The 70,063-nt window shown below is 46.2% G+C and overlaps 5 protein-coding genes across 7 annotated transcripts in view; all 5 read left to right on the top strand.

Annotated features, from left to right (window-relative positions):
• crybb2 (crystallin, beta B2) overlaps window positions 1-725 on the top strand; it is a 1,888-nt gene extending 1,163 nt beyond the window's left edge. The window contains exons 4-5 of the mRNA XM_079745900.1: window positions 52-194; window positions 522-725. Of these exons, the coding sequence (XP_079602026.1) occupies window positions 52-194; window positions 522-690 (312 nt within the window). The 3' untranslated portion in view covers window positions 691-725. The remainder of the gene's footprint in view (window positions 1-51; window positions 195-521) is intronic.
• Window positions 726-1,819: 1,094 nt separating this feature from the next.
• Window positions 1,820-3,728, top strand: ctu1 (cytosolic thiouridylase subunit 1 homolog (S. pombe)). Of its 2 annotated transcripts, none has more exons than XM_079755035.1 (3): window positions 1,820-1,960; window positions 2,148-2,669; window positions 2,882-3,728. In XM_079755035.1, exons 2-3 carry the CDS (start codon window positions 2,174-2,176, stop codon window positions 3,415-3,417), a joined length of 1,032 nt encoding a protein of 343 aa, XP_079611161.1. In that variant the 5' UTR covers window positions 1,820-1,960; window positions 2,148-2,173; the 3' UTR covers window positions 3,418-3,728. The 2 variants fall into 2 exon arrangements, with proteins under 2 accessions (XP_079611161.1, XP_079611162.1); XM_079755036.1 differs by having other exon boundaries at window positions 1,848-2,036.
• Window positions 3,729-4,119: 391 nt separating this feature from the next.
• Window positions 4,120-20,710, top strand: pxnb (paxillin b). Its single transcript, XM_079730590.1, has 11 exons — window positions 4,120-4,258; window positions 11,636-11,856; window positions 12,776-12,858; window positions 12,993-13,132; window positions 13,688-13,868; window positions 14,388-14,508; window positions 17,422-17,577; window positions 17,715-17,888; window positions 18,001-18,082; window positions 18,345-18,493; window positions 18,881-20,710. Exons 1-11 carry the CDS (start codon window positions 4,246-4,248, stop codon window positions 19,145-19,147), a joined length of 1,587 nt encoding a protein of 528 aa, XP_079586716.1. The 5' UTR covers window positions 4,120-4,245; the 3' UTR covers window positions 19,148-20,710.
• A 1,110-nt stretch (window positions 20,711-21,820) lies between these two features.
• Window positions 21,821-55,094, top strand: gcn1 (GCN1 activator of EIF2AK4). Its single transcript, XM_079742565.1, has 57 exons — window positions 21,821-21,856; window positions 22,420-22,522; window positions 22,612-22,675; window positions 22,970-23,101; window positions 23,628-23,736; window positions 25,075-25,173; window positions 27,100-27,234; window positions 28,017-28,194; window positions 28,286-28,360; window positions 28,464-28,592; window positions 28,707-28,757; window positions 28,853-28,951; window positions 29,074-29,247; window positions 29,367-29,519; window positions 29,659-29,751; window positions 29,845-29,920; window positions 30,178-30,337; window positions 30,470-30,659; window positions 31,154-31,278; window positions 31,377-31,555; window positions 31,909-32,002; window positions 32,101-32,214; window positions 32,299-32,497; window positions 32,621-32,770; window positions 33,265-33,446; window positions 33,875-33,955; window positions 34,280-34,423; window positions 35,035-35,159; window positions 35,240-35,429; window positions 35,524-35,594; window positions 35,859-36,024; window positions 36,409-36,603; window positions 37,618-37,864; window positions 38,131-38,252; window positions 38,516-38,630; window positions 39,741-39,920; window positions 40,752-40,972; window positions 41,079-41,147; window positions 43,318-43,456; window positions 43,839-44,035; window positions 44,600-44,742; window positions 45,276-45,393; window positions 45,726-45,941; window positions 46,366-46,530; window positions 46,763-46,924; window positions 47,011-47,103; window positions 47,350-47,493; window positions 48,296-48,565; window positions 48,956-49,069; window positions 49,243-49,473; window positions 49,842-50,035; window positions 50,391-50,505; window positions 50,881-50,977; window positions 51,532-51,680; window positions 53,806-53,916; window positions 54,111-54,332; window positions 54,506-55,094. The coding sequence occupies exons 1-57, from the start codon at window positions 21,839-21,841 to the stop codon at window positions 54,629-54,631; spliced, it is 8,013 nt and encodes a 2,670-aa protein (XP_079598691.1). The 5' UTR covers window positions 21,821-21,838; the 3' UTR covers window positions 54,632-55,094.
• Window positions 55,095-55,313: 219 nt separating this feature from the next.
• Window positions 55,314-67,769, top strand: rab35b (RAB35, member RAS oncogene family b). 2 transcript variants are annotated; one of them, XM_079755259.1, is made up of 6 exons: window positions 55,314-55,603; window positions 58,025-58,079; window positions 58,181-58,300; window positions 63,825-63,949; window positions 65,315-65,439; window positions 65,654-67,769. In XM_079755259.1, exons 1-6 carry the CDS (start codon window positions 55,552-55,554, stop codon window positions 65,780-65,782), a joined length of 606 nt encoding a protein of 201 aa, XP_079611385.1. In that variant the 5' UTR covers window positions 55,314-55,551; the 3' UTR covers window positions 65,783-67,769. The 2 variants fall into 2 exon arrangements, with proteins under 2 accessions (XP_079611385.1, XP_079611384.1); XM_079755258.1 differs by having other exon boundaries at window positions 58,025-58,075; window positions 58,177-58,300; window positions 65,654-67,328.
• The last annotated feature ends 2,294 nt before the right edge of the window (window positions 67,770-70,063 follow it).

The following is a 70,063-nucleotide window of genomic DNA, read 5'->3' as shown; positions in this document are numbered from 1 at the left end:
CCCTGTCCCTTACGGTTTCTCCCCTTTGTTTTCTCTCCTTCTCTTTCCCAGGATGGCCAGGAGCACAAGATTGTCCTTTTTGAAAACCCCAGCTTTGCCGGAAAGAAGATCGAGATCATAGACGACGATGTTCCCAGCTTCCATGGCCACGGCTACCAGGAGAAGGTGTCCTCTGTCAGAGTCCAGAGCGGGACGTAAGGCCACTGCTCCAAATCTCACACACCTTTCATAAACCTTTCTTCCTGTTTTTTTCAAAGCAAGGTGGCAACTTGAAAACGTTCATCGTTGAACGATAGAAGTGTGCCACATCCCTTACTCCTCTAGACATTTTAGACTTATAGTCGCTGCACTGGAGCCACTAAGACAATAACAACCGATTCATTAACGAATAACCCTTGTGCTTACCCTGCTGTGCAGCAGGATGTTTCGAGCACGATGCTCGTCTTTAATCCTACATGACTCTAATTGATCCGGTCTCCCATTGGTTCACTCCTAATCGAGTTGTTCTCCTCCCACAACAGATGGGTGGGCTACCAGTACCCCGGCTACAGGGGCTTCCAGTACCTGTTTGAGAAGGGCGAGTACAAGGAGTGTGCCGAGTTCGGCGCCCAGCTACCCCAGATCCAATCCGTGCGCCGCATCAGAGACATGCAGTGGCACCTGAGGGGCGCCTTCAACCCCACCCCCTGAGCGGCCGCCACAGCCGGCTCTCCACCAACCCTGACCTCTGCATCCATCTTGTTCTCTCTTCCAAATACTTTTACTCATTTACCCTTTTGAGTCAAAAAAAATGCATTTTGTTCCCTATTGCCGTGGTTGCAGTAGTGGCACCGTTTAATTTAAATTGAATAAATCTGATGCTTTACTTTGATTCCGTGATGGCGTTTTTTTTTCTCTTTATAGTTTATCTTGGTTTAATGACCTTTTCAAATGGGATAGTTTTTTTTACGGCAACAGAAAGTTGCCGTAAAAATCAATTCAATACACATGGAATATTCCTTTTGATACACATTTCGACATAATAATATTTTCATAAAATTATAGATATCTCTATTGTCGAAGATCCTCCCTATATCAGTGTATTATTTCTCTCTTTGAATAAAGTAATTGAAAACTTCTCCATTACGGATATTCCTGGTTGTAAACAAAGGTACGGGTGGATCCTTCGACTTGAAATCACGATACGACTTTGAATAACATTAATTGATTATTGTTTTCATCATAGTCTAAATGACTCTAAGCTTTATTATATCTCTGAATGCAATTTTGACAAGGAATGTTTTTCAATCTACGTTTCATACTCGTTCTGATATATGTATTTTTATAAATGTATTGTTCTGATGAGCATGGCATTCAATGTGTATTGTAACACACAGCAATATTATAAACAATAACTTTACAATGATTTGGTTGTTAAGATTATTGTCCTGGAAATCCTGGTACAGCTCTATTATTAAATCTGTCCCTGATTGGTGTAATCTTGTCGCCATCTGAAGAACTCCACATGCGGTGACAGGTGTTGTGACGTAGTATGCACACCTGTGGTGAAATGCGTCCCCTCTTAAAATATTCTCTTCTATCTACACTCTTTTAAACACCTGTCCGAGCAATCAGTGCAGTCGAAGGAACCGTGCAATAATTTACCCTTTTGAGCAACCATATCAGAAACTAATAACGAAAAAATGATAATGTGATTTTTTAAATAATAATTATAATAGATATCCACAGATATTCCATTTTTTTAAAAAAATAGTAAATAAGAACATAAAGCCAACTTTATGCGGACCCCCGTGTGATGACGTCACATCCTGTTTAGCCTTGTCGCTAAGCTATCCAACAAAATGATGGCCACTCTTTTGGTTGAATGAGATCAACTAAAATTGGAACTCAACAACCGATCATTTGGACAGCTTTATATAATCTGCTCATCGACATCCACATCTTGTAGCTGTCCAATTTGGTACTTAAAAACAACTTTGGTGATAAGTTGTGTTCACCCGCATCCGTTAACTGCACACGTTGTATTTTCCTGCCTGGTAATGCATTTGAGGCTGTTCAACTTATGACAGGCTAACGGGTTATGCATATATAATAGCTACTAATGTACAATTGACGTCTTATTGCCCCTTTTTATTTTCGTTTTTCAGTTTCTGCCTCTCTTCAAACCACCAAAATGCCTATCCAGTGCAGCAAGTGTACCGAGCAGCGGGCGGTCCTGAAACGTCCAAAGACCGGTCAATCGTTATGTAAAGAGTGTTTCTTCATTGTTTTTGAGGAAGAAATCCACCACACGATTGTGTCAGCACAGCTCTTTAAACCAGGAGAGACTGTGGCCATAGGTGCCTCTGGTGGGAAGGATTCCACGGTCCTTGCACATGTTATGAAAGTCCTGAACGAGCGTTACAAATATGGTCTCAACCTCATGCTGCTATCTGTGGACGAGGGCATCACCGGTTACCGGGACGACTCCCTGGAGACTGTGAAGAGGAACCAGGAGCAGTATGACCTGCCGCTGAAGATTGTTTCCTATGAGGAGCTGTACGGCTGGACCATGGATGCTATCGTGAAACAAGTCGGAATGAAAAACAATTGCACCTTCTGTGGAGTATTCAGACGACAGGCCTTGGATAGAGGAGCCAAACTGCTCAACGTAGATAAGATCTGTACAGGTAATTCAGAGTCTTTAGCCAGCAGATCTCAAATGTTTGAAGAGTTGGTACAACCTCTTTTTGTGATCTGTTTGGAACTGATGGATTCAATTAGATAACACTTCATTAATACAGAGGGGGAATTCCTGTAAAGCAACAAGACGATTGACTGTTCACCTCTGTGATTAAAGTGTTATTGAGCAGCCTCCTCCTTTTCCCTCTGGTTCCTCCAGGCCACAACGCAGACGACCTGGCGGAGACGGTGCTGATGAACGTCCTGCGGGGAGACATTGCCCGCCTGCGCCGCTGCACCGCCATCTCCACCAGCAGCGGCGGCGAGGGCGTGCTGCCCCGCTGCAAGCCCCTCAAGTATGCCTACGAGAAGGAGATCGTGCTGTATGCCTACTTCAAGAAGCTCGACTACTTCTCCACCGAGTGCATCTACTCCCCCAACGCCTACCGCGGCCACGCCCGGGCCTTCCTCAAGGACCTGGAGAGCGTGCGGCCCAGCGCCATCATGGCCGTGCTCCACTCCGGGGAGAATCTGTCCATCAAGGAGAGCGTGAAGATGCCGGTCCAGGGGACGTGCGGCCGCTGCGGCTACATCTCCAGCCAGGCCCTCTGCAAGGCCTGCGTGCTGCTGGAGGGCCTCAACCGGGGCCTGCCCAAGCTGGGCATCGGAAAGCACCACCGCCTGCACGAGAAGCTCCTCTCCCAGCAGCCCCTCAGCAACGCAGAGGAGAGGAAGCTGAAGGCGGTGGACTTCTGAGTGAGGCGGGTGCAGGTGTTTTTTTACAATGACAGCTAAAGTGAAAGGATCGTGAGTGGAAGGAAAGTAAGGATGACCTAAGATAAGCTCGACCACACCATCATTTTTTATGTAAAAACATTTCTGATCAATTGGTTTTTATCAGCTGGTTCTTTTCAGGGGAAATGTCTCAACAAGATCGCATACAAACAGAGTTTCACATCAATCCATGTTTCTTTATCGTGCTGTCTATTACCTAATCTAACAGGCTTATTTTAAAATACCATCATTGCATATGGAATGTACAGCTTTCTGTGTCATGTTTTAGGTTTATATTTATATTATTCTTAAATCGTGTTTGCTATATGTTCTAGTGAACACAATATATATGTATAGTGGCCATTTGTTAAAAAAAATGATTAAAAAAGATTTATATATATATATAACATATTATTTTGATGCTTCTTGATATTACGTTGTCCTCATCTGAAATAAACGCCAGAGAACATTGTTTACGCTGCGTCTCTGATCACCACTTTGGCGATATGCGTAGTCTTCCCGAGGTGTACCACCAGGGGGCGCTCACCACTGTTGGTTGATCACCACTCTCGCGATACGCGTGTTCTTCCCGAGGTTTGCCGCTATGGGGCGCGCCCAGCCGTGTTCGCAGCGTTATCTTTGGAGTCAAGAGGCGCGTGCCCGCGAGTTACACAGGCACTCATCACAGCGCGGTCACGAGGGGTACTTCTGAGCGACTTTCAGAACATTGGGAAAAGTTAGTAAAATACGGACAGGGAACCAGAGAAAGGCAGCAGAAGAGAGAGACGCTGCTCGGAACCAGTCCCCGTCATGGACGACCTAGGTAAGTGGATAACCTTTTCCTGAGCCGATCTGTTTTTCTCGACATCGCACTAATCAGAGTGCAGGGTGGAGGAGTAAACGTGAGTTAACAACGGTCCATCTGAAAATGTGCAAATGTTCTGCTATTATTAGCCCCCCACGGACCAGCATAACCTTCGGTGCATCGCGTCGTGGCGGTCGTCTGTTGGACACATCGTGCATTGGACCCCATGTATTTTACATAATAATCAGGGGCTATTGTTAGCTTTTCTACAGCATGTTTCAGGTGGGCAACTTAGTGCTGTTATCTTTTTAGAGCTGAACTGCAATCCGTTACAGTGACTCACCGAATCAACTACGTGTTAAATGAATCAGATCGATGCGTTTTCCTCTGACGCGTCCCCATCTGCGCCCTGAAGCTCCTCACCCCATCTCTGAAGCCCTCGGGTGAAAGGCCTCCGGGATCAGGCTGGTCGGTGCAGCGTGGTCCAAACACTACCAGCCTTGCCCTGAGAGGTCACCGCAATCTGCACTGAAGTAAACATAACCTATTTTTGGTGGGTCTCTGCTTCATTAAGTGCTTCAACCGTTACTATCATGGACTTGTGTGCAACAAGTGAACGTGTTGCGGCGGTGGTGGTTTGCATCAACACAACACTTGTTTTCCGTCTCTAGACCTCACATTAGTAATGTTTTGGATGTCAGTTGATTGATCTCCAGATGTCTCCACGTTGACTGATGTTGAAAGTAGCTTCACCCACACAGCTACAACTCGGTAAACCTTTAGGTCTACTTATTTACGTGTTGTAAAATAATGCTCTTCTCCAACCCATGCTCTACTTATGGCACTAGACGTTTGAACAGACTTCTGTCTTTTCTATTAATGCACTTTCCTCAACTTTTGACCTGATTTATTATTTCACAAACAATCCCTCTGATTCATTCCTTATATCTATTTCCGACACTTCTAGTTTCTAATAACTGGTAATAGCAAGGCGGTAAATCGTTATTTGATAAGTGCAGAGAGGAGGATCCACGTCGGAGCATGTCCGGAGTGCACCTCTGGGCTATATTGGATGATTCTGCTACTACTACTGCTGCTGCTGCTGCTGCCAGGCACCAGTGAATGAGCTGATTGTTGTTGTGGATCCACTGAGGCATTGGAGGGTGGGGAGGCTGCTCTGTGGAATGTCTAACATCTCTGTATCTCAGAATTTATGGCCAAATACTCTCTGGCCATGATATGTCCGCAGCCACTACACTTAAACGTTATTATTTTAGCCCAATCTGTATGGAGGATCCCGACTAAAACCAAATAACAATAACGACACATGTATAGAGTCTCCTTTAATACCAATACCATAGCCGTGTTTAAGCCGAACATGCTGAGACAAAGCCCATACATGAAGATGCAGTTAGAATGTGGGGCCTGGAAATTGAACTGAGCCCCATGGGGCTACTGGTCTGTGACTCATTGGATGACTGGGGAGTCTGTATGGACCTGTTTGGAAACCTGACCAGCCCTCTGTCGAGGCTCTGGCTATATTGATCGTCCCTCGTCCCCCACCTCTCCGAGCAAAGGGAATCCCCTCCGAGTGGAAAGGGAGTGGCTAGCTCACCCTCTACTGCGAAATCCAATGTTTTGTTTGCCTTTTAGTTTTCAGAAGCGTTGTATGCTTATTGTTATTCCCCCAGATGTGGCTCTTGCCATCCACACCATGAGACCTGACATGGGTGTCGGTCGGTGCCCCTGGGTCTGCTGCTGCCAGGCGGAGCATGTTATTGGTGGGGTGTGAATCCAGAGCTTCCCTCTCTGGGTGAATCACTCAGGATGCTGGGATATTCACTGACACTTTCAGTGGACTGACAGCCCGTCTCTATTTGGGCAGGTCAACCCTGGGGAATGGATCAGGGACATAAACACACAAAGTCCTGATTGTCTTCTCCTTGATCTGTGACAATCAAATCTCATCAATGACGCGGTCTCTTTATTGGTGGTTATGGTATTTGAGGTGAGCTTTTGAATATAGGTCGCTTCTCCCTTGCAATGTTTCAAACACGTTTTGTACCACATGCTTAGGGAGACGTGGGATCGGACATGTTGTATTTAATCTGGCCCCTGAGGCCTTCGATTTAGTTGTGATTACATGGGCCAAGTGGCCGTCTAGGAGCATAAAGGGCCCTTATATTGAAATGCGCTAAATACACTAATCCTCTTCAGACGTGACTTTCCTCTGTAGCGTGTACATATCCCGGCCAGGAAGAGGGCGGAGAGCCTGCTGAGGTGGAGGGGTCTCTAACCGAAACCTAACCAGTGTTTCTCGCTACATGGCAGAAGTTCACAGGACGTCCTCAGTAAGCTCTACTCCTCAGCGCTAGTGTTTGTTGTTACAATAATATAACAGCAGCAGTTCTCTGGAGAAAGCCCCGTGGTTTGTAGTGCACTGTGTCAATCGTCGCGTCTCCTGCCCCCCACCCAGCGTCACTCTAGCAGGCCTCCTGTAGGCCGGGCCTGGAGAGCGGGTCCAGCGGGCCTGTAAATCGGCCTCATTCCTGGGGCCTCACCACACCCATCCTGTTGCTGGGTCCAGAGGAAGAGGGAGCCGCATGGCTGACCTCATCGCTTAGGCAACAGCGCCAGCCCCACATATCCTGAGGAAGTGTTAAGGAGGACACAATAAGCAGAATCAGTGCGCAACTGATTCTGCGCAGGGCACGGTGCCTCTAGCTCCTGCAGTAGGTTTTCATCTGGTACCGTCTCTCTCTCTAGCTCATTTCATTGGTGGTCGGACCATTGGGCCGCTGGGGATTCTTTCTAAGACCGGCCAAAGGAATGGTGTCGGAAAGGGAGTCTCATCTGGATTCTTGGCACATAGATTGAGGCCAGGTGTGCCAGAGCCAGGGCAAGGAGTTCAGGGTGGACTCTGGGCCAGGGAACCCACCTTCCCGTCAGCAGGAACCTAAGTAGAGCTGGCTGCTTCACACTCATCGTTTTTCTCCAGAAATGACACACGGCATCCTACCTAATTAGGGCTCTCCATTGGTACAATGGACTGCTTGCTGACATGTCCTCCCATACACTCAAGTGACAGGAAGAAATGATCTCTATAGACCCAATCCCCCTCCACCAACCGTCATCTGATATACTGCTCTGTGGGGCAATGCTTTAAGTTTGGTTCAGTCGCTCTCGCTCTCTTTCGAGGGCAGTGTCATCTTTCGCATGTAGGGCTGCCCGGCAGTATATTTATAGCCATGTTTATTTTGCAGCCGCTGCCCTGAGATGCTTCTGTCTTTTTTAATACTGTGACACCCCCTGCCTCCTTCTCTTCAGACACAAGCCTGTATCTCATTACCACAGTACAGCGCTGGCGTTAAAGAAGACCTTCAAATACATCTGTGGACCCTAGCTTTCCAGCTCCATCCTTGTGCTCTCTTGCTCTTGTCTTCCCTGTTGGTTTTTCCTCAACATCCCCCTGTCCACTATTGACTCCAGTCTCTCCTGATTGATATAAATATCACGCTGGCCGGGCCTGATGGTATAGGGTTACAGCATGGTGAGCCAAAGCCTTGCTGTTAACAGGTGAGCTGGGGAACTTGTGGCTCTGGCTGGCCTTGATGCCCTCCCCGTCCCTCATGCTAATGACTGAGTAGTGGCCGGCCGTACCTTGCGAGGGCCGAACGCACGAGGCTGCCGGCTCTCCAGCAACAAGGCAGTAAAAACCCTGACTTATCCCTCGCGCTGGAATGCAAGGCACGCTGTCGTTTGGTGGAAGGTCTCCTCTTAATTGCCACCATTTTGTCTTTTTCTAATTTCCCAAGCGCACAGATGGTATCTTGTTTACAGGAAAATTCCTCTTTGCCTATCTGTTAGCATTTGATCAGTGAACTTTGAACCTTGCACCTTTTTTTTTTTTCTGCCAACCCCAGTAGGGTTGCCAGTCTCCTGTCACTTGGGTTGTGCGTCGGGTTAGCAACAGCGTACCCTCACCTCCGCCCCCCTGGACACCCTTAAACTCTCCATGTCCCTGGCTGGTGGCTCCCATTCTCCGATGAGGGAGGAATGTCTGGAATTCCTCATGCACCTCCCCGCCCTCCGATAAAGATTACGGCGGGCTCCGATTTAGGGCTGTGGGTGGGTGTGGCGGGGAGGGGGGTGGCATGAATGTACATGTATTCACAGCCTGGAAGAATGCCTGAAATATGTGCATCTACATAACATCATTATGAAGGCTACATGGTATTTATAGTGAGTTAGGCTGCTGTTCTGGCGATCTTGGACAGCGAGCAGCTAGATTGTAGACAGATTGTTAAAAATAACCAGAAGATGTGCCCTCAAAGTTGTGAACAATGGGCTTTTGTGACTGGATGAATGGAAAACAGCAGCCCGGTCCTTGGCTTAAAGTACAACACATGTTTGCCTTCTTGATAATGCTTTTCAGTGCCCATGGAGAATGGTAAACTCAGACAACAGCCTGACCTTGTCTCCTTTTCTTATCACTGCTTCTTCAGACTTAAGAAATATCTGTGTTGAGGGAGCCCAAGGTACTTTCAAGAATTGTTGTGAATGTCGGTTTGAGAAAGTCTACTGCCTCTGTCTCGCTTAGTCCACTACTACATTGGGAAAGTTCTGTGATTCTTTGACACTTTTCACAACTCTGGCTCTTTGCCAATAGAAAAGTCACCTTAATGTCTATACAATTCCCATTAATGTATGTAATCTTAGAAAAAGGCTCTGAGTTCCAATAGTTTAGTAATTTGTGTTGGATTATTTTGAACAATACAACATGGTAAAGTTTTGATTTCTTATAGCTAATGCGTTTTCTATATACTGTTCTACTAGGCTGATTTATTAATACCCCTTTGGTCTTAACCAATCGGCTACTATAGATGGCATATAGGGAGTTAGTCTGACTTCACCATTTGGACGTGAGGGAAAGTTCCAGAGAGCTGTGATGTAACACAGAAGGCGTGTGGGGGTGACGCTGTACTATCTAACGGGGGTATTGTAATTACCACCAGACTCTCTGAAACTTGGCAGGGCCTGCCAGTCATTTGGAAATCTTGAGGCAATGTAGTTAGCTCAACAGTGCTGCTCTTTCCAGGAGAGTTTTTATTATAATCTTTATGGTCTAATTAGCGGTCTTAAACTTTATAATCATATCTTTAACAAGGATAATTTCACGGTTGTGGTGTTATTTCTTTTTTGTCAAGGCTTTGTCTCATGGGTGGCTTAAGTCAACCCCGGGAAGACCTGGTCCAGCAAGCCTGCACCAGGTGCAGATTATTTTGAGCTGGTAGTGATATTTCAGCACATTTGCCCAGACCTAGGATACTGGCTGAGCGTCAGGCTTTAAATAGGCTTGTCCCCCCCATGTGGTTCACACTGGACCTCAGGGATCAGACATGGAGCTGGAAATGCGGGGCTCCTACGGTCCGCAAGACCATGGATCCAAGATAAGCCCCCTACAACTAAGTATTTTTTTTAGCAACATTTAAACAAAGTTCACTGAGTTAAAAAGGTAAATCATTGTGACAAAATGAAAAGGTCAAAGGTCAATCATTGGATCCATTGGCAGTAGTGACTAGCCTGTTAAATCGACACGTCAGCCAATGGAAGGTTGGGAAGCAGACCACTGCCAGAAGAGGCTTCGTGTCGGTGGAGGAAGATGGTCACTAGTTGTGGGGAGTGAGGCCTGTTAGTGTCAAACAAGCCACGCCCCCCTCCCCCCTCCCTGACCGGAACCACATCGTCAATGCTCCCTGGCCCCACTTGACAGCTGTCCACTCCACACACACTTCACGCTCACCCACACACACATTCTGCACTGGGATACTTGGGACTAGATCCACGGCATCAGGTTGAGTATCGTAGCTGCTGTGCCCTGTGTTGGCCGGGTGACGCTGAGGGGTGTTGAGAACCAGCATAGGGGACTACTAAGCAGAACCTTCCGCGACGTTCCTGAGATCAGCAATAGAGTTGTATAACTTATGGTTATGAGTTGGTATTTGATGGTTCATTTGAATCATTTGCTCAGTTCTCTTTTTCTCTCTATTTCAAATTTTGAAACACATTATATCACGTTATATATGGATAACAGTGATTTTAAATTTCAGATAACTGTTGATTGGTAAGGTCGAATAAAAAGTCGATTTAACAATTTTATTTGTAACGGTTACATCTTGGATGGCGAGTGGGAGGGACACTGCAAGCTAAAGCAGAAGTTAAGTTAAGCTTTTGGTTTCAAGGTTTTTCGTTTGTTTTCCAGTTTTATTGAAATACTGTGTGTGAACCAGGCGGCTCCATGGCTACTGAACACTGCCTTCGGTCTGTCTATTCTGGATGGGCCGGGATGGATGGCGTGATGTCAGAGTCTATTAGAGGGCGAAAGAGACCGACTCTCTCTCGCTCTCTCTATCTGCCTTTGTTACGCTCACAACACCGTCCCTCGCCAACCGAAGTGCCCCTGTGTTTCTGTTGGTTTGATGGAGGTGAACGATAGCTACCCTGGATGTACCGCCTGCTCTGGGGTTTAAGGAAGGACACTGGAGCCCAGCGACTGAGGCAGAGCTCTGACCCAGGGTACTGTGGGTGCAGGCACAGGGGTATTGTCCCAGGACCAGGGCCATGTTTGGTTGTGTGAAGGCTGCCTGACTTGGTTGAATAGGAGGCTGAGCCGTGTACGCACAGCCATTGTCAGTTTAAAGAGGTAGTTCCCACAGTCTGCCCAATAAACCAGGCTGAAACTGAGACCTCAGTCAGACCAGACATCATGACTCCATCTGATCAGTATCACAGGGTTTTATTTCGGCTGGATCTTTGTTAGCCTTTATTTTACTTTGGATTGCTGCAGTTTTACAATAAAGTGAACTACAAAGTTCCACAACTACATAAATTAAACTCTTTTTAGCTTGCATATTTACCTTGCATCTACCATTTGGTAGAATGGTTCATGTTCATAAGTATGTTATTAGTGTTGAGTTTTCGTTAGCTCAGAATGAGCCCTTCATATCTACATAGGGAGCGGCTCCTATTCCTCAGAGGCCACTGGCATGTTTCTAAAGAAGCCTAGAGCAGACAACCAAAATGCGACCACAATGTGGAACAACCAGCACTCATAATCGCTAACCTACATATAGTTGTTTTTAAATACAAAAATGTCTATCGAGGAACTTCCTTACTTGACACTTGGCTTCGCGATGCTGTCGTAGACGAATCACATCCCTCTACGGTCCCTCCCAGGACAGTAAAGGCCATCATAGCTTCTCCTACGTTGTTGGAAAGGGAGGAGTTGGGACGGGCGGGGGAGGGGGGGGATTGGTTAGTTAGTAGAACTAGTAAGCCTCCTTGATCCCACACACTGCACCCCTAAACCTCAGTACCCGGCTCCCCTCCCTGCAGACGCCCTGCTGGCCGACCTGGAGTCCACGACCTCCCACATCTCCAAGCGCCCCGTGTTCCTGGCCGACGAGACGCCCTACTCCATCCCCACCGGAGGCCACTCCTACCAGGATGTGTCGGCGCCTCCCCCTGTGCCCCCTCCCCCCTCCACAGACGCTCTGAACGGTTCCCTGGTCGAGCCACCGGACTCCCACCACCCCTCCCATCACTCCTCCCAGCAGGTAACGCACCCAACACTTTTGATGGCTGTTAAAGTAGGGATGCACCGATTCCACTTATTCTCTGACCAAGTACAAGTACTTACATTTGGGTATATGCTGGCCCATACTGAGTACTTAATAATACCACTACAATTCATGGTGTAAACCCCCAAAGTGTTAAAACCATGGTTACGGCCCTCAGCAACTTTGTGATACTATTTTAGTACCGTGGTTGTGTTTTAATGTTGTATATGAAATGTGCCAAACACCATAGCTATGTAGGTTAGTTAAGCCTAACCCTCGGAAGCAGACATTAAATACATCGCTGATCAGACGGAGCTTCACCATCCACACACACTAAATAAGACAGTGTGTCTTATTTATACAATAAGTTTCCTAAAAGCTAAACATTCACTTGGGTGCCGCAGTCAACCGCTGCCCGGACAGAGCTCCACACGTCCACACTAACCCCGCCGTTGGTGCCCTTTTTTTCCTCTAAATTGGGAACTTAGTTCAGTTACAGAGATAAAAGTGCATCGACTACTATATTGAAGATCATATAGGACAAATTAGCACTTAAAAAATATATATGTAAAAGAAAGCTTTACGAGTATTGAGTACTGGTATCGGAATCCCTAGTCAAATTAAGGCGCAATGCTCTGCCTTTATCGTTGGAGCCTTGACAATAACTACAACATACTGCAACTTTTTAACAGTTGGAAGAGTCAAGCGTTGTATATCTGCATATTTTCTGTGGTTTACATTTTTACAACCCGGGACGTCCATGGCCTTCACGGCACAATAAAACATGGCGTCCAGAAACACAAAAGCAGCGAGCAGAATGCTTTGTTCCAATCGACACAAGATGGCCGCTTCCGTACAACGGAACGGGCCTTGTGCTTCATGTACCAATGAAGCACCATCCATGTCTCATCTGCAGTCCTTAGGTTTGGCCAAGACAAACTCCTGGTCCGGGGACACCAGCCCCCCACAGTCTCACATTGAAGAGGAGCACGTCTACAGGTGGGCCATGGTGGATCACCCTCTGAATTCACGGTATAATTATACTTCACGCCTACAAATCCAAGTAGGGTCGTGTTGTTCCTCCTTTCTCCAATAAAACATTTGACAGTTGTCTCTCTGTCTCCGCGGCTCAGCTTTCCAAACAAACAGAAGCCGTCCGACTCGTCTGCAGCAGCCATGACCTCCGCCCTGGGCAATAACCTGTCGGAGCTGGACCGGCTACTGCTGGAGCTCAACGCCGTGCAGCAGAACTCCCCCTCCTTCCCCACCACAGGTGCGCACTGGAATGTACCCCCCCGCCATAGGCATGTGTGGTTACTGGTATCGCTGGGGTCGTAAAGTAGAGAAAGTTACCCCAGCCAATGCCGTGTCATTCTGTTGACTGTCCCTTGTGGGGGAAACATGGACAAAATTCCAGATTATGGAGATGGTAACTGTTTGCAATGGCAGCTTCGTTACGATATTAGTTCTATGTATCACCACTGTAGTTCAGTTGTACTGCAACTGTGCACATTAGTTCAGTTGTGTATCGATTTATCCCGTTACTGGGCAAAGGTGGCACCAGAAATAAATGGGTGACAAGTAAGCTCTCAATTTGTAACCAAATTTACAACGTAATCGACTGGTTATTATCGTCTTACACGAGTAACATTCAGTGTTGTTAAATTGGACTTGCTGGGAAATGTGAAATGAATCGGGTGGGGGTGGGGGGGTAGCTAGCCAAAGAGACCTGTAAAAGTCCGGTTTGCCGACCCTGCCAGCAGCAGTGTGTGGCAGGTCGGTTGGGATCCCCTGTGGTGTAACGCTCTGCCCGCGTGGCCCTGTGCAGAGGAGGCCGCGCCGCCCCTTCCGTCCTGCAGCATCACCCACTACGAGAACGGCGGCGCCCCGGAGATCAGGGTCAGCCCCCCGCTGGACAAGCCCAAGAGGAACGGGGCGCGGCCGGACGAGGGCCGGCCCGGCGTGGAGGCGCTGCTTGACGACCTTGAGGGATCCGTCCCCGTGCCCGGGTAAACAACCAGGAACCCTCAGGGTTTTATACACTACATGCTCTCCAGGCTTTATAGTCTGGGAGTAAGAAGACACTGAGAACAAGACACTATATATTTTACCCCAGGGCTGCCAAGTGATTTAAGATATTGAGCGTTTTTCTATAGTTAAATGTGTTTGTTCCACATGTCAAGCGTTTATCAGTATGCTTAAATCTCCACTCACAGCCCTTAAAACGATGATGAGAAAGATGTTTGATGATGTATTGACCTACTGTTACTGGTCCCGCCTTTACCCACATCCTTACTTTTTATTTCCAATAAAGACCACAAATTTCATTTGGATTGACCACTAATAACTACACTGTTGTTATTGCGGTTATCGCCCAGCCCCAATTCTGACATGTAGTCATCATAACCATTCCGATGGGTGCCTAGTTCATAGTGGACCTTACAGCACCGGTGTTGAAGACCACTTTGAGGTCTTGGAAGGACTTTGTGGATCATTTGGGATTTGTATGTTTTGTTATATTTCCTCAGCCCCAGACCATCTGATCTTCACAGTGAGTTGGACACGCACTCTCAGCAGCAAGCTCGGATTTCGGCCTCCTGTGCCACGCGAGAGCTCGATGAACTCATGGCTTCCCTCTCTGACTTCAAGGTACCGGGCGCTTTGATCGAAAACTGAAAACTCTAAACCACTTCTCTCGTATCTATAACATCTTCTCTAGTGTTTCATACTTTTCTTTCATGTTTGTTTCCAACTGTTCCCTGGTTTCACTTAACCCTCTGCTCTTCTCTGTTTCTAGCCTAGTTCTTTGGGCCCTGGGCTAGATCAAACGGGGGCCTTTCCCTGCTCTAGCCACTCTCCGGTGTCTTTCTCTGTCAGCCCTGTGGCTTCCCCCTCCCCCAGCCAGTCCCATCCGTCTCCCTGGCCCTCCTCACGCTTCTCCATGCCCACGGGCTTCGAGCTTCACATAGACGAGGAGGGAAGGGACAGCCGTATATCTACAAATGGTCGACACCCCTTCCCTTGCCACAGTTCAGTCTCCACCCTCTCTACGGCCAGCGAGACAGACTTTGAACCAGACTTTGACATCGAAGTGTCGGCCAACATACTGTCCTCCCAGCTCCAGTCTCTGGTGGTTCTCACCCACGGAGCCAGCAGCAACAACTCGTCCAACCTGCTCAGAACCAGTTCCAGTCCTTCCACCACCCCGTCTCTGACCTCGGTCAACACCGTGCTGGACCACAAGTCCTCCAAGTCCTGTAGTCCCTCTGCGGAACGCGTTTCTCCCAGTTCCCCTTTTGCCAAGCACCACTATGAACAAGACACTGCAGCCAGGGGGCCCAACGGCTGCAACGACCTCAACTTGGGTTACTACCACCAGACCTCTAACCACAACCTGTCGTCTCCCTCCTCTGGGCCCAAGACGCCCTCCCCCCAGCCTGCCGTCACCCTTTCTCCTTCTCCCCTGCACATCCTCTCTAAAACAGCTTCCCCTTCCCCGGTCACCTCTGTGACGGCACGCTCTCCCCCTACGTTCAACAGCTCGCGGATCCCCAGCAGAGAGCTGCTGGGGCCGACCCTGACGGCCAACAGAGTAAGCCCCCAGGGTGGGCCTCATACTCCCATGTTGGACCCCTCTCTCGACGAGGCTCTGGACAGCCTTCTGGCCATGAGTTTCCCAAAGGACATGCCGAGCGAGATGGAGGACCGCTGCCAGAGCGGGTTGGTCTGCGAGGTGCAGGAGGACCCCATCCTGCCCATGGACAGGAACAGCATGCAGCCCGACATGTTCGCCGGCAGCACCACCACCACCACGGACGGCTCGCTGTACGGGGGCATGGACGGACACGGGGACCTGGAGTGGGCCGACGAGGAGCTCTCCGTGTCCCTCAACGACGGCCTGGACGGCACCATCACGCCGTACACCGAGAGGCCCTACACCGACGGCAGCATGACCCCGCTGACGGAGGCCAGCTGGATGGACGAGTCCATGACGCCTTCCTCGTGCCCCGGCACCCCCGACGTGGCCTTGGACCTTCCTCTGATGCAGCCCGCCACTATGGATCGCGTTTCCGCCTCAGGACATGTATGCATCGTAACCGTTGCCTGCGGGTGGGATACGTCTTCCTTGCGGTTGTTGTGCTTTTGCACCCCCTGCTGTTTGCGTTTAATATTAACTATTATTCAGTTGTTTTCTAAATCATCAGTCAGGGAATGTACTCCATCACTACCATCAACTACTGTAGTATTAGTATTATCGTCAGTATCGTCAGAGTGAACACTGTAGTTGGATCAGTGGATAGCATGTGGTTCTAACAGCTGACCTGTTCCGCCAGACTGACCTATGCTTCTAGAGGAACTAAGCCTAGTCTGTGTGGTTTGTGTTGGAGTGGCAGAATCTCACCATAAGCATGTGGAGCTGTGCATGAAGTGTGACACTGAGCCAACTGACCTCCCCGGCGCTGCCCGCACACTGGCTCCCACTGACACGGAGTCGACCGCCTGGTTGCTCCAAACTGCTGCTCGTGCCTGGATTACCGATTACGTCGGCTCAGGTGCTCCACTGTGCCCCCCCCCTCCCCTCAGCTCAAGTCAGTCATAAAGCGTACCAAAGAGACGCCCAACGTGCACCCCATGCTCAGAGACGGCCTCCTGCGGAGGAAAGTGGGGCCGGTCATCGTCAACAAGAGCAACTCCCAGGACCGCTTGATCGAGGAGCTGCAGGGTAAGCTAGGCATTGGCCGCGCTGAGCGCCGCCGCAAGCAGCAGGACGACTGGCTCACAGAGGGCGTCATCGTCATGTCCAAACCGCAGCGGTTACGGATGGACGGGGCGGCCGCAGAGGTGGAAAAGGTTGGCCTCATGCTTTTCAGAAAAAAAAAAAGATGAACGAAATCTGTCCACATTAGGTGATAGGCCTTCTCCTGTGATCTCTTTCCACACATTTCCTCTTTCTTTTCTGTTTCCCGTTTCCTCCCTTCCTTCACTCAGATAATAATTGCTCCAGATTCGCCCATCCCACAGAGGAAAGCGTTCCCGCCCACCTCCCCCCCTGCCCCTCGCCGCACCCCCACCGTGGAAGAACCCAAGAGGCTGCCCCCCGTCAGGCACCCCCCGGCTCCCACCCCTCCACCTCTCCCGCCTGCAGCGTCCACCCCCTCGCACTACTCCTGCGACCACGAGCCCTTACACAGGGCCATACCAGCTCACCACACCGTCAAGCCCTTGTCCTCCCCTGTCATGCAACCCCCACCCTTAGCCCCAGCCCCAAAGCAACAGCCCCCTCCCTGTGTTGTCAGACCCCTGGCCACGCCTCCACACGTGGAACCCGTGCCCGCGGTCGTCCCAAAGGTGCTGGTGTCCGTCGGCTGTCAAACCGAATGCGACCCCATCTTCCCTTCAATGCAGGCATGGTCCTCTTTCGCCATTCACTGCTTCCCACACACCTGACACTGCTATTCTTCCTCTCTGTGTTCCACTGCTCCAAACTATTTTGCTGGATTCAGTGTCAAACTGTTAGCACAAAAGTGCACATGGTTACTATTGTTGCTCTTCCTCGAACAGATCAGTGCTCAGGTGAAGGGCAGTGGCCCTCCCACCACTCAGGTGAACAAACTGGACAACATGCTTGGGAGCCTGCAGTCAGACCTCAACAAGCTGGGGGTGCAGACGGTGGCCAAGGGGGTGTGTGGGGCCTGCAGCAAGCCCATCGTGGGGCAGGTAAGACTGGCGGTCGGTGACAATGGCCATCATGAAGTAGACTGTCCTCGAGAGTTTGAGTTTTTTTGGTTCTGTGCAGCCTGGGTAAATGGTGGGGGGTGATCTCAACATAGTCGCTGTTGTTCTGTCTTATCAAGGTGGTGACGGCCATGGGCCGCACATGGCACCCCGAGCACTTTGTGTGCACACACTGTCAAGAGGAGATCGGTTCTAGAAACTTCTTTGAGCGTGATGGGCAGCCCTACTGTGAGAAGGACTACCACAACCTCTTCTCCCCGCGCTGCTACTACTGCAATGGACCCATTCTGGATGTGAGTCTAGAGCGTTAATTCACCAATTCGGCACTCAAATAAGCTTACTAAGTCGTTGAAAATGCTGCTATCAGAAAACACTTTCTTTATGTCTGTTGATCGCTGTTTTCAGAAAGTGGTGACGGCGCTGGACAGAACATGGCACCCTGAACACTTCTTCTGTGCTCAGTGTGGGTCCTTCTTCGGACCCGAGGGTTTGTTTGGCTTTGTGGTTCCCTTTTTAAAGTGTTTAGTTACACTGAACTGGACACCTGCACATGACATAAATTTACTAGACATTGCAACATTTTTTAGATGGTTAATAAAACATGTCATTTTCCGATCAAAGAGAAAGAAATTCTCTTTGAAAATCAACTGGAAAGAAAAATAAAAGATTCACACAATAAGATTCTATCAGATGTAAACCTGACAACGGCAATTCCCTTGACAACCCTTGCACGCTGGTCTTCTGGGCAGGTTTCCATGAGAAGGATGGCAAGGCGTACTGCAGGAAGGATTACTTCGACATGTTCGCCCCTAAGTGCGGTGGCTGTGCCCGAGCCATTCTGGAAAACTACATCTCCGCACTCAACTCTCTCTGGCACCCCGAGTGTTTTGTCTGCAGGGTCTGTACTTCTGTTGCCTTTCTATCATATGTTCTGTGCCCATTTCACTTCTACCACTGAACTAGATGTTAACATGTGGAGTGTGTTGGTTGTAAAGAAGAACTAAAGAAGCCTCTTTTTATACTATAAGAGTTGGTGTTATTAACGTATTGATCAGATACCCGATATCCTGGGGGGGGAACCATCTATTGGCTCCTTTTTATTACCTGTATCTAAATTCATTTTTCTCATATCGATGAGAAAACATCAAGAAAATGACATTCCCCATCTTAACCTTGTCTCCCGACTCCCCCCCCCCCCCCCCCCACACACACACACACACACACACACACACACACACACACACACACACACACACACACACACACACACCATCGTTCTCCACAGGAGTGCTTCACCCCGTTTGTGAACGGCAGCTTCTTCGAGCACGACGGGCAGCCCTACTGTGAAGTGCACTACCACGAGCGCCGCGGCTCCCTGTGCTCTGGCTGCCAGAAGCCCATCACAGGCCGTTGCATCACCGCCATGGCCAAGAAGTTCCACCCGGAGCACTTCGTCTGCGCCTTCTGCCTCAAGCAGCTCAACAAGGGCACCTTCAAGGAGCAGAACGACAAGCCCTACTGCCAGGGCTGCTTCGTGAAGCTGTTCAGCTAGAGAGGAGGTGGAGGAGGAGGAAGAGCAGGAGGAGGAGGAGGAGGAGGCGACAGAAGCGCATTCAGAAGTTGATGTGAATCGTACGGATGGCATTTTTGAATATGAATGGGGTTGTTTTGAGTGCAGACTTTGAAAGTGGAAGTGTATATGGTATAAGTATCTGCATGTAATTTGGGCAGTACACCATATGCTTTTTGATATTTATAGAATAAAAAAAACCTGACCCGTTGATATTAGTAGCGGTCATACACTTCGAAAGCTGGGGTTGTTACACAGGCTAAGCGTCCTGTACAATGATTTCAAGTAGACACTTGAAGATCAAGGTTTTCTAACCAAGGCCTCAAATGGGCCAGTTTCTCTCTTCAGTGGAACGCAAATGTTTAGCAGGTCCAAACCTGCGGTTCTCCGAGGGGGGAGGGGGGCGGGGGTTAGAACATGGAGGTTTATCTTGATGGGGCTGAAGCTTACCAACACTGAAGCTGCACGCACAATGCTTGGTGTTTAAAGCTTGTTGCTCACTGGTTGAGTGTGAATTTTGGAATTCATTATAGAATAACTGTTTAAACATGGATTGTTTAGGTTGTACGTAACGAGATGATACTAGCCAAGTGGTGAAGGGAATTATTTTCTGATTGTTTAAAAGATTATAAATATCATGGACTGTGACATTCTGATAACATTGACTGAAAATAGGAGCTGTTGTATTTAAGATCATCTATAGGTCTTCAAATTATAATGGAATCAATACCTTGGTGAGGAAGTGGAGTTATTTTGTAGAAGTGATCAATCACGCCCCAAAATAATCAATCCCAATTGTCCGTAACGATATATACAAATATATCGTGATGGCATTTCACCAGGATACTTTAAATGTTACAGAGACTAATCTAAACTCACACCTTTTCAGTCACAGATCATTCCCTGTCCGTTACAGAGATGCTAGATAGAATTATAAAAAATATTCCTCTGAGCTGCAGTGCAGTCGTAGTTTGTCGCGGCCTGTGAACCAATCATTCAGTACGATACTGGACTTCTCTGCTTCATACAGGTAACACTGGGAGTGTATTTTAAGATCAAATGTAGCTTTGGCTCCTCCTGAGACTAGCTGGTCTAACTTCAAACTGACTGAAACGCTCAATATTTTTTTTACTTATTTGATATAGCTATATAAATTACGACTAACTTTCCAGTTGAATGTTCTGTGTAGCATGTGCATCTAATTAATAACCACTCGTTAGAGAGGCAGACGGCCTCCAGGAGTATTTCTGTTTTGTTTTTATCACTGTATTGAGATGCTGGTGAAATTGTTTTTCTAGGACATTCACAAATCAACAAGAATAGGTATGCAATATGAAATACTCCTTTGCCATTGCTTGTTAACAGAAATCAATCTTTCAGAAATCAAGCTTGTATCTAATGTTATTTTCTGTGCCAATGTAATGTCTTTTAACACTGTTAAAACCAGCATCACAGAGATGACCTTCATAGTCTCGATCATTTCATCTGTGACTTCACTCAAACATGTAAACAGTTTAAATAAAAGTCTGGTGCTCTCTCACGAAAGGACTTTAGACTAATTTGACTCCTTTCTCTCAGCATCTGAGTAGTAACTACTGTATAGCCGTGGTAACGGCTGGAAACGCGTCTGCAGAATTGTTACGTGGTTTAACCTTGTAAAGCAATATGTATCGGGCCTCATGACTTCAGGGAATAATAGAGCCATGCATCTTATATCATATTAAGTCTGTCTAAACTGTCTGCTTTAATAATTGAAGTACATGCTATTTAGCCAAAGCCATAAATATTTGTCAATTTTTTCCTGTTTCTGTTCCAACTTCCTCTTCAGAACTTAAAGATGTACTATTTAGGGAGCTGACTCACTGCTCGCCTGATAAATCAAATAAATACGTTTTGGTAACAAATTCTCGCGGTGGTATTATTGTGATTCCCAACCTTTGACTTCAGGTGGGCCCCTCTTGTCATCAAGACCTTTCGCCAACCACCTCAAACGTAAATGGTAAAAAATGGATCAATAGGCGTGAAGTGGCTGAGCAAAAGAATAGCAGTGCCCCCTCTATATACAATCATTACTGCAAGAAGGTCATGGCTGGTGGGAAACACTGGAAAGAAAAGTCAGCAGGGTTTATGCTTCGCAGTATGTTTATTTAGCTAACATAAATTAACAATACATTGATAGAAAAAATGACAATGAAAAAACGGATCGAAAGCCTAAAGCCACACATTTTTTTGTAATAAGAAGCCATAACACTATATTTACTTAGTAAAATTTATATTTTATACTTTCAGTTAAATTAAATTGTAAATTTAAAATCCCAAATACCATCTGCAGTAAACTTGCATCCTCAGGTTGAATTTTTTTTTTTGTCATGGTTCTATTGTTAAACATGAATGTTGCATTTCTCTTCAATTTAACCTTAAAAGAAATTAAACAAATGTCTAGATTTTAAAGATAGATCATTATATAAAGCTCAATGCTTATCAATCCTTAGGTCTATCATCTTGTGACGAATAAATCAATGAAAGATAATTACACAACGAATGTTTGGCTTGATCAATTATTTTTCATAAGGATCTATCTGAATTCTCCCGGGACGCTCAAATCCACGTGGAAACTATACTGATGACCCGGAAGTGACCGCAAAAGGTCCTTCCTGCATCAAGACCGGCAAGATGGCTGCGGACACGCAGGTTTGTTTGCTGCTCTAATTTTTTAATAGTGTTTCTATAAATGTCCAGCAAACTCACTTTAATGAACATCCATTGATATCGGAAAACTATTTGAAAACCGACGCCGTGTCACCACCCCGAGGCGGGGCACTCGGGACTGACTCGAGCGTTAGCTGGCTAGCTCGTAGCCTACATTTAAAGCCATATCCCACATTGCTAACGTGACGCAACGGGAACATTTCACCACGCTTATCTGTCAGCATCATTTATCCGACCAGCTGCCACCCAGCCGACCTCTTTGAATAGTCTGCTCGCTGTTCAAGCTCAGTTTCTGACACCAATGACATGGTCGAGCCCCAGACTGTATCATGTAGCCCCCCAACGTCTTCTAAATATACCACCATATACAAATATAACAAAGTGTCTAATACGATCCGTAGTACAATGCTCTGTAAGCAGTACTGGGGGGTTAGATATGTTGACATCAATTCAATATATTTGGTATTTATCACTGAGAACGTTTCTATTATAACATGATTCGATTTCACAAACTGCCCCGATAAGCAAGTGGTTTTGTTTTCTAGGTTTCGGATACATTGAAGAAATTTGCTGTGAAGGTGACGACCTCAAGTGTGAATGAACGAAAGGAGATACTTGGCGAGTTGAAGAAATGTCTGAATGGGAAGGGTAAGTCTGCTTTGGTGTGATTTGATTACAGCTTAGTTGTTCATATCTATAGCAAATTACCCTAAACGTCCTAATTTTCCCATGATCAGATTTACCAGATCCTGCCATTAAAGGACTGTGTAAACTCTTCTGCTTGACTCCACACAGATATAGGTAAGTGCTTGATGTTGTTTTAATATTAAACTAAACTGATCAATAACGTGTCTGTATATTTCAGTCATTGAATTTCATTCAGAGGGAACTTGAGTTCAGTTTTTCATTTGAAACAGCTGACACTTTTAGCCTAGATTGATTTTTTTTCATGCATGTCTTTAACGAAAAGCTAGCGGTCTTGCACTAGGATGTACAGTCTACATGTAGACCACTGATGTAAGGTTTCAAACCTAGAACCTTCTTGACTGGGAATAAACAGCCGCTAGACCATCCTGTATGTTGTCTGTTGATCAGGGACTCTGCATCCAGAAGAGAGCTCATCTCGGTCATTGCGCTGCTGGCCAAGAATCAGCCTGATGTCTTGGCCACCAACCTCCTCCAATGCCTTCAAAGCAGTGGGATCATCTGCAATGCTGGAGAACCCTGGTAACAAGTCTACTTCAATTTATGTTTAGTTAGCCCAAACTCTCCATTTTATATACCTTGTTTCTGGGTCACATAATCCATCTTATTGAAAACATTTTGAATGCAGCTGGTACTTTAAGTTCGGGCATGAATTTGAAGATGAGCCCATGATCTGTGTACTTTTCTTCATCTCAACCTGTGGGTTTCTTTGGGTAGGCATGGGTGAAACTACATGAGAAAATTGTTGTCTCAATTTTTGATAAATTTGTTAATTTAAACAAAAACAAAAGTGAAAATAAGGAGCAGTTGTGATATCCCAGAGCTATCGGCTTCACTGTTCCTCTTGAGTTTAGAACAGCAAAGCAGACGTGCCTTGTTTACATTTACTTTTATCAGAGTGGTTCATTTATTTTTAGTATGCAAACAACCAACTGTTCGACCTTAACATTGTCTTCTGAATGCCGGTGGGTCCACATGAATGTTAAGCAGTCAACAGGTTGTACATTATGCCTTGTATTGTAACAGCCTTTTCATGCTTTGTTGACAGTAAGAGCTCTGGCTCTGCAGCCTTCAGCGGTGTGTCCTGGTCGTGCCTTTTGGTCCGCTCTGTGTTCTCAACCACAGAGAAAAGAGATGGGCCTCTGTGGAAGAAGATGGTGAGTGGGAAAAATCATACCTACCTAATGTTATATTTCATGCATTTGTTTATATTGCACACTATTCAACGTTGCTGCAGATACAGCAAGACGGAAAACTGAAGGGGGCATATTATGAAAACAACACTTTTCCTGGGATTTGGGGTGTTGTTTTGGGTCTCTGGTGATCCCACACGCATACAAACTCTGAAAAAATGTCTGTACATGATTTTTTGAGTGAGATATGCATTTCTGAAAGTACCCCGCCTACAGTACCAAACGAGAGAGTCCGTTTCGGCGCCCCCTCCTACGTAGGAAGGGGGCACAGTTGAATATCACCTCCCACTTCCCTACTCCCCTCCAATCAGAGCATAGGTAAGATTTTGTGGACCAGCGGACGAGCAGCTCCGGCGGGGGGAACTCGGCGGCAGCCCTGCACAGCTAAGCTCCGGGAATACAATCCCTTTCTCTGCTGCACTGCCGCCGAAGCTTCAGGGGCAGTCAGAGGAGGAGACATGGAGGAGAAAGGGATTGTTCTGCCTGAGCTGAGCTGCCGGACTGCTGCCGAGCTAGCCCCACCGGACTGCCGCCGAAGCTAGTCCGACGGGGGTAGCTCGGCGGCAGTTGGGCAGCTCAGCTCCGGCAGAACAATCCCTTTCTCCTTCATGTCGTGGTTCATGGACTTCAGAGAGTCAAGGCCAAAGTTCCTTTTCCCCCATTTCCTCTCAACCATGGCCGAGATATCCCCCACTATGATTCCTTACTTGTTGTGGAAGTGCCAGAGACGTCAGACGCAGTCTTTAGGATTCATAATATCATCTGAGGCGTACATAGCTTTTGGCCTTGATATTAGTTATATTATATAAATACCCATATATAATTATATTATATGATATAGATATAGAGCTTCAGGAGTCCGCAAACGGCAACAATCCCTTCTCCTCCATGCTGTGGTTCAGTCTGACAGCTCATTGGTCAGTGGGCAGCAGCTCATTTGCATTAAAGCTACAGACACCAGAAACAGAGCATTCTGAAGGGACTCAAACAGAGGGGAATAGCGGTAGGCAAGATCTTTTTTCCTGAAAGCTATTTCCAGCAAACAGCTTCAAAAACATGTTTACTAGAACTCAAATACTATGTTTACTTGTTGGGAAAACACCTTTAAAATTTAAAATTCTCCTTTAAAATTTCAACATACATTCATTCAATAGGTCTGTTGATGCATTTTCTAGCACTTTATTCTAGTAGGTATCTATTTTTCTGCACCCTCTCTCTTTGCAGTCTTACCAATGTTCCAATCTGGAACCAAGGAAATCATGTTGCATAATAAATAACTTAAGATCTTATTTTGTCTCGCAGGTGGAGGTCCAGAGTCTTTTCCTGGCAGAGGTGGTCGGGGGAGCTCAGACCACTGCCATTAACTCTTCCCTGAAGACCCTCTGCCAAATATGGAAAGAAGTGAGTAAAGAGCAGAACCGTGTCCACTTTAGTTAAGTGTGTAAGACCAGTGTCTAACCCACAGTGTTTGCCAGACTTTCTTTCTGGTGTCCCAGTTTTTGGGACCCGAGAATGGGGTGACAAACCATTGTGACTCAATTCACAATTGGTACCTTGGGAAGAGCATCATGGCACGTTAATTATCGCTCCTGATTATTATCACTGCCATTTCTAAATCAGTTTATATTGGGGCTATTGAATTGATGAGTCAGGTATTTCAGAGACATTTGTTTCATAAAGTCATGTTATGCATTTAAGATTAAATAAATTAATCTCATAATTCCATATCATTAATACAAAAAACATAATATAGACCATAGTAGTCTTTAATATTGGAATCATCTTATAATAATGATCAGAGCACATTTCATTATTTTTTTTAATTGATATCAATTTCTTTAGGTTTCAAAAGAGCGGAAGATGAATAAATTAAAATGTCACAATCAATATTTTACTCAGGTCTACTCTGCTTCATGTTATTCAACCGTGCATATTATTTTCTCTTGAACCCCTGCTTACCAATGCAATACGTAAGCCTGCTCGGTTTAACATGATTGCACGCCAGTCCGGTGTACCGGAGGAGAGAATTCAGTCTATTTCAAGTCTTGAGTTCATTTCTATTTTTGTGAGTGCAGGAAATACCGCTTCAAATTAGTATCATGTCGTGAAGGGTTTACAATGCTTGCCTTGATTAACACCTCAGCCCAAACAGAGTTTATGAGTCATCGTTTTATGAGCGTTTGGTCAGCTTTTGCATTGGGCTGGGGAGGGCTGCCATAATAATCCATGGACACTGCTCCTCTGCATGTGTTGCAGATCCGCCCAAACCGAAAAAAACGTCAATTCTCAATTGCGAACACAATAGCGGCCATTCACAACTTTCATTGATGAATTATGACATTCTTTGTACAGTGAAGGTATTCTGGTTACGAAATTGAATGTCATTAGTTACATGCAAATGTGGTCTGTGGAGCACATGTAACGGCCCGTTGACTTGAGACAGATGGTGAAATGATTCAGCCAAGTAAAAGGATATTAACATTTGGCTCGACAATATTTAAACACATTATTTCTGTATCTGAATCCAGGGGCACTAATCTAGATGTGCAGAGTGAGACCAAAAAGTCTGCTGCACACCCACTCGGCTTTGCCTTGGCTACTGCGGCGGCGTATGCCAATATTTCCAATGGTGAAGGTGAACAGTATGAGCCTGTGGGATTTGGCCTGAATGTGAGAGGCTAGTTGAAATCCGGAGTGCCTAGTTAGAATGATATTGGATAGTCAACAGATAATCATGCTCTGAATTAGCGGTTACAGTGAACCCAAACAAGATCATCGGTATGAGTCATGTGTGTCTAGTGGTGTAGACTTATCGTTTGGTCTCTATTTCTATACAATCTGAGAAATAAAAAGTACCCTGCCCTTGCAATACTAAACAATAGCTTTAATTGAACGCAATTTAACTGGATACGTTGGCTCATTGAAGATCGAAAGCAGTTTAACCTCTTCATCCTGAAATGAACCGTATCAGGTGCAGCGTCCAAAGGCCTCCCAGACACCTATAGTATAACTCTACGGTGTGTGGTGCATTTCATAGACCAGATCGCTCATTATAACTCTGACACACAACGACGGTGCAAAAGAAGTATCACAAAGTCACCATGGAAATGGTCGAAAAAATAAATCTCAACCCAAAAAGCATTTTTATGATTTTGTAATACAGCTGAAACTCTGGGTTCACTGATACTTAAAGAGAAACTCGTCATGATTTTATACAACGGTGATGCATAGTTCTTTCGGTATATCGGCCAACCCTTTTGTGTGCAGAGCAGAAATGTTTTGACGAGAGTAGGTGTGTAACGTTTTTGCTTTTGTCCACTCCACCAGAACTCGGGTTTGGTGGATGAATACATCAGCACCCTGTTGATTCTGGAGCAGAACCCGGTCCATCTTGTGCTGCTGGGTGTGTGTTTTGATTTCTGCACCACACAGAAGGACATGGCCACCATTAACAAGCACAAGGTGAGCTTTTTATTAGCTAGTTTAAACACTTTGTACATGTTTTTCACCCTTTTATTGTGTGTATTAGGGTTGTTCAGTGACGCCAATATCTGTAGCTGTTAAGGCTGGGTATTGCCTGGTACCTCACAATTCAATTCGATTCTTTAGGTCTTCATTCGATTTCGATTGGATATTGATCCAATTGCTTCGATATCGATTCAATAATACGTGCAGATGTCAAAAATACCTAAATATTGTTGTTATTGTCGTTATATAATTAACCATTTCATAATGAATTAACCATTTAATTGTGCCTTAACTAGCAAAAAGGGAATACACCATTGTATAGTATTGTTCCTGAGCTAAACTTGCAGCATAAAAGTAATAATCATAACATGGACAAATGTTAAAGGTCATGTACATTTAGGCATACTCGCTTCTAGATTACAATGACTGAGTATGCTTATTTTTTCTTTTTTCTTATTTTTTCATGGAAATAATCGATTTCAAAATAATTCTAAATTGAATCGAGAACAAATAAATTGCAGTGCATTGATGAATCAACATTTTTACCCCGCCCTAGTAGCTGTATTGGTAATTGGGTATCGTTTATACCAGAAGGGCGCAAATTTAGAGGATGTTAAAAATAATTAAGTCTAAAAAGTATTTTTTCATTCCAAAACCTTGAAAGTTATAAGAAATATATCCAGGGACTTGTTTGTCTGTGAACACCCCTAGTGTTTTAGGGGCCTTTGCTCTAAATACTAACGCAAAAAGAGCATTGACCAACTTGCCTTCCTCAGACTGCCCTGCTGGACCTGTACGTTAAGTCGGTCCTGATGAGCAAGACGAGGCCCCAGCAGCACGTGCTGAACAAGTGCGGCTCCATGCTGCGCCACGTCTCCCACTCCGAGTTCAAAGACCTGCTGCTGCCCGCCATGCAGAAGAGCATGCTGAGGAGCCCGGAGAACGCCATGCAGAGTGAGCAGCCTGCTGCTGTTGCTCTCCATTCACCGGACTTCCAAGGGGCACCATGATCACTGACATCCTATGGTCTCCTTTCTATCCCCAGCTGTTTCCTGCCTGCTGGCCGCCGTGACCCTTGACCTCAGCCAGTACGCCATGGATGTTGGGAAGGCTGTTGCAAGTAAGTGTGTGTGTGTGTAAGATTGATGATGGCGTTACATCCTACATTCCCTGGGTGAACCAGCTTTTTATTTCATTTATAACATTGCATCTGTGTGTCTCAGGCCAACTGAAGGCTAACAACCCCCAGCTGATGCAGGAGGCTGTGCAGGCCATGCAAAACCTGGCCCAGCAGTGCAGTGACCCTACCTCCATACAGGAGGTGGTCACGCACCTTTTCCTGATCCTCGGAGGTAGAACAATCCTCCGCCACACTTGCTAACCGCATGGGATTTTCTTTAACCTGAAGAAGAGATGATACACGCATGAAAAACCATCATTCCTAATCTATTCTGTATCCTTCTCAGGATCTGAGGGAAAGTTGACAGTGGTGGCACAGAAAATCAGTGTTATATCAGGTAAAGAACTGTGAAACATCCTGTGTGATCTCTTGTCAAAGATAGTATTAACACAAGTTTCTGCATGAATTGCTAACTCGTATGTCTTTGTTTAGGAGTCGCTAGCTGCAGCCGCCATGCTGTGTCGGGCACCTCCAGCCAAACCCTGAGTGCCGCAGTTGCTGTGATGTTCATTCCCTATTTACAACAAGAAGGTAGCCCCCCCAGTCGCATAGGACTGCTAAATCAGTAAACCCTTATCTGTGCAGCCACCAGCTGCTCTCATAGAAGAACCGTCATTCACCCAGTTGTGTTCTGCTCTCCCCGCCCGCCGCAGTCCACGAGGGGACCTTGGTGCACGCCGTGTCGGTCCTGTCCCAGTGGACCAGCCGCCTGACGGTGGAGGTGCCCGCCGCCCTGCTGGACTGGCTGAAGAAGGCCTTCACCCTCAAGGCCTCCACCTCCGCCGTCCGGCACGCCTACCTGCAGGCCATGCTTGGGGCTTTCAAAGGTGAACCCCTCCCCCTCACTGTTTGCCTTTCTCTACGAGATCTCCAGCAAACTGCCCCCCCCCCCCCCCCCCCCCATCCCAGCATTCACCCTGACTCTATTGTGTTAACCTCACCTCAGGAGACACTCTGGACAAGGCTTCTGACCTGGTGGCCCTGCTGCTCCAGACGGTGGAGAAGGCGGCGGCCCAGAACTCCCAGCATGCGATGCTGGCGGAAGGCGTGGCGGCCTCCGTTCTCCTGTGTCGACTGGCTCTGCTGGAGAAGGTTTCAGGTTAGACCCACAGATTCAGATCATGATTTGTCAAGTGACGGTTTTGTTTCTGGCGGACAAGGAGCACAGATCCCGGGTCAAGGAACGTTTCATTAACAAAAATACGATGTGTATATCTCTACGGTGTGTATATTTGCAGAGGCCAAATTGGCAAATTTCTGGAGTCTAGTTTTGGATGAAACAAAGCCACTGTTCACCACCGAGAAGTTCCTCAGCCAAGCCAGTGATGAAAGTAAGGCTGCTCATTCTGCTCATTCTGCTGCACCACCACTCCCCATACGTTCAGTTACCAGCCAGACAGGACTAACGTCTTCTGTGTTTCCAGCCATGTGCACCATGCTGCAGCTGTGTGAGCGGCTCTTCCTGGACCAAGCCCACAGACTCACCCCCAGCAAGTCCAAGTGAGGCTCTTAATCCTTTATTTACCCGTTCAAGAAAATGGTTGATAATAACGTACCTCATGAGATAGAAACAGAAGGGAGCATGGTCTTCCTTCAGCCTTCGCATTGAAACAAACCTTTGCTGAAAGAATCACCGGAATAGTTGGACGCAACTTTTAGTTTTGTTTTCCAAACATCAGTCCAACCAACCAATTGGTGACGTAACTGGTCAAACTATTTCGTAATATGTCCCTCTAACCGGACCCCTCCGTTTGCAGGATGTACCACCGGGCTGTGGTGGCCGTGCTGCGGTCCCGCTCCTGGCAGGTGCGGAAGCGTGCACAGCAGATGGTGAAGAAGCTGCTGTCTGCGTCGGGCGGCTCTGGCCTGGCCCACGGCCTCCTGGGGGAGCTCTGCGTGGTCGTCAACAAGCACACGGTAAGGAGGCGCTGCTCGCCACCACCGTCCCGGCCAGGAGATGGAGACTCGTGGCGGCGACGGTTCAGTGGTGGAGGGTTTGGAGCCAACCCTTTTGTGGTTCTTGACGGTGTATGTTCTGGCCCACCCTAGCTGCAGCCCCAGGATGCGCTGGTGTCCGAGACGGGAGAGCTGACGGAGCTGGGCCGCGCTTACGCCCCCCCTCGGGCCCTGGTGGAGGCGCTGCACGTCATCTGCTCCTGCGTGGGCCAGTGGGGCGACCAGGGCGAGGCCGAGAAGATGGCCATCGCCATCATCAACGTGACACACCATCCCTCCATAGGTACGGCCCGTCGTCACGGTAACGAGTCAAACGCCCATTGGCACTAGTGAGGATGATGGAGCAGGGCAAGTAGGGATGGGCATTGTTAAGATTCTACGGTGCCGATACTGCTTATCGATCCGGTACTTTAACGGTACTCCTATCAGTCATTTCATAACTTATATAAAAAACAATTGACGGTGAAATAAAAGGCTGTGGCATAGGGTACCTCAAGATGGTGGAACATCCTACTTGGGTCAAGCGTTACCTGGGGTGAGCATATCTGCCTCTCTTTCTGGCGATCAAGAGTAGCGCCGGTGTGTTTTGTTTCCGAGCTCCTGAATAGCACTAGAAGCCTATACTTCTAAATGCTTCCGCAATGAAACCAGTATCAAGTCATCGTTTACATACATACTTCTATGCCCTGCGATCTCAACAATTGAAACTCATTGCAAAACAGGCTTTTGGTGTGTTGGAGTTACTAAGCATTTCACCCCCCCTCCCTGTGGTTGTAGTGGCCACCCGGCCTGGCTTCTGGCCCGTGCTGCTGTCCGCCATGAAGCTGCAGACCCCTGACTTCATCGAGACCCACCTGGAGAGCATCCTGCCCCACCTGCTGGAGCTCAACGCAGATAACCAGGTCTGGCAGCTCTGTAACTTATCATGCCGCGTCACATCCTGTCGATGTCTCACTGGTCCATGTCTTCACCCTTCATCTGTCTTATTGTGTGACTTTAGGCGGTGAGGAATGCTGTCGGCGCCCTGTCCACCCTGTCCCCCACCAAGCTGTTGCCGCGGGTGATGGAGCAGGTGATCGAATGGCTGACGCGGTTGGAGCTTCGCCAGGTGACCCGGGAGGAATACGCAATCATGCTCACCCCCGAGGGAGAGCTCTACGACAAGAGCATTGTCCAGAGGTACAGATGTGGCCACACACCATCAAGTAGGGTCGCCCCGTGGGTTTCTCAGTACATCACGACTCAGGGTTTAGAGAAAGAGTGAACAATGGGGCCCCAGGCTGAATTATGCTTAATGCATGATCATGCTTCATTTCTGACAGCGAAACAGCATTGGAAAGCCTTTGGTTGGCTCCAATTGTTTAAACGTTATAGATTTATTTTTAGGTGATTTATTAAACGCCTTGAATCAAAGGGAATTTCTTCTTTCGTTAGACATCTGTCTCTTATTTCGTAACCTAATCCTTTGCATTTTCACTACAGACACTTTGCCGTATTATAACCACTAATCCTCACTCTCCATGGTCCCCCAGCGCCCAGCAGGAAAGCACCAAGAAGGGCAGCATCAAGCGAGAGAACAAGGCCTACTCCTACAAGGAGCAGATCTTTGAGCTGGAGCTCCAAGAGGTAGGGTCCTCTACGACGACGCGCGTCTGATCCCAGTTCAGCGATTTGTTGTGCGGGGAGCACTCTGTTGACCGCTGTGGTCCCTCGATGCGTTGCAGGAGATAAGGAAGAAGAAGGGCCTCAAGGACGAAGTGCAGCTGAGCAGCAAGCAGAAGGAGATGATTCAGGCACAGGTGGAGAGGGAGTCCACCATCCGCAAGAGGCTCCAGGGGGTACGTCACCTGGGTCAAACTCCTCTCGGCCCATTGTGTCTCCGCTTCTCTGCTCTAACCCACTCTCTGGCCCTCCCCCTCCAGCTGGACGTGGAGCTCCAGTGTGCCGTGGGCCTGCTGGACGCCGTGCTGAAGGAGGGCCCCCCCCAGATCGTGTGGCAGCTGCCCAGCGTCCTCCAGGCCCTGATGCCCCTCCTGCAGTCCCCGCTGGCCTCCCCCCGCATCAGACAGGTCTTCCTGGACATCGGGGTCTGCCTCATGCCCAAGCACATGCACCAACTAGGTATGGGATCTGAGCGTTGCAGACGGCCCCTCTACGACTCTGTTGTGGTATCCATTATTGACTCATCCTCCACGGATACGTATTTACTGTATGCGTGTCTCATTCTCTCTCCGCCAATCAAAGCAATGCTGGTGGGTCATGTGACCCTGCGCCTTGTGAAGCCGGCCTGTGATCTGGACCCGGCCTGGTCCCAGGAGGAGCTGGACACGGCGACCCAGCGCACAGTGCAGCTGCTCTTCACTCACACCGTCCCTCAGAGGGAGAGCAAGGCTGGTGAGGACAGAACACACACAGATTAAATGCATTAAGATGAGTTAACAGGTTCTCAATTTTTCATCAGTAAAACAATTCAGACCCACACAATTTGTATATAACCTTTTTATAAACTAGATAAAATAACAGGCACTTTTTCATATCATATATGCAACACAGAATTTAGTCAATAAAAGCCTTTTATATCAGATTAATCTGCGTGCCTATGGGTAAAAAGGGCATCACCAATATGTGGACTAACCCAAACCCAACCCAGTCTACCGGGAAAAACTAACCTAATCAGTACACAGATGTTAAAACAAACATAAAACTCTTAGTGGAGCTGAAACTCTCACCAGGTCAGAAATAGAGTTCCCAAAGTAGTTTTAACGGTCTGTGACCTCACCTTGCCCCAACTGTCTGGGAATCCAAACTATAATTCCCCAGAGACGCCCGTCCCTGTAGTGATGGTTTTATCTGATTCACCCGTTTGTTTCCTCGCCTCTCTTTTCCAGACGTGGCTCCTCTCTCCGCCCCGGCGTTCTCCTTCTGCTTCCCGCTCCTCAACGCCATGCTGAGGGACTCGTCCGGCAGCACGGAGGAGTCCGAGAGCCTCATGACCCGCGCCCTGCAGGTGGTGGAAGTGCACGCCGAGCTCCGCGCAGAGACGGAGGTCACGGACACCTTCATCGACGAAGTGAGCGTCTAAGCTGCCGCTCCTCTGGGGAGGGCCAGAGGGTTTATCGTCTGCGGTTGTGTTGCGTGTGGAACACTAAGTACATCCTTCATTTTGAAGAAACAATCTTGAATGCTTCATGTATCTCCACCTTATCTACGTCTGCGGCCGTAGATGAGATTGAGAAACATGAAGCATTGTAACATGAAGCATAAAGCAACAAGATTGTTTCTTCATTTTGAAGACACTGTGTGCTTCACGTGTCTCCGCACTCTTCACTTCATCTATCTTCTTCAATATTAATAAACCATCTTGTGTGCTTCATGTATCTCCACATCATCTAGCATGGTGGACAAATGTCATGTATCATGAATGTCATCTGTTAAGTTTCTGTTGTTCAGGCCAGCAGTGCTTCTTTAACCAGGGCGTGTGTTGTTTTCTTGTGTCAGAACGGCCCAGAGCTGCTTCCCCGTGTGGGCATGCTCCAGCTGCTCACCCAGGTCGTCGCCACCTCCACCCCCAGGCTCCAGGTACACACCAAGAACTGCACGTCAGGATGTTGTAGAACCAGCAGCTATATGTTGTTCAGTTGGGGATTGATCACAGTTTGGTGTAGTATTGGAAAAACATGATTATCATTATTAATATATTTATTTTGACGATCGTTTGATTTCATTCCAGCGACAATATTAAGTCATCAGCATTGAATAGCTTGCCTAGGAAACAAATATATACCCAATACTTAAGTGTTTAAGTGATGGTGTTACGTTACATGTTGGCTGATTGAAGTCCTATCCATTCACATGGAGCCATCATCCGGGCTAAATGCTAACTATGTGTCTATGTGTGTGCAGGTGTTGGCGGCCCAGGTTCTGACCGCCCTGTGCTCCAGCTCTGGAGGGGAGAAGGGCTGTGCCGTGGCGGAGCAGTCTGAGATCGACGTGCTGCTGGCTGCCATGCTGGCGTCCTGCTTCTCCGTGCGCGACGCAGCGCTCAGGGTGAGCAGAGAGCTGCTTTTAAAGAGGGTCGCTCACTCCTCTGTATGCGTGAGGTCTATGGTTGTTGGGTTAGGATGGACCCGTCAATTGTTTTAGTCAAAGCTGTATTTAAGTGTCATAATTATCTGTGGTTATTACAACAATGCGGTTGGCCCAGGCTACGATCACCTGTTTGCAGATGTCACGACCCTCTAGTGTAGGGGATAGGGGAGGTAACATAAAGCCAACTAAATAATCTACAGCAGCACAGGGCCCAAGACTGTGACGAAAATGGTTGTATGTAAAATTTTGTTTTACATACATTGTGTTTTATATAGGTCTGTCTGGAAAGTTGGTAGAGCTTTTTGATTTTTTTTTGTAGGAGAAGCGCGAGCAGTTGGTTCATGAGGAATGATGTTGATGTTGTGCAATAATATTTTCTTGGTCCGTTATCTAACAACTTGGCAAAACTGCGACAAAGTGACTCATAAAGGAGTACAACCAAATTTGTTAGGATTACCAGCAAACCAAAAGGTTTGTGGAACCAGTAGAAAGTCGTGAGCCCTGCGGCGTGTTGGTAACCTCGTGGTTAGGGGTTTGCCTGTTGACTCATGCTCTTGCTCCATGTGCAGGGTCTTCTGGAGATGGAGTTCGCCCTGCCCACCGACAGCACTGAGGCCAGCGGGCTCGCTCTGCTCCAGAGAGTCTGGGTCGCCAAGTTTGACACGGAGCAGGAGATCCGAGACCTGGCTGAGAAGTAGGTTACTACATCACGACAACAGTGCCCATGGGAAGTGAAGGAACTGGACCCTAAACCGTGTATGTGTGTCTCTCCAGGCTGTGGGACTCTCTGGGGCTGGAGCTGGTCCCCGAGCTGTGCTCCCTGCTCATCGTAGACGTCACCCACCACGAGGAGGTGGTCCGTACGGCGGGGGCCGACGCCCTCTCCAGCGCCGTGAGCCAGTACAAGGAGCAGTCCGGCCCCGTGCTCGGCAAGCTCACCGAGCTCTACCACAAGAGGCTCTATGTAAGGAAGCATCCCCCCCCCCCATGTACGTGAGACTCTTGAGTTGATGGACACGAGTGGATGTCTAAAGATTCGCCGTTGTGTTGTTTCACAGAGGCCACCGCCCGTGCTCGACGGCCTGGGCAGAGTCATTTCTGAATCTCCGCCTGACCAGTGGGAGGCCAGGTAAACAACCACATCACTTATGGTTTATTATACATTCATTTGTTAAAATTGATAAATCATAATAAAGTTGTGGTGTTTGATAAATGTGACACCCACAAAGACACCGTAAAGTTAATTATATAATTGTATAATGTGTGATTTTAAGAGGTTCCACAACAAACCTTTTCTTCATGCGCACACGGCTAGATTCAGTATATTGACCCTCTTAACTGTTAGCATCGTCGTGGACGAGGGCACCCAACTCACCAAGCCCCCTCTCCTCAGGTGTGGCATCGCCCTGTCTCTGAACAAGCTGTCCCAGTACCTGGACGAACCCCAGGTCACGCCGCTCTTCCTCTTCTTCGTCCCCGACGCGCTGAACGACCGCCACGCCGACGTGCGGCGCTGCATGCTGGACGCCGCCCTCGCGGCCCTCAACACGCACGGGAAGGTAGGCCACGACCCCCCCCCCACATAGAGGCCTCGGTACAATTAGCTTGAAGCCTTGGACAATGACACTTTTCTTATCCATAAATTCTGAATAAACTGATTTTAGTTGACAAATTCCGGCGGTTGAAGACTCTCCAGAGAGTTTGGGGCTCACAGAGAGTCTGGGGGGTCAAAGACTCTTCAGATGGGAGTCTGGGGGTCAAGGATTTTTCCAGTGGGAGTCTGGGGGGTCAAGGATTTTTCCAGTGGGAGTCTGGGGGGTCAAAGACTTTTCCAGTGGGAGTCTGGGGGGTCAAAGACTCAAGAGACTCTGGGGGGGTTAGAGGCTCACCAGACAGGGATTTTTTGTGGATCTAAAGTGTACATTCTGCCTCCCCCCTCCCAGGACAACGTGAGCGCCTTGCTGCCGGTGTTCGAGGAGTTTCTGAAGAACGCCCCCCAGGACGCCAGCTACGACGCGGTCCGCCAGAGCGTGGTCATCCTCATGGGCTCGCTCGCCAAGCATCTGGACAAGAGCGACCCCAAGGTCAAACCCATCGTGGCCAAGCTCATCACGGCGCTGTCCACGCCCTCTCAGCAGGTAAGGACCCGCAGGGCCCTCCTCCTGAACGCCTGATCATAATAGAAGACGGCAGAAGGGGCCGCACTAACACAGTGCTGCTGATCCATCCCTCGTGCTATCTCATCAAGCCATGCGATTTAGTTTTAATATGAATCATATGACATATTTTAGAGCTGCATTTTATTCTGGTTTCGTAACCGAAGCATTTTACTGGCATCATCCCTTATCTTATGCTTGTTTTATATGGAGCAGAAAACAAATGTTAGCACAAATAAACGTTGCCAATAAGGCATAGATATGACTCCCGAGACCCCCAAAAACGTGGGTCTCGGGTCTCAAATCCAGTGTCACAAAAAAATTGCCGACATGACCACATTTTGTACCAACTATGCTGTTCTTGATCATGGTACGAGTTGAGTTAAAACAATGTAGAAAGTCAAAGTTCGGGCGATTCAATTGACTTAACTTCTTCATCTTCGGGAGATTATAGCTCTATATATTATATTTTCACCATTCAGTCAATGCTTTTATCCAAAGTGACATACATTAAGTAGAAATTTAGGGTATTTTAAGTAATTTGCATATGTAGGTAAAGCACCTTGATACATCGTTAGTTTCACAAGCTGTTATATTGGATTGCGGTAAGTAGCGAGAATTAACAATCAATCATACTGACACTTTGTCTGCCATATTTGTCTTTGTCACAGAAAATGAAAGTGAGTTCACACTACAGCAACCACGTTTTCTGCAGGAAATGCATTTTCTAGTAATTCACGCAATTAAATATTGTCCAAGGATGACTTGTAACCGGAGGATTGCTAGTTCGATTCCCTGCTGTGTTGAGGTGTCCACGAGCGAGACATTTAACCCTAACTACCACAGACGAGCTGGCTGTCTCCCTGCATGGTTGACACCGGCGTCGCTGTGTGAATGTGCGTATGAATGGAAGTCCCTTTGGACAGCAGCGTCTGCTCAATGTAAATGTAAGGACGGCAGGTTTGACCCTGTGCTTGTGGGCCACTTTGTCATCAGGTCCAGGAGTCCGTGGCCAGCTGCCTGCCCCCGCTGGTGCCCGCCATCAAGGAGGACGCCGCGGGCATCGTACGCAACCTCCTGCAGCTGCTGCTGGAGAGCGACAAGTACGCTGAGCGCAAGGGCGCGGCATACGGGCTGGCCGGCCTGGTGAAGGGCCTGGGCATCCTGGCCCTGAAGCAGCAGGAAATCATGAGCACGCTGACGGAGGCCATCCAGGACAAGAAGAACTTCAGACGCAGGGAGGGTGGGTTAAATATTAAACTGGTGCTGTTTAAAAAAAATGTATAAACATTTGCCTCTGGATAACATTGGATCGGTACATTTATTCTTTTTTTTTCTCCTTTTTTTATGAAGGTATTCATTATCATGAGCAAATTAATTAAATTCCACAAACCGCTGTGATGACCTTCAGTAATCGCTATGCTAGAAGGAGCTTTAGTCTCCATAGCTAGACTGAGCCAATCCTGTGTTTCCATGTACTGCTTTTGATGTGCTGCTTCTCTCCCCAAGGTTCCCTGTTCGCCTTTGAGATGCTGTGCAACATGCTGGGCAAGCTGTTTGAGCCCTACGTGGTGCATGTCCTACCCCACCTCCTGCTCTGCTTCGGAGACGGGAACCAGTACGTCAGAGAGGTGAGACTGACCGCACCCAATAATGCAATGAGACCTTGATTATTAACTAATGGGGGAAAACTTGTAGCATACTGGGAGATGTGCTATAGGACCAGTGACCGTATTGGATCATGAAGATGGAGTGGCTTTGTAATGTATTTGTGGCTGTGTATTGTATTAATGGTGTGTAATATGTCAGTGGTGTGTACTGTATTAACGGTGTGTAATGTATAAGTGGTGTTTAATGCCTTAACGGTGTGTAATGTTAACCCCTCCACCTCCAGGCTGCAGATGACTGCGCCAAGGCTGTGATGAGGAACCTGAGTGCCCACGGGGTGAAGCTGGTGCTGCCCTCTCTGCTGGTGGCCCTGAACGAGGAGTCCTGGAGAACCAAAGCAGGTTGGTCAGCACATCCCAGGGAATGCAAAGCATGTATTACTTTTCCACACACAAATCTTCACTGGCCTGCAATGCGGTTACATTCCCCCTGTACGATTCGAATGCACAGCGATCCTCAATGTATCCTCAGTTTTATAGATCACAGCAAATTGGTAAATTTTCCTTATTAAATACAAGCAGTCAGATAATCTGAACTCTTTTTATTTGCAAAGTGCTTTAAAGATATGAAGACTAAAACGTTCTCTAATAGAGCTGCAGCTGTGTGATCTTAATAAGTAAACAGTACAAAAACACTTGCACTTACCAGTTTGCTGTCAGCTACAAAATAACGTCTTCACATAGAAGCTGTAATGCAGGGCTCTTCCTTGACATACCTGTAGTCAATGCTGATCAACAATGATGTAAATAATGTAATCGATCCAAACCACATTCTAGACTGCTAATTCAACAAATACACAATGCTTGCCGGCCCCTAGGCCTAGCTCTTTGATTACTGGAACTTTGTTTGACAAGAACAGGGGCATGTCTCCTCTTGTCATCGACATTCCCAAAAAGATGTTTGGATAATGATAATGATCACTCTCACAGGCGAGCTGCGTTCAGTCACATAGCGTCAGCAGAGACAAGAGTGTAGGGGTGCAAATGTGTACTTGAGTAAATGAGAACTCGTCAAGCACACAATACAAAAGTAATTATTACAAAGAAATTCTGCCATCTTATAACTACATTTTATTTAATGTTGTGTATTTTGGCCAAGTTTTCAAGCAGGATATATACCTAGGCTCACAAAGGTGGAGCTCCCTTGATGGATAGTATTCAAATAATGACCGCCGGCCAGGGATGTCCCAATCTCCCAAATTGAAACTTATAGCAGCGTAGCGCTACGGTGGTGGTGTATTGAAACAATCCCACATCTCGTTGGCAGTTTATGTAGATGGCAGGTCGTGTTGTTAAGGCGAAAGGAGACACGCATGTCGGCTGCAGTCATCAGGGATTGAACCCAGCGCCACCTGACGGCCCCACACCGACTAGCTCTGTTTCTCCTGCTGGTGTCTTTTAGCGCCCCCTCTCGGCCTCACGCCTCTCCCTCCTCCTCCCCTCGTCTCCCAGGCTCCGTGGAGCTGCTGGGCGCCATGGCCTTCTGCGCCCCCAAGCAGCTGTCCTCCTGCCTGCCCAGCATCGTGCCCAAGTTGACGGAGGTGCTCACCGACTCCCACGTCAAGGTGCAGAAGGCCGGCCAGCAAGCCCTCCGGCAGATTGGCTCCGTCATCCGCAACCCCGAGATCCTGGGTAAGACGTGGACTGGGTCGGGGGCCCCGCTCTGGGGCCCTCAAGAGAGCCACTCATGTAGTTCAGGGGATTGTTCCTGTGACTGTGATACTGTTAATAATGTTCATTGATCAATGCTAATTAGGGCTGGGCAATAATTCGATTACGATTATTAATCGTGATAAAACTTACGTTGATTATGACGATTGTTGCCTCCCTGCCAAAGTAGTTTGATGTGACAGTCACTCACAGATCTTTTAGTTTTATTTAACACATTATTTTATGTAGCATATCTGGTTTTACAATATTAACATTTTCCATTTACAGTTCATATTTTATATATTAAAGTTCAGTTCATGTGCCAGGGCCTTTGTTCATCCACTTTTTTTCACTTTTTATGTGTCGGTTGTGTTGATTTAAGATGTTTTCTGAAGCCCTGCCAAAGGAGTTTAATGTTAAAGAAGTCAGAGCTTTTATTTTTATTGACATTATTTTACAAGGCATTGGGTTACAAGGCAAGCTACCTTATATTATTCTGTTGGTGGCAGATAAATCATGTTTGTGAAGTTAAATGTTTATATTTAAATGTGATTTTAAATGTTCCCTTATCACAAATATGGTAAAAATCAAAAGTGTATGGTTTAACTAATGAACACTCTAGTTTCTTCAGGCTTCAGCAGTATCAAATAATATATCAAGATTAATATCGATATCGATCAATATCAAAAAAATAATCGTGATAATAATTTTTGCAATATCGCCCAGGCCTAATGCTAATACGTCTGATTGATCTGATTGACTCATAATATTGTTATTGGAGTGAGTAAACAATCAGATTAACTGTCGCGACAGCCATCACGCCGATCCTGCTGGACGCCCTCACCGACCCGTCCAGGCGGACCCACAACTGCCTGCAGACGCTGCTGGACACCAAGTTTGTCCACTTCATTGACGCCCCCTCCCTGGCCCTCATCATGCCCATCGTCCAGAGAGCCTTCCAGGACCGCTCCACTGACACGCGCAAGATGGCTGCCCAGATCATCGGCAACATGTACTCCCTCACGGACCAGAAGGTACAATGTTGTTACACGTTGAACACAGCCATCATATCGGTTGTATTTACAGACCCGTGGCCGCATGTGTTGATGCACATTTGACAGTATACGTCTTTGGTTGCAGGACTTGTCGCCATACCTACCCAGTGTCATTCCTGGACTCAAGGCCTCTCTGCTGGACCCAGTGCCTGAGGTATGTGTAGTAGTCATGCATCACGACACCATGAAAATGGACCAAATGGACAGATAATGTCTGGATACAGGCGTGATTTCTGTATATTTTTGTAGTTTAGTTTCCTTTGTTTCCTTTTTTTATTCTACTAAATCCCCAAATTTCCCTTTATATTAACATGGCGATGCTGCAGGATATATATATATAGTATATTTATTAGACATTGCAATATGAAGATGAACCATAAACATATTGCAAAAGACTGCATGGCATTCGAAAAAATGTATTACTTACTCATAAATGGATAATCCACTGTTGGGCACCATTTTGCAATCAGGGTCTAGTGTTAAGGGCTTCACTGGAAATAAGTAAATTGCATTTAATCAGAACATTTTTTTTCGCCGTCTAGTGGCTATATGGTGAAATTGTTTGGCTTGGTGGCATTCAATTATAAGGTGAATGCTGCATGCAGCGTTCAACTATTGTTTGTCATAAGTTTTATTCTTTCTTTATATCTTTCCTCTTTATTATTCTCTACAAACTTTGGGACCTATCTCCTTCCTAAATTTTTCACCTAGAGACTCCATTCAAATTTTAAAATGTTCAGAATAGCTTGGAATTGGGCGCTTATTTTCAGATTTTTTTTTATTTTTGAGATATTCTACTTTTAAAATACTATCTTTTTTTTAACATGGGGTGGAGAAGTCCTCTGTTACTTCAACTGTTTAAGAAGTAACTAAATCAATTTTCAACCGTTTATCTTTGTTAAACCATTTAACAAATCTACACACTTGTATCTTCAATATTATCGAAACAGAATTTCGATATCATTTAAACTTTCTTCAGAATCAGTTTTAGTTTCATACGGCTTCGTTTTCAGATGTTTTCATTGAAGATGTCTGCCAATTCTGACACTCCTACTTCTTAAGACATCGTAACTCAATAATTTTTCAACCGTTTACCTTCTTTCAAACCATTTAAAAAATCGACACACTTGTATCTTCAATAATATCCAAACAATATCATTTAAACTTTCTTCAGTATCACAGTTTTAGTTTCATACCGGCTTCGTTTTCAGTTGGTCTCATTGATTTACGTTGACTCTGGAGCGTGAGGACGTTCAGCAGTGTTGCCAGATTGGGTGTTTTTTCTCGCCGGATTGGGCTACTTTTGGAGGAATTTCAGGCAGTGTTGCCAGTTTGGGCTGTTTTTCCCGCTCTATTGGGCTACTTTTAATCACGCACTGGCTCGCTATTCTCTTAAACACACACACACACACACACACACACACACACACACACACACACACACACACACACACACACACACACACACACACACACACACACACACACACACACACACACACACACACACACACACACACACACACACACACACACACACACAAGCTGTGCAGGGCAATACATTTGACCTTTCAGATTCTTCAGTTCAATTCATTTTACATTTCTGCATTTTTAGCAATGATTTTCCTGTGGGTTTCGTTCAGCGGTCACTTTATTTGTTTCCAACCGTTTACATTTTCTTAAATGGTGTGCATGTTTACATTGTTTACTCCATTTAGATTAAGACTTTTCACTTGATTTAAGCCATTTAACATTTTTTTAAGCTTAATCTATGTGGCTTTAATAAAAAATATTTTCAATCTCACTTTGTACTGCAGCACTCACTGCAGGAAATTCATTTTCTAGTATTCAATCTGAAGGTCAATATTGTACAATGGGTTCTCAAGATATCAAGTTTGTCGCATCAAGTTTATGTAGTCATTATTTAAATGGTTTGCATTGGATCAATTTTTTTATTTGGAAATTAAACCTGAGCCTTTGCTGTGTTCTAGCTTTATTCACTCTGACCCAGTAGCATCCACATTGATTACTATACTTGCACAACAATCTCACAGGTGTCTTTTATTTTGGTGTTACATATAACATCTGAACCACTAAAATGTTTTTTATTGTATGGACAAATTCTTTTTTTCAGTGATCATTGACGGTAGAAATTACATTAATAGTGGAATAATTCAATAATAAACACTTTGCACACCTTGATATTTGTCACAGCATGCTGCAATATTCAGCAATGTTATCCAATGTCCCATGGCGTTCACCTCACTGGCCTTCACAAGAGTGTGTCCCACGCTGACTGCCTCCTCTCCCCGCTGTCCCTGCAGGTGCGCACGGTCTCGGCCAAGGCCCTGGGGGCCATGGTGAAGGGCATGGGGGAGAGCTGCTTCGACGACCTGCTGCCCTGGCTCATGGAGACCCTTGCCTCGGAGCAGAGCTCTGTGGACCGCTCCGGAGCCGCTCAAGGTGGGTCCTCCTCCAGCCCCAGGGCTCCTCCTGACCCCCTCGTCAGTTAGTGCTCGGTCCGTCTGTATGTACAGCAGAAGGCTGTTTTGGTGGACCTAAAATAGATCATTTAACATAGGAATGGGCTGGGATGATCACCAGTATCAGGTTATGCTAATCCATTAAAGCATTTGTATTTTTGTCCTTATGTTCCACCATTAAATATGTCTTGAGGGGAGATAGATTTTCCATATTCAACTTTCTGGATTCCATTATTCCGAAGTGGCTCATTTTATACGATTAAATAATATAGATTGACAGATTCACCTTGGCGAGAATAGTAATTTAACTGTAGTGAGATCATAGATGTAACACATGGAGCTCTCCTCTCTGCCTGTCCCAGGGCTGGCGGAGGTGATGGCTGGCCTGGGAGTGGAGAAGCTGGACAAGCTGATGCCCGACGTGGTGCACACGGCCAGCAAGGTGGACATCGCCTCCCACGTGAGGGACGGCTACATCATGATGTTCATCTACCTGCCCCTGACCTTTGGAGACAGGTTCACCCCCTACGTGGGCCCCATCATCCCCTGCATCCTGAAGGTACTGTCCTACGGCTTTTCTCCATGTAGGCTGTTATTCATGCGTTTGATTTCCGAATAGTAAATGGAAAAAGGCTTCAACGGATCATTATCTACTGTGTACTTCTGTAACAGAAGTTTTCCATATTGTCACATTTTACCATTCGACTTATTCTTGTGCAAAATAAGTAGGGCTCAACTGTTTTTTAGTTTGCATGCTCTTACCTTGGAGAGCACTAGTGCTGCGGTGCAACTCTCATTGAAGCTATGGATAGTGTGCAAACCACCTTTTTTAAGATGTGGGTCTTAAGGGGGACTCGGGTGCACTCAGACACTCTTAACCCTTAATTCCAGCACTGCTCTAAACCTTCATTGCCACACATCAAAATAAACAAAGAACAAGACTTGAAATCAAATCTTCTGACGTGTGTAGTCTTTCTCTTACGCATGAGCCCTGCTAAATCAGCGTTAAACACTAGTTAAGTTTAAAACAACAATGGTTCCCCGTTCACCCAGAACCTGAAACTGCAAAGAACAAAGCTCTGTAGTGGTTTGAACCAGGCATGTGCGTCCCTGTGCGATCCAGGCTCTGGCGGATGAGAACGAGTACGTGAGGGACACCGCTCTACGGGCCGGCCAGCGTATCATCAGCATGTACGCCGAGACCGCCATCGCCCTGCTGCTCCCCGAGCTGGAGCAGGGCCTGTTCGATGACCTGTGGAGGATCAGGTCAGCACCCAGACTTTAGAGGGACCTTAAACCCACTCCTACGTGATGTGCAGTGAATTCAGTTTATTTGGAGTGAGGGTGGGCTTCTTGCTCCTAGTTGACTGTTGAAGTTGACTATTGAAGGTAGACTCAGGACATTGGGAATCAAACACAGTACCTTTTTTTTCTCGGAGTGCAACTTCCAGACGAAGATTAAGAAACGCACATTAAATTGTAATTGTTTTTTGTTATTGCCCATCTTATTGAGTAAGGAACTAGTGGCCGGAGGCAGCACTGGAAATGATGGAGGTGTCTTTTATCCTGAGATGTTTCATTAAGCTATAAAGAACTTTAGAAGGATGGTTAGCTTGCGATCGTAGCAAGCATGTCATTTAAAGAGTGGGACCTTGAGCAGTAGCTTTAGGATATTAACTGGGTCGAGATCCTATACACATTTTGTGTAGCATCTTGTTGAGATCCAGAGTGTATAATCAGTGGAGAGAAAGAAGTGTGCGGCCACAAATGTTGACCAGCTATTCTGTGTCACGCTACAGGTTCAGCTCCGTGCAGTTGCTTGGAGATCTGTTGTTCCACATCTCTGGAGTGACAGGAAAGATGACCACGGAGACAGCCTCAGAGGACGACAACTTCGGCACAGCGGCTTCCAACAAAGTATGCTTGGACAATATGAGGGCTCTGATAATACTTATACCATGTCCGGAATGAAGAGCCAATTTAACCTTGAAATCTTTCTTTGCAAAACTAAAAATCCATTTCCGAGTTACACAATACTACATGATTAGTTATCTCTTTAAAAGTAGATTACTCTTTCACTCTATAACTTTTAGAATGAACATCGTTTTATTTTTCTTTGACCTAATCTGACAATAGAAGCTAAGTGCTTAACTAGTTATACCTGATATCATAAGACATTGTCTTGTGTTTGTTTGGGACATTACTGTGATAAATGCTGCTAAACTGTCCCTCCCTCCCTCCCCCACCAGGCAATCATCGGGGCCCTGGGAGACATTCGGCGTAACCGCGTGCTCTCCGGCCTCTACATGGGCCGCTCGGACACTCAGCTGGTGGTCCGCCAGGCCTCGCTCCACGTCTGGAAGATCGTGGTGTCGAACACGCCGCGCACCCTCCGTGAGATCCTACCCACCCTCTTCAAACTGCTGCTAGGCTTTCTGGCGTCCACATGCCCCGACAAGAGAACGGTACGGGGTCGCGTCCCTCGGCATCAGTCGAAGCGCTCCTCTTCATCAGTCTTTGTGATATCCAAAACTCACCCCGTCACACTCATTGATGAAGTTTTTCCTTTGTTTTCATTTAATGTTTTGGTTTATTATCGTGTTCCTTTTAGTGATATAATGATAATGATGATTATAATACAACAAATATTATGTTCCGCCTAATTCGTTCTATCCTGTTCTCCCCAATATTCTCCCTCCCTTAAATCAAAACCGACTCAAGCATCGACGTGAATTTATCAGTCGAATGAAGGCAGAAGGTCTTCTCTTCGTGTGTTGATGCATCTAAACAGCTTCCCCTCCGACAACATGTGCAGACCATTAATGTTGACCTCGTGTGTGTGTGTGTGTGTGTGTGTGTTTGTGTGTGTGCGTGCGTGTGTGTCCTCAGATCGCAGCGCGTACGCTGGGCGACCTGGTGAGGAAGCTCGGAGAGAAGATCCTTCCGGAGATCATCCCCATCCTGGAGGCCGGCCTGCGTTCTGACAAGAGCGACGAGAGACAGGGCGTCTGCATCGGCCTCAGCGAGATCATGAAGTCCACCAGCAGGGACGCGGTACGCCTTACTTCTAATTGTTTTACTGTGTGCAAATATTTGATAAAAAAGGAAAAAGGAAAACTTTATTGATGAAACAATTTTTTATGTGCAAGACATGTCTATATTGTGTTTTGGAGAAGAATAGGCAAAAGAGTATCCCTGCAACTTAGGATAGATGCATAGCACGCCTGAAGCATCATCCTCGCTGGGGACGCCCACTAACCGTTAATAACCATGGGTGTGGCTGCAGGTGTTGGTGTTCTCGGAGTCCCTGGTCCCCACAGTGCGGAAGGCCCTGTGCGACCCCCTGGAGGAGGTGCGCGAGGCCGCAGCCAAGACCTTCGAGCAGCTCCACTCCACCATTGGCCACCAGGCACTGGACGACATCCTGCCTGCCCTGCTCAAACAGCTTGTGAGAGGAGGCCCCGCTCACCACCAGAGAGTGTGTAGCTCAATGTGTACAGATGTATATTCATATATGTATATCTCTGTTGCCAGGATGATGAAGCCACAGCAGGGTTCGCCCTGGACGGTCTGAAACAGGTCATGGCCGTGAAGAGCCGCTCCGTGCTGCCTTACCTGGTGCCAAAGGTAAGGGTTGCCCTCCTAAGTAGTCGACTTTCCTACGGTTGTAAAGAGCTGAAGGGATAGCAATGCCGACAGATTTTAGATGGATATATCTCTTACTTCCTGATAAAAATAACTATTGATCAAATATCTGATCAACCACGAGTCCCTCACAATAGAATAATATACCAGAATATCTTGTGTAGATGAAGTATGAATCCAGTGAGGATGTCGGGTGCTCACACTGACCCATGACCCCCCCCCCCCCAGCTGACCTCCCCTCCCGTCAACACGCGGGTGCTGGCCTTCCTGTCCGTGGTGGCCGGCGACGCCCTGACCCGCCACCTGGGGGTCATCCTGCCGGCCCTGCTGTCCTCACTAAAGAGCAAGTTGGACACGGAGGACGGAGAGCAGGTGAGCCGGCCTAGGGAGGCCTCACCTGGGGATGACCTCCTGTTGAGTCTCAACAAGGATCAAATAGAACACCAAATAATCACGTTTGATAAAGTTGACAATTTTAGGATCTGTTCAATATTTGACCAAAGTTTAAAGGTTTAATATTCAGTGTGAAGCGGTTGAAGTCAAACCATCAATGGCCAGAGTGCCGTTGTATAATTGTATGTTTAAAAGTACAGTATTAAAACATTCAAAAGATGACATTACTAGCAGTACATTTTAAAATATGAATGGACTTGAGATGAAAACATGTAGGAGGAGATAGCTGTCCACGTCAATAGTTGGATGTCAAAGATAGCTGACTGCTAGCCTTTATAATTATAATGATAATGGCTAAGAATAGCGATAGAGATAGCAGCACTAACTTGGCCATTATGGATTTTTGAGAATGCACTCCTGTGAGCTACACTGGTAAGTCGAAGTTAGCATTTGCTGACATGTCCCAGCTGTTGGCATTTAAAAAATGTATAAAAATCCTGAACATTTGAAGCATGCAGGACGTGATGCGTTTAAGGAGATGGGAAACTGACCTGTTCACATTAAGCTTGTACTTAGAATACAAATGTCCTAACTTCAACCTTAACATCCATAGCTATACTATATATATTTATTATGGAATTGTATGGCCTCTTTTGGTTAATACATTCTTTGAGTGATTAGAATTGTCACAACATAATAAATGATATTGGAGCGGCCGTCACCCAAAAAACACCCTGCTTCTCTCATCCATGTGCGTTTGTGTTGCCTCCTGCCACCTCAGGAGCTGCAAAGCTGTCAGACGGTGATCCTCTCCGTGGAGGACGAGGTGGGCCAGCGCGTCATCATAGACGACCTGCTGGAGGCCACGCGGGGCGCCGACCCCGGCCTCAGGCAGGCCGCCATCACCATCCTCAACGGCTACTTCGCCCGCACCCGCCTGGACTACAGCGCCCACACACGCAACCTGCTCTCGGGCCTCATCCGCCTGCTCAACGACTCCAACCCCGAGGTCCTGCTGCAGAGCTGGGACACCCTCAACTCCATCACCAAGGTGGGTTGGTTCAGCTTGGCACAGAGCATAGTGATGCGGCGAATACATGTTCAAAGCGGGCTTCTGGGCGCCAGCGGCCAGGCAGCACCACAAAATGAAGGGCCTTGGAGAATGGGATGCTAGAAAGTGGTCCCAGAAAGGCTGGGCGTGGCTCGGACAGTGACAAATGGCTGCAAATGTCCCCCTTCTGGCTCTGCCGTATACCACTCACACGTGCGCAACGCAATAATGAGCCTGGTCTTCGATCAGATTGACAACGTGCTTCACTTTCTAATAGTATAAATGCAATCGTCCTAATAGAAATGCATAGTCAGTTAAATAGAATGATCTGGTGTCTGTCAGAGAAAGGTCCTTCGCTGTACTGAGCCTGGTTTTGTCCCTGTGTTGCAGAAGCTGGACGCCAGCAGCCAGTTGGCTCTGATAGACGACCTGCACCGGGACCTGAGGTCCGTCAGTGCAGACGTGAAGGGGCAGCATCTCCCCGGCTTCTGCCTGCCCAAGAAGGTAACGTTGGACCCATTCCCAGAACACACAGGCGGATGTATTGTGTCAGCCGCTGTGTGACCCGAGTTGGGACCATGGCCTTGTAATTAAAATGTCATGTCTCTATTCCATGTCTTGGAGCAGTGCTCTGAATCCTCTCCTAACACTGTGTTTTATTCTGTGTTCTCATCCAGGGCGTGACCTGCATCCTGCCCGTGCTCCGAGAGGGCGTCCTGACCGGCAGCCCCGAGCAGAAGGAGGAGGCCGCCAAGGCCCTGGGGGCCGTCATCAAGCTGACCTCCGCCGAGGCCCTGCGGCCCTCCGTGATCAACATCACAGGGCCCCTCATTCGTATCCTGGGAGACCGATTTGCCTGGACGGTGAAGACCGCCCTGCTGGAAACCCTCACCCTGCTGCTGGCTAAGGTGTGTACCTCCGTCTCTGTACCGGACACTGACTTAAGCCTGTCTCTTTTTAAGTGTTCCTCAAGCTTCATCCCTGCTGCCACGGCCACCTGTTAATAGGAGGCACACTTCTGCAGGACGTGCGTTTGGACTGTATGATTGTCACATAGCAATACAGAAATATGGTATTCTTAGTAACCATTCATAACAGAAGGGTAGGGAATCATTTGAATATCTTCTAAATCTCCCAACCAGTTCCATGTCTTCCATCAAACTGCTACTTGGTTGTTTCGGGGTAAGAGGGCCAGTCAAACTGGGATTTGTCTTGATAGGCATCCAGGGGCTGATGTCAGTCCACCCTCCACAGTAACCCTCCCTTCCCCTGGCAGGTGGGCATCGCTCTGAAGCCCTTCCTGCCCCAGCTGCAGACCACCTTCCTGAAGGCGCTGCAGGACGTGAGCCGCGGCGTGCGGCTGAAGGCGGCCGAGGCCCTGGGCCAGCTGGTGGCCATCCACACCAAGGTCGACCCGCTGTTCACCGAGCAGCTGGCCGCCATCCGCAACGCAGAGGACGCCGGAGTCAGGTGGGCGGGGCTAGATGCTCTAACGCTTTTGTTTTTATTGATGGTAAACTACCACCAGTGGTTCACTACCAGCTAGACATGCTGAGGGAGGTGGATGGCTAATTTGGAACAAACCCCTAAGAAAATCAGAGAATCTCTAAGAATGGGTAGATGAGCCAGGTGTTGCTGTCTACGGCTGATTTAAAACTATTTAAACTTAATATTTGTAACGCCTCAGATAGATAGATAGATAGATAGATAGATAGATAAAAATGAAGTGCCAATACATTTGTGTGGTTATGCTTGGGGATCAATGTATTCGCTGTGGAGTCTCCCTTTATAATGTATATTGCCTTCCCCCTCCGCCTCCCAACAGGGAGACAATGCTCCAGGCGTTGCGCTTCGTCATCCAGGGCGCTGGGTCAAAGGTTGATCCAGCCATCCGCAAGAACATCACCACCACACTGCTGGGCATGCTGGGACATGACGAGGTATGAGGGGGCTGACGGCCACGCCCTGCGGCCCGCCGGACTGCGCTGTGCTGAGACTATAGAGCTCTATAATGAGGAGGAGTACAGAGCTCTATATTGAGGAGCACAGAGCTCTATATTGAGGAGGAGTACAGAGCTCTATATTGAGGAGGAGTACAGAGCTCTATATTGAGGAGTACAGAGCTCTATATTGAGGAGTACAGAGCTCTATATTGAGGAGGAGTACAGAGCTCTATATTGTACTAAAGACCATTCATACATGGAGATGTTCACGTTCACAGAGTGACATGTAATTTTTTCACCTCATTCGAAACCCTGATCTCACAGGATGTGGTCTAGACTGACAATGACTGTAGATACCATGTGTTTGTGTAGGATGCGACGCGCATGTCGTCTGCAGGCTGTGTCGGTGAGCTGTGTGCGTTCTTGTCGGAGGAGGAACTGAGGAGCGTATTGCAGCAGCACATCCTGGGTAGGTAAATGTACTGCCTCCAGCCACTGAGGGCCTTCATCCAACACTGTGTGCTTTGGGACAGTGAAAACCTGCCTATGAGTATGAACCTCTAATGCTGTAGAGAATGGAGCTATGCTTAAATCCCTATTTAATGAAGAGTTTACAACTGCCAAGCTGTCCATCGTCTGACTATTGGGTCAATTAGCAAACGGTTTTATCCAAGGCGTCTCCCACTGTTATTTTTTGATCCATGTCATTGCTGATTAGCCACAAGACCATCCTGTTCAAGTGTCCTCCCGTTCTGTTCCACTACATGGTTCGGTCTGGGCTCTAGCCTCACATCGATCTCCTAAGATTAAGACTTAATTAAGACGGAGGAGTATGTCTGTCAAGGCCAGTACCCGGGCAGCTAGAAGTCAAGACTGATCCTTGTAGTCAATAATCTGACACCTCAGGCGAATTACAAAGTAAACTAAAATGCTTAAATTGCATTACATTGGGAACATTAAATTGTCTCCATAACACATTGCATGGTGTTACTTGTATACCAATGACCTGCGGTGTCCCTGCAGCTGACATATCTGGTGTGGACTGGATGGTGCGTCACGGCCGCAGCCTGGCCCTGGCCAATGCAGTGAAGTCTGCCCCCGAGCAGTTGTATGCAGAGGAGTACCGGGACACCGTGGCCGAGACCATCCTCACAAATGCCACCGCCGACCGGGTGAGTACGGGGGGACACTCCATATAGTGGATCATTTATTTTGGGTGGCACGTTTAAAATGGGTTTTGCTAGGGCCTTTGGGCTCTTAATTAACAAGCAGGAACTCTTGAAGGAAAGCAGAGTGGATGAACCCTCCTTCCAGCTATGGTGACGAGTGCAATGAGTATAATGTTTGACATTCACAGCAGTGTTACAAGCAAACATTTTAAATCATTGGAAAAAATGTTTGGTTTAAATTATGATGGGGTTCAGGCCAGTGAGCAAGCTTATAGCCGTCAAGGGTGTCCAGGTGTCCGGTCAGTGTCACTGCAACACACTCAAACGAGGCGGCACTATGATTTGATTGGGCAGGATGGACAGAACATGAAGGCTACCTCTAATCTAGTGCCTGTCAGAAGCAGCTGTATGCCAGTACTGGCCAACAGATCCAGGGCTCCAGACTAACTTTTTTCACTAGAAGCACTGTGGCCGCTAATGAAACAAGCCCCTCGCTTATCGTGCCGCTTGACAGGACGCTGCGCCTCCTCTCTGCCTGCTCGCCTCTCCATTGAGACAAACGCCTCCCGTGTGAAAAGCCCTTTATGGCACATGAAGTCCTGACCGGGTTCGGGTCACCCACACATTTGGATGAAACGGGTGAAAAATAATGTAATGAGTCGGACACGGGTGCGGGTTGGGTCGGACGCCTGAACAACGCCGGTCGGACGCGGGATTTGCAATTGCGAGCGAGACTTCTCCGTTGCTGGATATGTTATATGAGGAGTCCACTAAACCGTCAACAGTGGATGATGTGCTTTTTTGCACAGCAATCCAAAGCACCAGGCCAAACACCACGTAGTGTAATTCCAAAGCGTTCCATCTAATGTGTCTAATTTTCCTTCGGGTGTGGGTCGGGCGTCGATCTGAATTTATAGCGGGTCGGGTGTGGAATGTAATTTGCGCTACTGTGGGAACATGGGTCGGATGCGGTTTTAAGTATTGTGGGTGTGGGTTTGCAAAATAAGATCCGTGCAGGACTCTGGCACTGGCACACTAGCCGCAGGTCCGAAAAACGAGTCAATAGTTTGCTCACAGAGACGTTTACGCATGCTCGATATTTAATCTCTAGGACCCTCCCCCTCCACACATTAGCTACTAACAGGGGCCATTCCCTATCCTTCTCACCCTCATTGGCCTGCTGCAGATTCCGGATTCGTTGACTCGCCCCTTCCCCGTTTAACGTGTAACAATAAAAAAGGGCTAATTTACTAGTCGCACATGTGCGACCAGATGTAAAATTCAGTCGCACACTCTAACATTTTGGTCGCTAAATGACCATTTGGTAGCAGTCTGGAGCCCTGAGATCAAACCAGCTGCAACCAGAGCTGAGGGAGCCCCTCTGGGAGCCAATTGACGGAGTGAAGACGAAGGGTTCAAGTTTGGATTTGGATGTCTCAACAGAGTCTGCTTCCATGATTACTGGTTGTTGACTGTTACACAGATAGGGATTAGATAACGATTGGTTTCCTGCTGGTTTCTTTTACACTTTTGGAATAGAAAGAAGGCTCCTGAAGACCGGAGGGCCAAGAAGGACGAAAGGGAATCATAAGATCTTTCTAGTAGGATGGTGCTAAAACCTGCAGGGTTTTATAGTTGAGAACTAGCCCCTCAAAATCCAATCCGGCAGTTATTGGAAGCCAGTGGATTTCAGTCGGTTGGTAGAATTTTCTGGTTCTAATATGAAAAGAAACGTGTTGAATATAGATATCGTTGACCTTATTGTGTGAAATATGGTATTCAATAGTCATTACACCAAGACCATCTGAACGAAATCTGTTCTATTTCAGCGAGCTATTTGGTTTTGTAAGAGAACAGTCAAACTAACATCACCGCTGTGCACTTCTATTAAACCGTCATTGCCTTTTAATAGGATGTTATAGTTATAGGAACAAACAAATAATTTGGCCGGCCTCAAAGGTCTTTCCCGGGCGCGGTACGGTACAGCACGCCTAAACTGATAGTGGAAACGCCAATTAGCGTGATTCGTACGGAAAAAAGGGCCAATGGAACAACGCCATAACTGTTTGTGTGTGTGTGTGTGTGTGTGTGTGTGTGTGTGTGTGTGGGGTGCCGCCCCTCCTCTCAGATTCCCATCGCCACCAGTGGAATTAGAGCCATGGGCTACCTGATGAGGCATCAGCTGCGAGCAGAGGGAGGCAGCGCAGTTCCCCAGCGCATCATCACACACTTTGTCAAGGTAAGGCTGGCTTCTTATCATGACATGCTTCTCTCTGCATAACTTCTAAGCCTGCCTTCAAGCCACCTGAACTGTAAATAACAAAAACGGGTCGCTCTGATCAGAGGATTACCAAAAGTAAGCCAAACCCTCTGGTCGTGTTTGTATTGAACATCTGTTAGATTTATTTTAACACCTTTTGGCTCCCCGCGCAGTGTCTGCAGAACCAGTCGAGCGACATCCGCCTGGCGTCGGAGCGCGTGCTGTGGTGGGTGTTCCGCGAGGCAGCCACGCCCCCCCTGGAGGCCGGCCACATCAAGCCTCTGCTGAAAACCCTGCTGGACAACACCAAGGACAAGAACACCAGCGTCCGGGCCCAGAGCGACCACACCATCATCAGCCTGCTGCGCCTGCGCCAGGGCGAGGAGACAATGCAGGTGAGCCCCCCTAGCGTGTGCTGCTAGCTCCTAACGACCCCCCCGTTTGTATCGCCATGGATCGTAGGACTTCGAGGTGGCAAAACTATTCCCTTCTGGTTGTCATCAGGTGTGGTGCACGCGGTAGTGGGTTGATTTCTAACGGTGGTTAACATGTTTCTGTCTGTCTACAGAGCGTCGCTGCCATCCTGGATGCGGCCAGTAACGACCTGCTGTCAGATTGCCACCGGCGGTCACTGAAGAAGATAGCCAGCCTCCCAGATTCTAACGAAGAGATTGATGATACCATCCTGACGTGATCGGGACCGATCGAATCAAGCATACTGAGAAAAGCCCTCTTGAGCAAGAGCAGCTTGATTTGAAGTGTCATCTATACATAAATTAATGCAAATCCCAAGCACACACAACTTCTTTTTTTTTGCCATATCTGGACCTTGGACAGTGTTTACATATGCTTTCCTTAATGTTTCTTTACTTTTTTTCCCTCCTTTATTGTTTTAGAGTCCATTGTTTTCACATTTATAATTTTTATCCTACAAACAGCAGGTTTTTTTAAATGTAACTTGATGTTGGAATGAGATGTTAAATCTTTTATCGACAAGTTATTTCAGTGTGCCAGTTATTTTACAAAAATAATTTTGAGAATCAATAAAGACGGAGATAAATGATAATCAACCCAGTTTTATTTGGACCTTGTGTGATTGTGAGGGATCAACTTGATATAACAAGAGAAATGACATTCTGATCAGTGAAATGGTTGTAAAAAGCAATACAAATAAAAACATGATCTGATTAGTTTTTTTGTGGTTATTCTGAAAAAGATTGTTTTTAATAGTGAAACTTAATGACGTTAATTACATGTGCAAACTTGTGAAATTTATTTCTAAAAGAAGTTAAATATAATTGACAGAAACTGGCATCCTACTATTGCGCGTCGCGTCTGCGCACTGAGCCTCGGTCTGATAGTTGGGTGCAGTCACTGCCAGAGAAGGAAGCGGAGTTTCCGGCTATTTGCAACGGAGTGAGAGGACTGCTGACACCGCGAAACCCCGTGAAAAAAGCCACCGGCTCGGGGGCTAGAAGTTTAGCATTGGTAGCGGTCGTTTTTTCCCTCCATACCGGTTTGAGCTGTTCAATTACGGGCCACGGGTTCGAACAGCGAGCGGAGAGGAAGAGCGAGGACTAGGCATCAGGCGGGGGTGACCCACCGACTACCGGCATGGCCAGGGACTACGACTACCTCTTCAAGCTGCTCATCATCGGGGACAGTGGTAAGCCCACTCCGGGGATGCATTACGGGAAACGGGCCTTATCGTGTTTTTGTAAGGCAGGCAGAGACTCCGTGGGCCACCGTGTGTGTGTTTACCACTCTTGTTTGTTCATTTGAGGTTTTGTATATTTAAACCAAGTATGCTTTTAAGCCATACTGGGTCAATTAAACGGTAATGTCAGGGCGGAGGTCGGTGTCAGGGGCGGTCGTTTCAACCGATCAGGCCGGATATCGACTGCAGATATGGGGACGTTTCGTTTCCATCAGGTTACGCCGTTGCTCACACACTGATCACAGATTAGAGGAACGGACGTAAGCAGGGTCCTGGAGGATTTTATGTGTATCTGTATGCTTGGCTGGCTAGGTAGCTAGCTGAAAGTTATCATAATATTTGCCATCTTTGCTATGTAGCTAGCACTAGCTAGCTTGTGGAACTGGCCTATAACTTGTGGATTGTCTACATGCGGGTTAGAGTTTACTAAAACTGTACGTTGTGTGTATAGATGTATGCACATCTATACAGATACATAGATCGATATAATTACTTGATTTAACCCTGCAAACAATTAAAAGACTGACGTGGAACCGATTGCACCACATACTTAGTTTTGCAAAATATAGGGTCTATAGTGGGAATTTGCTCCGAGTGTGTATTTGGTCACACCTCGATTGTAAATGTGGCCCTAAATGGGGTTTATGACTATTCCTTAACGGGTGTAATAAATGCCAGAAAAGGTCTAGTGGAAATCCATTGATTCATTTATTTATTTTTTTCAGCCTCCTGCATTGTTTTTTTATTTTGGTCTTCAGGACAATATCTGAGGTTATGACTTTCCAAGTCGTTCTCCACCCTCGACCCCATTGTAGAATAAGACTAATTCATTGACAAGCATTCATTGATATTGCCCATCCTGGCACCACCCCATCGGCTGCAGCACAGCCAGTCTTTGCTGCTGTACACAGGGGCCTGTGTCCCTTCAGCTGCACAGGGAGAGCATCACTGTCTTGGACACTATCCTCCAATATAACCATACACAAAGTTTAGACTGAGAATCACACAACAGACAGTAGTTTGGTATTTGTCTTATAATCAAGTGGAAAACCGGCTGGACACATTCATTCAACCTGTTAACATTTTAGCCTCCCTCCAATTGGGTTATGTACATGTGTTAAACCATTCACATTTTCATGGTAGTATTGATACTAGGAAAGTTTTGTGTTACACTGTAAATGTTATATATACAAACGCTCATGCAAACCCAAGTGCTTCCTTGCTTCCTTTGTTTTTTTTTACCAATATAAAGACGTTTTTTTTGTGTGTTTTTATTCCTTGCTTCGCACATTCAAAGGCACTGCCGCCGCAAGGAGATGTCCTCTCTTCTGCTCTGTAGCCTCAATGCCATTGTCAGCTTAAACAAAACCTCTGCACTGGGCATACCACGGAAACTTGAGAGCGGTTTAACTTTGGGACCAATCAAACACAAGAAACCAGGAAACACAACAGACAGGTTGGGAAGAGAAAAGGGGACCCTCCCAAATACTGAGCCACACAGAAGTCCATAGAAACCTGAACACCAGTGGCCTTTAAATGACAGTTGTCATCTCTTGTTTCTCTGCACTACCTCACACCACATCTCTTTCTGCTGAAGTTTAGATAGAAAATTTTATGAACTCTGCAGTGTTTTTTTCACACTATTTTCTGACCACAAACACCGTCATACAAGCACTAACCCACAATAAGCACAAACCAACAGCCAGGAAAAGCTAATTGTGCACGTATAATAAGCCCAAAATATTATGCATACAAAAAGTATGCAGTATACAAAAAATAAACTGAACGGAGTCTGTCAAGTGTTGTATCTCATAGATGTGTAGGGGTAATACATGTATGAACTGTTTTATACATATATATATATATATATATATATATAACTATTATATTGCATTCATCTTTATGTCCTACACTGCAGTGTTTTACTGTGATCATATTGCCATGTGCTACTTATAAAAACACACACACATACATCCCTCATATACAACTGGGTTCTAGTTTCAAGGGTACAGTGTGGCTGCACATTATGGAAGTGCCCTTTTTAATGTTAAGTGATTACCTGATTTATATTAACAATTTGTACACATAAGTTCAAATTTGATCCTCAAAAAAGACAATTAAAGTTCTGTTTGACAAGCGTCCCTTATCATATATGTAGAAGAGCTGCTTCTAATAGGCCTGGCAGCAGCTGTGCCTCACTTCAAGCCCAGGTGTGTGGTTCTTCTGCGATAGGGTACCTAGAATCTGAGTGTCACTGGAGTTGTAGATGCAACGGACTCATGCCATATCCCCTCCTGATGTGCACAAATATAAAGAAATACTTATATTCTCCATCAACGACCCTGTTTCCTTGTTTTTCTTTCCCCTCAGGAGTGGGAAAGAGCAGTCTCCTCCTGCGATTTGCAGACAACACTTTTTCAGGCAAGTTCTGGCATCCCTTCACACCTCCGCCACAAGCCTTGTGTGTTGTTTATTGTTGTATAGCTATTTATATCCTTAATGTGTGTGTGTGTGGTCTGCAGGGAGCTACATCACCACGATTGGCGTGGACTTCAAGATCCGGACGGTGGAGATCAATGGCGAGAAGGTGAAGCTACAGATCTGGGACACGGCCGGGCAGGAGCGCTTCCGCACAATCACCTCCACGTAAGGGGAACGCACAACACGCACACACAACAGACCACAAACACCAACATACACAGAGAACAAACCCACAATAAGCATGAACTAACAGCCAGGAATCACCACTGGAATCACTAGCAGATCCCGGCTCGTAGTCTAGTAGTACTGCATCCCTCCTCTGGCGCCCCAGGTGAGGCAGCAGACACCGGAAAACTGGTGGGCGTGCTAGAGCTTGAATCGGTAACGAAGATCTGAACCCTGTTTCGAAACTGTACCGCATACTATAGCATAAATAAAGAAATTCTTGCCATACCAGACCATTATGAATTAGCACGCCACGACATTTCAGATAGGCTATGGCTGTACGTTAGCCTGACATCGCCTGACCAATTCGTAAAAGCTTCTTAGTCTCAAACTTCTCAGTTCATTTTTGATTCCCAAGGAGCGTTCTCAACAGATGCAGACCAAAATGTCTCTAGACGCAATTAGATAGACTTACAACCAATCTGAGCAACGTAAGCGGCAGCGATCTTGCTTATTGTTTGGGTTTGTTTTATGAAAAAGTGTCAGAGGCGCTTTCACAGGGCAATCCTATAAACGGTTGTGATTGGTCCAACTCTGGCCAATCTCTGGTTAACCCATGTCATTTTTATTATTTATTTGTGGTAGTATGTGTTATCAACAATGTCACTGTTACTGAAATAAGACATTTAAAGAAAACGGGAGTGAAATTCTATGTTTTTCCGTTACTCTGAAAAACAGATTGTGAACGTTTGTGCCACAATTCTTATATAACATCGCTCATGTATGGTTTCATATTATTCAAAAGCTGCTATACTATTCTAGGGTTTAATGTTTCCATGCGGACATGAGTTGATTGGTTAAAATGTTATTCGGCAGAGATTGCAGTCAATTCAGATCCAGGTCATCCTATGCGGGTATGGGTAAGGCATCTCGTTTAAGAATACCTACAGGCAGGCTGTGGACTTGGGGATCAAACACTGTATCCCAGCCAATACAATCTGCCCCCATTGTTGTGGTGCAGTGTTCAGCAACACCCCCTCGCTGCCGGTGCCAGTGCACCTTCTGTTGCTTTGTATTTCTGTCCTCTTTCACCAAATGTAGATGTCTTGGTTTGAATGCCTCAGAAAGCCCCTAACTTTCTGAAGTGAAAATTTGTCTCTGCTTTGCATTACCTCCCCGGGGCAGCTGTGATCAAATAATGAATTAATTCATAAATGTGTTGTTCTTTCGTCAAATTAATGTGTCGATTCTCGGCCCTTCTCTCAAAGTGCACGCAGGATTCGGGTGCAATGGTCGACACAGCTCGGTCTTATTACCTTCTTAATGCAGCGGGAGACCTGCCACACTGCTGCGCTTGTGTGTCATAAATGTGAGTTATTCTTTACTTGCTCACGAGTGGTTGCCGAGGGAATGTTGTCATGCAGGACCCGGCTAGGGACACATTGAGGCAGCGAGCGCTGGTTTCTATACCACCCATCCCAGACGAGTCCTGACTGCTTTCGGCAAGGCAATCTGGAAGGCAATCAGATCGATGCCTCTTTTGATTTCTCCCTAGCGTGATGCCGAATGACACATGTCGCAGCTCTAGAATTTCTTTAAACACCACAGAACAGTGGACTCAGCATGGGTAGACCTCGATGGTAAAGTTCTGATGGAGGGATCTCCAGAACTCAGACCGCCTGGACACACGTGATTCTCAGATTGAATAGAAACCTCTATTCCTCCGTCACCGTGCAGGAATCCCTGGTCAGTAGCAGGCTTGTTTGTCTGCAGAAGTAGAGCAGTGCGGTGGCTTATTAGGGACCCTGAGTGAACGTCCCCACAGAGGACAGGCTGTCACAAGGACCTCTGCTGGTTGTCCACCTGCCTGCACCTGGCTTCTGTGGCCTGCCAGCCGTCCTCATTGTCGTGATGTTACGATTGGTTGCTGCATTTTGGACCTGAAATGGGGGCGTATTTACTGCTACTCGTTTTTAAGTAGCAACTTTTGTTCTCGTGAATCTATGGCGGAGATCATGCGCTGATACAAGGTCACACCGACGTTTTGGTGTCTGAGCGTATTTCTGTTATTATAATTGATGCCATGTGATCCATTTCTAAATGTGAAAGGAGAGTGAGTCACTTTGATTTATTACACTATACTGTTGATAACGATGGCTTTATGGACGTGTTATCAGCATGAGGATGTGGAACTTGTTGTTGCTGGGGCTAGGTGTAGGGTGTAGGGGTCCCTTCTGCCCACTCCGTCTCTCTCACACACACACACACACACACACACACACACACACACACACACACACACACACACACACACACACACACACACACACACACACACACACACACACACACACACACACACACACACACACACACACACCGTACCCGGTGGCCTGCTTCCTCCGGTCACATCCTGGGGACACACAAGCAGTCCCGTCGATAGACAACCAACTCTGACGTGGACCAACGCACACTTGCTAACACACCCATAAAGGGACTGACAAAGGCCTCTTTGTGTTGGTGTTTTGTGCAGTGTGGCCCTACTGGCCCCGCTGCCAGGCTCTCCACCGGGCAGCCGGTGGCCCCTCATAGGTCCTCAGACGGCAGGACACCCGCAGCAGCACAGGCTGGAACAAACCCTCACCCTCTGTCTCCCCTGGGCCACACAGTCTTAGTAGTGGTTAGTATACCATAAACACAGTCTTAGTAGTGGTTAGTATACCATAAACAGTTGTGATGGGTCGGTCGCGAACGATTCGGTCAGAACGAACGAATCCCGAAGGTGAACGACGAGAACTGATTCCCAAAACAAGAGAACTGATTCTTTTTTTTTTTTTTTTTAAACATAACAAAAATATGGTCAGGTAAATAAAAGATACAAACGAACAGAGCTTTGTCTCCCCGCGACCTTATATTGATTGAGTCTAAAACAATCTCATTGATTCAGCCAATGAGAGTACTACAGCAGGTAGCAATTGCGGAGCCATGGCCCATGGGTAAACAAATGATAAGGCACCACCACGCAAGTTAACTAACGGTCGCTGTAGGCTTCAATATCATGCAAGCACTTAATGTTTTCTTTTTATTTTGTTCTATATCACAATTGCATGCTTTAATAAAGTATTGTTTTTACCTACCATTACATGTCTCGTTTGGTCTAGCTGCTAACGTGCTTCACTGCTTATTTGCTCTACTTTGAAGACGGCATTTAATTCTTACTGCACCCCATTATGTATTAAGGATATTTATGAAAAAAAGGCACATATGTGCTTTATATATATGCTTAATATTTAAACTTAACCTGGGTAATTTCGCCAGAAAATTAGAAAGTAGTAGGCTACATGCATGTTGATTAACATTTATTCCATAATCAAACGAGTCAAACAAACGAATCGTGATAGTGAACGTAACTGAAAGAACTGATTCCCGGAAAAGAATCGTTTTGCCCATCCCTAATAAACAGAGTCTTAGTTGTGGTTAGTATACCATTATCAGAGTCTTAGGAGTGGTTAATATAGGGCTGGGCGATTAATCGAATTTTTGTCGAGATTTTAGCATCAAACGTTCACAAAACTAATATCGAGTTTTTGAATAATTTATTTATTTTTCATTAAATGTTTTATTGAAAGTGCAGAACAGCTGGATACATATCTGTGCATTATTTTAGATTTTAACATTTTCTTTTTGACCATTTTGTGTATTTTTTAAGGTGAAATTTCAAAGTTCTCATTTACAAAGTGTGTTTTGGGAGAGACATGCTAAATAAATACATCATGTTTTCAAACTCAAAAATAATTGTTCGAATAATTGTGATTTCAATATTGACCAAAATAATCGTTACTAGGATTTTTTTTACATAATCGAGCAGCCCTAGGTTAATATACATAAACAGAGTCTTAGGAGTGGTTAATATCCCATAAACAGTCTTAGTAGTGGTTAGTGTACCCTAAACAGAGTCTTAGAAGTGGTTAGTATACTATAAACAGTGTCTTATAGGTTAGTAAACCATAAACAGAGTCTTAGGAGTGGTTAATATGCCATAAACAGCCATGATATTGGTTAATACCATAAAACTTCAATTGAAAGCTGAGTCCCAATTAAACGCTGAGTCCCTTTTACTTGCCGGCTGTGGTTACACGTTTTGAAAAATAAACGCCTGTATCAAATAGACGCTGGGTCAGTTTTTCTCTAGAAGTTGGAGATAACGAACGAATAAGCTGGATTGAAACCGCTGTGAAACAAGAACAAGAAGATTGTAGCGCGAGTCATCTGCCCTCTAACCCCAGAGCCTTGCCAGGGTCGCAGAAGAACGTATTTCCGAGCATTACCAACTTTCGCCAGTAGATGGCATCACTGGACCAAAAGGAAAATCGAAAGGAATTGGAATCGCTATCATTTTATAATTTTTAGTATTTTATACTTTTTTTTATACTTTATACTTATTCAAATATTTGACTCCTAAAATGTTATGTTTTTAATGGAAGTCAATGGGCGGACGGCTGCAGTCTGAACCTTTTATAAGGCGTTCTAACATTTAGCAAATCATCACATTTCACTGACTGTTGATAGGATTAATCTATTGGAAATCTACTTGTTGCGTAACGGGTGTTTGTATTACACTAAGTCCCTATGGAGACTGACTGCCACAACGGCCTGGTCTCTTAGAATCTATTAAACCTGTTCCTAAACTCAAACTTTAAGGGACAGATGCATGTTCTTGTACTGAGACTATATAGGTGGCCATGGCCAACCTTTATAGTCATATTTTTTGATAAGGAGTCTGTTTTGAGGCAATGTTCTTCATACATGGCTGGTTGGCTGCTTCTACTAGAAGCTAAATGCTAATGTCCTTCAAAACGATATTTTTCACGTCATGCTATCTTCACAAACGATATGAAAGCTGAGTCTCCATAGAACTGTATACGCCTTGTCATCCTCTCGCCTAATATCTGACCATTATTATACCGGTACTATTTGTCATACTAGTACAACTTATTATTCTAACCCTATTACTTATACGTTCTCATAGCAGTAGTACTATGTGTGTCATACTCGTACGACTTAGTATGCTAAGAAGTACTAGTATGACACAGTATTACTGCTATGAGAACGTATTAGTAGTAGTGTTAGAATAATAACACTACTACTTACTGTATGTGTTCTCATAGCAGTAGTACTATGTTTCATACTCGTACTTCTTATCATACTAACACTACTACTTATAAGTTCTCATAGCAGTACTACTATGTGTCATACTTGTACTTATCTCACTATCCGTGCTAGTTAGGAGGATGTTGGTGGGGTTTTTCTATTCTGCTGGGGAGCGGTTTTCAATGTCTTTTGCGACAGTTTCCACTCTGTCGTTCACTCCTCCTCTCGACTGGTCATGGTGAGGGGCCGAGGGCAGGCCTCATCCATATGCCGGTGTCGTTTTTATGCGGGGAGAATCAAATGTTACTAATGTTAATAATTTTTAACTTTTTGGGGGTTAGTGTTCCTGACTGGTATTTCTCCTCCTCCTCAGATACTACAGGGGGACCCACGGGGTCATCGTGGTGTACGACGTCACCAGCGCCGAGTCTTTCGTCAACGTCAAGCGATGGCTCCATGAAATCAACCAGAACTGTGACGACGTGTGCCGAATATTAGGTGAGTCTTCCTCTCTTCTCCCTCATCGGCGTGAAGCCAATAAGATTCAAAACCCGCACCGAACCGTGACTCTTAAACCTTTCCCCTTCGCAAAAAAAAGCTATCCACCAGCTGAGCTTTCTGTTTACTCTCTGTAGTACTGCAAACGTTAAACGTTAGGACAATAACAGATCTGAAACTAAAGTGTATACGGACGATTCCAGCCGTGGCAATGCAACGAGCAGCACGGAGAGAGTGATCGCAAAAACTAAAAACGGCCATTTCTTAAGCAGAATGCAAATCCTGAAGACAAATAATCGCATCATCAAACAAGCTGTGTGTGCACTTCAGTAGTGTATGTATGTATGCATGCATGCATGCGTGTATGTATGTATGCATGCATGCATGCATGTATGTATGTATGTATGAATGAATGACAGCGGCCCCAGGCATGACAGCAGACAAATCAAACATCAGCAGTAAAGCTTATACTCCTTGGTTGATCGCATCTTCCACGGGTACCGCGGTAGTTGGGAGTTTAAATGCTCTGGTGTGTGTCTCCCTGTTATTAACTCCAACTTTTATTAAAAGTTAACCTTAAACGAGGTAGATAGCAAATCAGAAACAATGTCCTCCTCACCAGCAGTTACGTTACTCGCGGCGGCTGACATTGTGAAAGAAACCACATCACGCCCCATTAGGTTATATCCAGTTTATTGGATGTAACCTGCAACAGCCTGAACTGTGTAATCTGAAAGATGTAAACAATAAGTACCCCACATCATCCCCAGACTCCGTAACTTGTAAACAAAATAAGACAATCAGTTATAAAACTGAAAATGCAGCATGTCTTATTTATGAAAGTGCAAAGTACTCAGAATTAAAATGGCGGATTTCCACCGGAGGGTGCAGGTCGGTTCGGTGCGACTTGGTGGAGTAGTGAAGTTGCGGTTCGGTGCACCTTCACTACTCCACCAAACCAATGCGCCATGGCGCATTGGCTTGGTGGAGTAGTGAAGGTGCGGTTTGGCGCAGCCCAGTTACGGCTCGCGTATCCACTGCAGACAGTAGGTTGGGGGGGGGTTGCAGTTCAGTTGTCCCTAAAGATCATGCGTATCTAACATTAGTTCCGCATTACATTAATTAATTTGCACGCCAGTTTTATTTCATTTTTTACCGTGTATTCTCCGTGTAAATCCATGCACCGAACCGTGACGTCCGTACTGATTCGGTCCAATACGAATACATGTATCGTTATGCCCCGCGCGTGTGTGTGTGTGTGCGTGTGCGTGTGCGTGTGCGTGTGCGTGTGTGTGTGCGTGTGCGTGTGTGTGTGTCTGTGTAAAAAATACCTTGTAACCTTGTTGTTCTGCGTGTTTGTCCTAGTCGGGAACAAAAACGACGACCCCAACTCGAAGGTGGTGGAGACGACCGACGCCCAGAAGTTTGCGGAGCAGATGGGCATCAACCTGTTTGAGACGAGCGCCAAAGAGAACATCAACGTCGAAGAGGTGAGCGCCTGCGTCGTGTGTGAGAGGCGCGACGGGCCGCAGTCCTCCGTTTTCCCCACGCACTCATTCACGCACGCTCTTCTCTCTCTCTCTCTCTCTCTCTCTCTCTCTCTCTCTCTCTCTCTCTCTCTCTCTCTCTCTCTCTCTCTCTCTCTCTCTCTCTCTCTCTCTCTCTCTCTCTCTCTCTCTCTCTCTCTCTCTCTCTCTCTCCCAGATGTTCAACTGCATCACAGAGCTGGTGCTGAGGGCCAAGAAGGACGTGATGGCCAAACAGCAGCAGCAGCAACAGAACGACGTGATCCGGCTCGGCAAGAACAGTAAACGAAAGAAAAAGTGCTGCTAGCGAAACCCAGTGGGAAAACGGCCAGCAGCTTCTCTTCTGCAAAGAACACACATCAACACACATTCTCACACACACACACGCACACACATCAACACACATTCTCTCACACACACACACACACATACACACACACACACTCAACGGGACTCCAAGTATCTTAAAATATTCAGTAAACATACACATTTAAGGAAAGTAAATAAACAGCAAATGTCCCCTTTGGACATGCCAATCATGAAGACTTACGGAAAAGGAAAATGAAAAAAATAAATGTACAGATTTTATGAAAAAGTCCGATCATGTTCTATTGGAGCTCCGCAGCGTCACACTGAGATCCTCATTTTCGCTTCATGTTTTTAATTTCCCTTCTTAATGGGACGTGAGCACACAGCGGTCCCCCCTGATGCCCCCCCCCCTCCAGTCACCAGACGTGCCGCCGGCGCTCTAGCAGAAGATAAGGGGATCTCGGGGGGTTTCCTTCAGTGTGGAGGGTTTTCAGAGGTCGGGGGCAGGGTAAGGCGGAGGGTTCTGGATCCTCACCTCTTTAACCGAGGGATGCTTAGAGAGTATTTCAATGGACACAACTGGTGACCTTACCAGGAATTATTTGTTCTGTTAGTGTTTTTTTGTTTTGTCTATGATTTGCCAACCCCCCCCCCCCCCCCCCTGCTCTTGACCGTCTTACTTCCAGTTGTGCTGAGCCAACAAGTTTATCTTTTATCCATCAGTTGTTGTTTTTTTATTATAAAAAAAAATTATACTGCCAAAATTATCTAAATGAAAAGAATGCTTTTATGAATTCAAGTGTCAGACTGTAGCCTCAGCCTCCTCCTCTCCCATCCCGCTACCTGCTCGCTCTACACACCACATATCAGCACTGGGCATGGCAGCAGAGTGTTCACCTCCTGTATTGGACCACTAGAGGGAGACACACACAAACACACAAGGCTCTTCACTCGCTGAGAGCTGGAGACCAGAGGAGCAGTCCACAGGGTTTTCTCAGGGCCCAGTAAGACCAGAACTCCCCCTACACCCGCCGTTACCTTGGCATGTACCACTTTTACTTTAAAAGAGTCTGCTTGCGGTAAATGTGTCCCACGGTGTGTTTTAGTAATCACAACTGTCAACAGTGTGGCTTTGCAGCTTTCGGAACCTCCTTGTTAAACGGATGGTGACGTGTCATGGTGTATGGTTTGATTATGGTTCTATCAAGAGACTCTATTAAAATTCTCTTGTCACTCAGCCCACTGTTATTACCCATTCAACTGAAGTGAAAACGTGTTTTTTTCTTTTCTTTTTTTTTTAAGAATTAATCAAACTGATCTGTTATGCAAAACCCTTTGGGCTGGGAGGAGGGGGCGTGATGTGATGTTAAAGTCAAATAATGTTCCTATTTACTAAGAAATGTATCTGTTCTATTTTAATTTTATTTTTTAATGTATATGTTGGGAGAACCATTGTTTAGGCAGTTAAAGAAAATTTGCAAGATTTCCTTTAGTCATCTCTGGAGCAAGATGGGGGAGGGGGGTGTACAGTTCAAGGCGGGAGTCTGCTGTGCTTCTCTGGGGGGGGGGGGGGGGGGGGGGCATTGAGGTTTGGGACGATGTAGAGAGACTCCAAATCGACTCCAGATCTCTCTCACACACACACACACACACTGATAAACTCAGTGCAGCAGTGCCAACAACCCTCAGACTGAGAAGTAGATTGGCCTACAATCTCAGACTGTGTGATTTAATCTTCATTATGTGTATGTATATGTAAATATATATTATATAATTGTGTGTTATATTCAATATAGAACACACGCAAACACACACACGCATATTAGCATACATTAGTGCATGATTACATGCTGTGTGCTCTTCATTGAAACACGTTATCAGCTGTGGTTTGCTGTACACTGGAGAGAGGATGGATGTGCTGTTCTCTCCCCCCTTCCCCCCCCATGAATTGAATCAATAAACGTTTTAGAAAAATAATAAATATTTGACACAAAAATAAGAGCTTGTCAGTTATTTTATAGACTGCCCTTTTTCATGATGGTCTTCTAAGTTGTTCTTTAGATTTTGACTACTTAGGCTACATTGACATTACTAGTCTCAATTCTCGATTCAGGCCCATATTCTTCCATTGTGAGCCCATAGAAAATGGGCCAAAAACTATTTTCTTTCAATCTGGTTTCTTGGCCCTCAGACCAAGATTGTTCTATAGACCCTTATCTTCAATTTAGTAGGAAAAACAAAACTTTTGCATCAATTTGAAATGACTGCGTGCCTATTGGCACCCCACTATTTCGTGTTTGTGAAGGCCAGCTTGTCTGTTCTGTCAGGGCCCGTATGAAATAGAAGTTGTGGTGAGATTTGCAGGCTGGCTAGTTAGGTAGCTGACGTGAGTTTCACTAATCATGTTATCATGCTGCATCATGCAGGGCTCTTCTCAATGCCGTGTAACAACCCCAGCGTACTCCACGTCAACGTCTTTGGCGGACTATTTCTCAGCTGATCAACACTACGTATGCTGGTAACAAATAAAACACGCACACACACACACACACACACACACACACACACACACACACACATTATTATTCCATTAAATTGATTTCGCTGAAACTTTTGTACAAAGCGTACATTGTTTGGGGAGAGCCTGAAATATATATAGCAGGGCGATTTAATTCATTTCTCCATGGTAGCGAACCTCGACTTAAAAAACAGGCTCGGAGAGAGAGATAGTTCTATTTTCAGTTTTGCTTTAATCTCGGGACTGACTCTGAAATAACGAAAATGCATCTAAATGCTAGTTATATAACTATAGCAACCCTTGTATAAATATAAATATATATATTTCCTTTATTTCTCAGATACCGACGTCGACCGTTTAATACCGGGCTGCGTAACCCAACCTTACCAGAGCGGCAGAGCGGGTTACACCAAATTCTGCGCAACCGAAAAGTGTGACCCCAGGGGGCGCTGTTACACATTTTTTGCAACGTGCACGCAGAACGAGTTTGAAGTTGCCAGGCATCATTTCGAAAAAACGGTGTGCATTTTAACAAAAACATAAATAAAACATAATCTCCCCCCACCCCCTCAACTTGTTATTAAATGTGCTTAATATATAGATTTGATTTGATTAGCATTTAACAGACCCATACACTGGATAGGGCGTACGGTCCATCACCGGTGCTTCTTTCCCCATAAAAACCTACAGTCAGTGTTTAATTAGTTGATATAGCTTTGAGCATTTCCTATTATAGGCTACTATGTAAAATGCTGTATAGAATTAACGTTTGTATCAAGAAAAGAAAGACTCGCCACCTCACGCTTTTCGGTTGGTTGCGGAATTCGGGGTGGCACAACACATGGCACAAAGACCACATAGCCAAGCCAAACCGGGGGTCAACCTAGAGCAAATTGCAACAGAAGCAAACTCAACAAATTGTGTATCCTCAATAATGTACTGAGTAAAAAATAAAAACCTTGGATATCACCATGAACATTTCTAAGTTGATTACTTACAGAGACAAACCAAAAATGTATTTCAAGTTTTTTTAAATTGTTTAACATGGGCAAACGATGCATAATCTAATTACGTATGTGCTAATTTGCATAGAAACCACAACAGATCTAAACACTCGGTATAGCCAGGTGAAAATGTCTTGAAGAATGTTGTTGACATCTTACATTAAAATACTATAGAGGCAAACAAATGTCACCATAAGGGGCAGAGATCCATTCAAGGTCCACTCAACTGTCAATCAACTGTCACCAAGCTGTCAGTTAAGAAAGATTGTTTGATCGAGCCACTTTTTATTTTACCTACCTTGTCTTCTGAATTCTCCTTAATCTTGTATCCTGTTCTTCCCTCAGACTCAGACCCAGCCCCAAACCCCATCTCTGCAATAATAATTATTAAATGCTGGTTTAAAGTACTTCTTCGTGCCTCTATGTATTAATGCTCATGGGTAGCCTAAATGGGTTCCATTCAGAACTTAACATTAAGTATTTTACTGTTATATTTCAACAAGATTCTACAAGACATTTTCACCTGGCTATAGTCAATGTTTAGATCTGTTGTGGTATTTTTGCAAATTAGCACATACGTAATTAGATTATGCACCATTTGCCCATGTTTACAAACAATTTCAAAAAACTTGTAATACTTTTTTTGTTTGTCTTGATGTAAGTAATCAACCCAGTATTTTTTATGGAGATATCTAAAGGTTAAAATTGTTATCGTATTCACATGAGAAAAACAGGGGCGTGGGAATGAGTTTAACAT

Source organism: Pollachius pollachius (genome assembly GCF_949987615.1).
Source record: "Pollachius pollachius genome assembly, chromosome: 1".
NCBI classification, from domain to species: domain Eukaryota; kingdom Metazoa; phylum Chordata; class Actinopteri; order Gadiformes; family Gadidae; genus Pollachius; species Pollachius pollachius.
Note: the sequence above shows the minus strand (reverse complement) of the source record. Positions and strands in the feature narration are given on the sequence as shown.

Bases quoted from the DNA above. Each gene is read 5' to 3' on its own strand.
- ctu1 (XM_079755035.1), top strand. From the start codon at position 2,174: ATGCCTATCCAGTGCAGCAAGTGTACCGAGCAGCGGGCGGTCCTGAAA. The intron at 2,670-2,881 runs GTAATTCAGAGT...TGGTTCCTCCAG, and splicing joins CGTAGATAAGATCTGTACAG to GCCACAACGCAGACGACCTG.
- pxnb (XM_079730590.1), top strand. The intron at 13,869-14,387 runs GTAAACAACCAG...ATATTTCCTCAG, and splicing joins GGATCCGTCCCCGTGCCCGG to CCCCAGACCATCTGATCTTC. The intron at 14,509-17,421 runs GTACCGGGCGCT...TTCCTCGAACAG, and splicing joins CTTCCCTCTCTGACTTCAAG to ATCAGTGCTCAGGTGAAGGG.
- rab35b (XM_079755259.1), top strand. From the start codon at position 55,552: ATGGCCAGGGACTACGACTACCTCTTCAAGCTGCTCATCATCGGGGAC. The intron at 63,950-65,314 runs GTGAGTCTTCCT...TGTTTGTCCTAG, and splicing joins CGACGTGTGCCGAATATTAG to TCGGGAACAAAAACGACGAC. The intron at 65,440-65,653 runs GTGAGCGCCTGC...TCTCTCTCCCAG, and splicing joins AGAACATCAACGTCGAAGAG to ATGTTCAACTGCATCACAGA.
- gcn1 (XM_079742565.1), top strand. The intron at 45,942-46,365 runs GTACGGGGTCGC...GTGTGTCCTCAG, and splicing joins CATGCCCCGACAAGAGAACG to ATCGCAGCGCGTACGCTGGG. The intron at 49,070-49,242 runs GTAACGTTGGAC...GTTCTCATCCAG, and splicing joins GCTTCTGCCTGCCCAAGAAG to GGCGTGACCTGCATCCTGCC.